This window comes from Protopterus annectens, chromosome 1.part1 (assembly GCF_019279795.1).
Source record: "Protopterus annectens isolate FY-2018-M chromosome 1.part1, PAN1.0, whole genome shotgun sequence".
In the NCBI taxonomy this organism is placed as follows: domain Eukaryota; kingdom Metazoa; phylum Chordata; order Ceratodontiformes; family Protopteridae; genus Protopterus; species Protopterus annectens.
In genome coordinates, this window is record NC_056726.1 from 776,299,843 (window position 1) to 776,371,931 (window position 72,089).

Sequence of the window (72,089 nt, forward strand, 5' to 3'; positions counted from 1 at the left end):
TTCTTCCATACACATAAGGCTGAAGTTTCTGCAGTACCTGCACTATGGCTAGACATTACTTTTCTACAACTGCATAGCAATTCTCCATGGGCTGGAGTCTATGACTGAGATAAACCACTGGGTGCTCTTCTCCCTCTGAAGAAATCTGGCTAAGTACAGCCCTCACCCCATGGTTTGAAGCATCCACATGCACAACAAATTTGTTGCTGTAATCTGGACTGGCTAATACAGGGGGTCCTCCCAAAGCTTCTTTAAGCTTCTGGAATGCCTGCGCACATGCTTTGGTGCACACTAACTTATCTGGCCTGTTCTTCCTTGTAAGGTCTGTGAGGGGAGCAGCTGTGGTACTATAACTGGGATGAACTTTCTGTAGTACCCTGCTGCCCCTAAGAATGCCCTCACCTGCTTTTTGGTAACAGGTACAGGCCATGCCTGAATGACTTCTACTTTGGCAGGTTCTGGCCTGATCTTATCACTCCCCACTCTATGTCCCAGGTAGGAGACCTCTGCCATACCCACTTGACATTTGCTCAGCTTAATGGTCAACCATGCCCTCTGTAGTCTGCCCAGCACCTCCCTGACATGTTGAAGGTGCTCTTGCCAGGAATGGCTGTAGATGGCAATATCATCTAGGTAAGCAAGGGAAAATCCTCCTGCTCCTGCTAGGATATGATCTAACAGCCTCTGGAAAGCTGCTGGGGCATTTTTCATCCCAAAGGGCATCTTTCTGAACTCATACAAGCCAAAAGGAGTCACAAAGGCTTACCTCTCTCTAGCACTGGGAGTCAAGGGCACATGCCAGTAACCGTTGGTAAGATCAATGGTTGTAAGATACTTAGCCCCACCCAGCTGCTCTAGGACCTCATCTGTCCTAGGCATAGGGTAAGCATCTGACTCTGTGTGACTATTTAATTTCCTGTAGTCCACACAGAACCTGGTGCTGCCATCCTTCTTTGGCACCAGTACCACTGCGGAGGCCCAAGGACTGTTGGACTCCTGAATTATCCCTAGTTCCAATATTTCTTGTATCCCCTCCCTCAGAGTCTGTTTGACTCTGTCAGGCACCCTATAAGGGGCCAGCCTAATAGGCCTTTGTGGTCATGTATCCACCTTGTGCTGCACCAGGTGGGTGCACTCTAGTTTCCCAGGGACTGTAACTGTAATTGCCTTAATATTGCTACAACTCAAGTGCTCTAGGATGCACTGCATCTGAAGTGTTTGTGTGTTTTAGCTGCTTTTCTGTATATACAGACTTCTCTGCTTCTTTAACTAAATAAGCTCTGCAAAGTTGTTTTATTGCATTCCTGCCTGTATTTCTGAGTTTTTTTGCACTTTTAAAGTTTGTTTTTGCTTAGTTTAACTGGTAGGCTACACAGTCAAGTGCGCTAGCCGAATTAAAGCATTTACTGTGTTTCTGTACGTAATTTCTTCTACTTTGTAAAAAAAAAAAAAAAAAAAAAATCCTAGTTTCCCGCCTTTACTGAACTAGAATAGTCCAGTCTTCAGGAATTGCTGATCTCTGGGCTGTGTCATAGTTCCTGTGTTGCCCATGTCCTTATTTGGATAGGAGGAAGCTTCTTTGTTCACCAGTGAGAGTGCGGAGCTCTAAGCTGCCTATCTGTCCCTTGAGGAGTGGTTCCAGCCCAGTGACCTGTAGGTTATTGGTCGTTTTGGGCCATTTCCTATCTCTTTCTAACCCCCTGCTTTAAAGCCAGCTTTAGCGCGCTTTTGTGCTTGTAATTTAAAGTTTGTCCTGTTTGTTGCATTTACCTGTTGAGGCTGCACACTCAAGTGCGCTAGCCTGTGTTACATATTTATTGCATTTTTCTGCTGTTTGTTGCAAAAAAGAAAAAAAAAATATCCTTGTTTCCCATCTTTCCTGACCTAGAGTAGTCCAAATACAGGCTTTGCTGTATTCTGGACTTTTGGAAAGTTTCTGTGTTGCCCATTTCCTTTCTTGGATAAACGGAGGCTTCTTTGTTCACCAGTGGCAGTGGGGAGCTTAGAGCAGCCTATCTATCCCTGGAGGAGTGTTCCCAGCACAAGAATCTGGTAGTCTGTTGGCCGTTTTGGGCCAATTTCTAGCTCTTTCAAGTCCCCCTGTATAAAACCTGCTTTGGCGCGGTTTGTGCACTTGTTACTACTCAGCCAAGCTCCTCGTGGTCCTGCAGAGTGATGCTAGCAGCAGAGAGGCTAAAAGAGCGACTGCTAACCTGATAAAAGTGTTTTTTTCCTGCTACTACCTGGGCGACTGTCCAATCTAGCTAAACTGCAAGTATTTCTGCTTCTTGAACTGTTTTAACCTGTTTAAAGTTGGTTTTGCACCTGCACTTTTAAAGTTTGCCCTGTTTGTTGCATTTACCTGTTGAGGCTACACACTCAAGTGCGCTAGCCTGCGTTACATATTTATTGCACTTTCCTGCTGTTTGTTGCAAAAAAAAAAAAAAAGAAAAAAAAAAATTATCCTTGCTGGACCTTTGGAAAGTTCCTGTGTTGTCCATTTCCTTTCTTGGTTAAAGGGAGGCTTCTTTGTTCACCAGTGGCAGTGGGGAGCTTGGAGCAGCCTATCTATCCCTGGAGGAGTGTTCCCAGCACAAGAATCTGGTAGTCTATTGGCCATTTTGGGCCAATTTCTAGCTCTTTCAAAGTCCCCCTGTATAAAACCCGCTTTAGTGCGGCTTTGCACGATTTTGCGCATAGCGCATCATCAGGCAGTGCCGCTTAATTGGGTTTATACCATTCTCAGCTCCACAAAGTCTGCTATTTACTTTTTCCCTTAGAACTGATCTAGTTCTCATAATAAACACCCTATTCCCACTCTAAGGCCTGGCACTTGCTCACTAAAGCAATTATATAAGTCAGCACTAAAAAATTAAAAGCACTACACCCTCAGAAACTCCCCTTGAGTACTTTGTTCCCCATTGGCACTTTTTTTCAATTATAAAAGAATTTCCAATACTATTCTAGCATGTCCAAAGGTCAGTTGTCAATCTCCTCTCCGGTCCAGCTGGTGAATCTGGGAATCTTGAGGCAATGTTACAACTGCCTCATCTACACAGACAACCCTCTCCTCCTCCCAACAAATTCCAACACATGTAAGAGATGCAACCATATAGCCAAACTGGAGGCTAAGCTCTCTCAACTCAGTACTGGCGCAACCAGTCAGGAGGAGAAGGAAACCACACTCACTACAATTCCACGACAGCAAACCAAACACATAAACACACAAAAACATACTCAGAGGCTCTAAATAAAATTCTGCTTAAGCAGCAGAGATCTCCAAAGCAGACATCCAAGCAACCGCTATCACAAAACAAAACACGTGAAATACATAGCTCACAAAGCCAGTGTGCCGAACAGTCACAGTCCTTAAGGCTAAACAACACACCTGATACACTTGTAATAGGTGACTCTATCGTGAGGCACACTGACGTCCCGCTCACCAGGCTGAACAAGGAGAAGGTCATGGTGAGCTGCCTGTCGGGCGCTAGGATCCGCCACATAACACAAGCACTCGGGTCACTCCAAGGCAAGTACAAATATGACTCAGTCATTGTCCATGCTGGTGTGAATGACCTGAGACGTACCTCCCTGGACTACATGAAAAGAGACATAGAGGAGCTCTCTGAGCATGTAGCCCAGGCCGGTATGACCCTGACCTTGAGTAGCATCTTACCCTCACCAAGAATTATGCCACAATATGAAGACAAGATGATCAATTTCAACAATTGGCTTAAGTATTGGTGTCATTCAAAGGGGATCCAGTGCCTGTCTGCCTGGGCTGACATGTTCGACAAGCCACGATGCTTCGCTAGGGACGGCTTGCACCTGTCACCCCTGGGCTTTTGGATATTGGCAAAGGCTCTTGCCACCCCCATAGTGCCTTTTTTAGGCAAGGCTCAAAAGACAAACCCACCTCCATAGGTATCACACGGGATAAAAAACTAAGAGTAATGCTACTCAACGCCAGAAGTCTAAACCTCAAGATGCACGCACTCGAAACTCTCCTTAGCATGGAGAAGATCGATATCTCTGCAGTAACAGAAACCTGGTTCAAGGCTCCCGAGAGCACCCCAGCACTACCAGATTATACCTCATACCATGTTTTTCGGTCCCAAAACTTGGACCAAACCACAAACAGAGGGGGAGTATCAATATTCATCAAAGATACCCACACCTCCAGGTTGGTGGCACAGCACGAAGCATCAGAGACTATCCATGTGCAACTAACAGTGGGTAAAACTGCCTTCCAGTTAGTAGCCTGCTACAGACCACCCTCCCAAACCCAGGAACCCCACTCGGCCTTCCAGAGAACACTGGAAAATATGAAGGTCTCTCCAAACACCATTATATTGGGCGACTTCAACTACCCTAACATAGACTGGGAGCATTACTCTAGCTCCAACACCCTAGCCCGAAGGTTCCTAGAATTTATAAACTCAGATGCTATGGAACAACTTGTTGCCACTCCCACAAGAGGGGAAAACATACTGGACCTGATCATCACCAACATGGGGACTCTATGCTCCAGACCAGAAGTGTATCCCTCACTGGTAAGATCAGACCATAAACTAATCTCACTAGATATTCACATCCCGACCCCAGCCCCTGCCCAGAAAACCACAGTGAAAAACTTCTCTAAAGCAAATTTCACACTCCTCAAAACCGAGGTGGAATCCTTCAAAGCCCCCGGCCTGTGAAAAATATGGCCCAGACCGCAGAATCCTTTATAAACGCATTCTATGAACACCTTCAGGAATGCATGGATCATGCAATCCCAAATAAAACCAAGACCCAATCCTCCAAAGTTAGGCGTCCTGTCTGGTGGACCCCAGCCATAAACAAACTATACAATAGAAGGAGAAAGCTACTACATGATAGAGCAAAATCCTAAAAAGGGAAGGCATCTCTGATCAGTACTAGCAAAAAACTACGGGCACTCATAAAATCGTCTAAGGCCAGCTTCGAGAGAAAAATTGCACAGGACACTAAGGATAATCACAAGGCTTTCTTTTGTTATGTTAGGAACCTGGGTGGGAATTCCCAGATATGCTCAAAATTAGTCCAAAATGACAAAAAAATATACCGAACCCACAGACATTGCCAGCATCCTAGCTGACAGGTTCAGCGCAAACTTCTCCCCCCCCTCCCCACCAAAAGGGCAAATATCTATCCCAGCAGGGTGCTGCCCCCCTGACATCTCAGATGCTCAGGTAAGCGCCGCCCTCTCCAAAGCAAAAAACACAGCATCAATGGGACCAGACGGTGTCCCAGGCTGCGTCCTACATGAACTCCAAGAAGAACTAAACCCAAACATAAAACTACTGTTCAATCTCAGCCTTACTACTGGATATGTACCCAAAGAGTGGCGTACAGCAACAGTGGTCCCTCTCCACAAAGGTGGTGCCTCAACGGATCCTGGAAACTATCGCCCCATAAGCCTGACTAGCTTGGTCTGCAAAGCTATGGAAAGGATCATCATGGACCTCATAAATAAAGATATTGGGGACCTACAAACACTGGATCCTACCCAGTTCGGCTTTGTTAAGGGCAGATCCTGCCTCTTAAACCTGGTTGATTTCTTTGAAACAGTCACCAAGGCCATTGACGAGGGGAATGTGGTCCACACAGCGTACCTGGACCTTGCAAAAGCCTTTGATACAATACCCCACTTAGGCATTATAGATAAGCTCACCAGCTTAAATATAAACCCGTATGTCGCTAGATGGGTTGCAAACTGGCTCAAGGACAGAACCCACATGGTTAGAATTGCTGGAGCCATGTCAGACTCCAAACCAGTTACAAGTGGAGTCCCACAAGGCTCGGTCCTGGGGCCTCTCTTGTTCGGTATATATTTCTCGGAGGTACAGGCTAACATGGAAGGACTGTGGCTGACCAAGTTCGCAGATGACTGCAAACTGGGCGCCATAATCGACTCTCCAGCCGACACAAGCATCCTACAAAGGGCCTCATAGAAACAGACAACTGGTGCCAGAGCCATGGCCTCAAGCTAAACCCCAAAAAGTGTATAGTTATCCCCTTTGGCAAAAACAAAGCGCCCACAAATTACCACATAGGTGGTAATCCATTAAGTATGGAAGAAGTAATTAGGGACCTGGGGACCCAAGTTGATAGCAATCTCTCATTTGACAACCACGTGGCCAAAGTGGTTAGAAAAACATTTTATATAGCCCACCTAATCATGAAGGGATTCACATCTAGATCAGGGGAGGTCATTGTGCCTCTTTACTCATCCCTCATCAGGCCCATAATTGAGTACAATGCCCCTTTTGGGATGTACCTTACCAGACAACTGCAGCAACTGGAAAGACCCCAAAAGTACCTCACCAAGAGGATCAAAGGGCTCAAACAGATGCCATATGCTGCCCGGTTAAAGAAACTCCAGCTCTACTCAGTGGCATACCGCCTGCTCAGAGGCGATCTGTGCCTGATGTCTAAAGCCATGTCCAACCTGGAATTAATGGACATGCTGCACCTCAGAAAATCCAAATCCCATCGAGCTACGCGCTCGAGAGACTTGAACCTCAGCACTGAAATAAATAGGACATGCTGGAGGGACAGATTCATAACCCAGAGGCTCCCTTCACTCTGGAATAAAATCCCAGTCCAGGTTAGGCAGAGTGCCTCATTGACTCTCTTCAAGAGGAATCCTGATGAGTGGATGGGAGATAGCAGGTTTACTTCTGTGTCACTGTTAGACAGAGGCACAGCATACTAACCTCGAAAAAGGGCACAGCAAAATTCATTTAAAATGGGTGGCGAAAGCCAAACACACTCTGGCTAGGCTTATAAATGCCCTAGGGCTTTGCCTACTTTTTGGCACTGCTCACAGGTCCTGCAGTACCCTGTTACATCTCTGGAAATTCCAGGCCAATAGAAGTTCTGCATAATATGTCTCTTGGTATGTTTTATGCCCATATGACCTGCAAAGGGAATATCATGAGCCATGGCTAGAAGCTCTAGACAGTAGGCTCTAGACACTACCAACTGCTGTACTCTCTCACTTTCTAGCTCTCCCTCAGGGGTCCACCCTCTATACAGTAACCCTTTGTCCCAGTATACAGAATCCCCTTCCCTCGAGAATCAGGTGCCTTACTAGCTACCTGCCTCAGGCCTTGCAGTGTAGGGTCTGAGAGCTGAGCCTGTCTCAACTCTCTCTTTGTAACCCTTCCTAGCTCCCTTTCCACAGGAAGGCTAGCATTTTCTGACACTGGTGCCTCACTGTCAGCCTAGGTACTACTACTCACCCACTCATTTGCAGTCACTCTGTCCAAGGGAATATTAGTACCCACAAGCAGTTGTGGCTCACCTTCAGTCTCACTGCTACAACATAGCTTCCTCCCTGAAGTAACCACCTCACCAGTCCTGGCTGCAAGCACTGATATTATAGTGTGCCTATTTCATCTAAGCAAACTTTTTAATTTCAAAATGCATTTGATCAAACACATATCATTAATTCCAGGAAAATTATAGGCATTAAGATGAATTTGCCAAAAAAGTTCAAGTTCCTCCAGTTTCAATGGGGTAGGACCCCTCTTATATCCTGTGTTACATGGTCTATGATTTTGAACTTGAATTTGTTGTCTGGTGCTATTGAAATATGCTTGGCTAGTGCATTATCCATTTCCCCCTTATTTATTGCGTAGTGATGTTCATAAAGGCATTCACGGAGCCTTCGCTCCATCTTTCCGATGTAAAATACAGGGCAAGACTGGTACTTAGCCAAATAGACCACAAATTTCGATTTCCGGCTGTATCTATTTTTTAATCTATAGGTAAAACCATTGATCTCAAATGTGTTACCCACATCCATAAACCAACAATAGTTACAAGACTCACATTTATACATCCCTAGAAGTTGTGTTGATTTCATCCTTTTAGATTCCAAGAGGTTCTTTATGTTAGATCCTCTCCTATAGATAATTTTTGGGGTTACTGCTTAGTTTATTAAACATGCCTGGGTCACTCCTAAAGCATTCTCAATTCTTACGAATCAAATTCACCAATAAGTCACTGTCTATACTATAAGTAGTGACTAAACTTAAAGTGAAATCAGACTGCATTTAAGACCTTCTTGTTGAATTATGGTCACACATATAACACACGAAGACATATTTAGATCTACAATTGGGTTTAAAATAGGTGTATAGATTCTTAAAGACCTTTTGGCTCTCACTTCAGTGATGAGGGAATCTATTAAATCACTGGGATAAGCTTGAGCAAAAAACATATTCTTCAACAGGGCACATTCTATATCAAAGTCTCCATCAACTAAATAATTCTAGCTGCCCTCACTAACTGGCCTTTAATGACCGATAATTTCTGATGGTGAGGGTGGCAGCTAGAAAAATGGAGAAAAGAATTTGAGTAGGTACTCTTTCTAAAAATTTTAGACAAATAACAATGATTCACCATGTCTTTTCTAAGGTTGATATCGAGATAAGCAATCTCTTCCCTGATGAAGGAGAATGTGAATTTCAAGAAGGTGGTAGTGTGGTTAAAATACTCCACCAACCTATTTGCATCTAACTGATCCCCATTTAGGATGATAAAAATATCATCCAAATATTGGGTATAGAACAATATCAAATTCTTAAATTCATCCTTGTTGAAAATGAACTCTGTTTCCCAAAATGCCATAACCAGATTTGCCAAACTGGCTTCACATGGGGAGCCCAGGGCAACACCTATTTTTTAAATAATATTCTTTATCAAATACAAAATAATTATTTGACAAAATAATGTCCAGTAGCTCTGATACCAATGAAATTTCTGATTTTGATGTCCCTTTCCTTTTCAGCATCTGTTCAATCCATTCAGTACTTTCAAGGTGTGGAACAGATGTGTATACATCTTTTACACCTTATGTAAGGAAATTATGGTCCACATTAAACCTTTGTTCACTAATTTTCTTCAAGAATGACCAGTAATCCTTACACACCTGACTTTCATCTATCAAGTATTTTTTCAATATGGAATCTACAATTTTGCCATGGGGATAGGTGACGGAGTCACGTCCATCCACGAGTGGTCTCATTGGTGGATCAAAAAGATCCTTATGGATCTTGGGGATGCCGAATAGTATTGGAATCTTTGGATATGGCATGGACATATAGTTAAACATATCAACATCTATTCTGGCATTGATAAATAGGTCATTCAAATAAGTTTTAGTACATTGATAAGCCATATTGATCTCACCAAGAGAGGCTATTTGATATGCTTCTCCTGCCAAAATAGCTTTCATACATTTCACATAATCACACTGATCCATAATAGTCAATCCACCTCCTTTGTTAGGCTTAGAGATGCGTACTTTAAGGGATCTTAAAAGGTTGAAATCCTCCCACTCATACTTATCAACATTCCTGCTAATCATATTATTCTTGGAATTCCTAACTGCATGTTGTAAATCTAATTCACAAAGATGTTCAAATGTCTGTAAAATCAGATGCAATGGTGGATTGAAAGTACTAGGGATATGCAAAGGATTAACAGCTTTTAAATCATTGTTGTTAACCCCCAATAATAAATTCAGGTCCAGTCTCCTAGTGAAACTTTTGATGTCCAGGATAGTCTTAGCAACATTAATATGTTGTGAGGGTACAAAGGTGTAACCCTTAGTGAGAAGTTTGACTGTTTCTGGGCTAATGTACACTGTAGAATAATTAGAAATTTGGAAGTCACCTGCTTTATTTTTAATAATAGCCAAGCTATCATTCCAATTAGTGTTGGTTAGTAACGTTTCCATTTGTTGAACTCCCGATTGTTCCTCCTGTTTTGTACGCAATTCGATTGTGTGGGAATTGCTCCAAGTTGGTTGGGGTTCTGAAAATTTATATATTGTGTGGCATTGCCCCCAGTCAATTGTGCCCCCCCCCCAGCATTCAAATTCTGAATCCTTTTGCTTCTCCTCACCGGTGTGGGTTCAATAATGTCTCCCTGACTTTGAATCAGCCCATTCCTTTGGGGGACTACATTAGGATTATGAGCTGTGACACCTTCCTGTAAATGTCCCTGTGCTCTTGGATGATTATTAAGTGCCCAAATCTGTGATTTTGGTGGACAAGGGTAAGCTGAGCCATTATCATAAGCTGTATGGTCCCATTGTAATTTTTTTATTTTAGTAGCTTTAAGTTTTGTTAGGTATTGGTCAATGCTGGTAAAAATTCTAGCATAATCATATTGATATCTATTGAAATCAGTATCCACTTTGATGGCATTATCTAGCTCAGTAACTTACTTTGAAATAGTGTCCACCCATAAACTATAATGTTTAATCATGTGTTCCATCAACTCAAACCCGTTTGTCAAACAATTTTAACAGTTCTGTATGAAAAATGGAATTGTTCTCTAAGCCCGTTGGATATTGATATCTCCTTAGTCCTTTGGGCACCACTCTTTGTTGCAAACACTTTTTAAAGTAAGAAATTTCAAGTTGAAGTTTTTTTTAACTTCACTAATTTACAGTCTAATGATTTGAGCATGTTAACAATATTGTTTTCCAAAAAAGTTTCACTAGGAAATTGAACTTGAATTTATTATTGGGGGTTAACAACAACAACGATTTAGAAGCTGTTAATCTTTTGCGTATTCCTAGTATTTTCAATCCACCATTGCATCCGATTTTACAGACATTTCAGAATTCTTCATGCCCTGTATTCTTTTAGTGAGTACCTCTGTGGGCATTCCAGCTGTTGCATGAGTTTAGTCAGGTACGACAGAGTGGGGTGTTTTCCTTGAAGGGTCTGATGTTGACTGAGTACAGTGGCATGATGGCTTCCCTGGATCTAGATGCCATGCTGTTACTCATAAGCTGAGTGACATAGAATAATTTTCTTACAACCTTTGATACATGGTCAAAAGCCAGGCTAATATCTACTTGAGTCTGCAAAATCCCTGACTACTGTGCCTACTTTTAGGAGTGTTTTTATCACTGAGGTAAACTTCCTGAGTGGCTAACTTCTCAAAAGGTACTATTATCCATTTCTTGGCATTGAGTTTTAAGTGGTGGCTTTGGTACCAGTCATTTGTCTGTGTTAGACCTTCCTGTAAGATGTTAGTATCTTGAGACATTTGCATGATTATACCAAGAATGCAATCATCTGCAAATGTGGTAAGCCAGAGGCCCTTGACATTGTCTTTGACTTCCAGAAAATAGATTTCAAACAAGAGTAGACCAAACACATAGCTCTGGGGGGTTGTGAAGGTGATCTCTCCAAACGTAACTTCCCTGGTCCTGTCTCTGAGCCAGCTGTCTGTCCAGTGAGTTTTTTAGGGGTTTATGCCTAATTGTGTGCTTGTTTATAATACTTAAATGGGATGTTGTATCACATGCCTTAAATAGGTCATGGTAGGCAGTACGCACTGTTTTGCCCTCATTCATTGCCCTAATGACCTTCTCAAAGAAGTTGACCAGATTCAGTAGTTATGATCTGCCTTTCATAAAACCAAAATGGGTCAGTTCTAGTGTCTGAAGATTTCTTATGTCATTGTTAATCATTTCCATGATGACTCTTTTCATGGCTTTGCATCTGAGACTAGTCAGACTAATGGGTTTGTAATTCCTTGGATCTGTTGATGGTTTACTCTTGTGCAGTGGGATAACTACTGCTGTCTTCCATTTGCATGGTATAAAGCCTGTGAAGAGACTATGGCTGAATAGCTACACCTGTGACCCTGATACGTCAAATTTCAAGCTATTTAGGAGGCATCCTGGGATATTATTGGGACCCACTGATGATGGATTCTTTCATTAGAGACTGCATCTAAGACCTGCTCCCTACTGATAGTAGGAGGGATTATGTTGGATGATATTTCCTGGATTGTGGTTGGAGGTGAGAGGGGGGTAAAGCTGGAGCTGAATTTTTCTGCCAGAAAATTTGCTTTATCTCCCAGGTCTGTGAACATGGCTCCATTTACCAACAGTTTGGCACTGTCTGTTGTGTGCTGTCTTTGAGGTTTTGGACATAGCTAAAGAAGGCCTTACGATTGTCCTTAACCTGAAACACTATCTTTACCTGAATATTTGATAATTAATCCTCTTAGTTGTCTATTCAGTTTGATGAGAGAGTTTTTATCTTTATTTGTATTACACTTCCTAATTTTAGCTATGACTTTTTTTCTTTTGTTGTGCAACCTGGTAATTTTGGATTCCATCATAGTGGTTTGTTTTTTTTTTGGCGTTTGTTTTGGGTTTCCTTCTGGTAGACACAGCAGTCTCAGTGCAGTCATTGACATCATTGTACAGAGCTTCTGTAAATAATTCTACACATCATGGATGTTATCTGGTTGTGGAGGGGCATGAAATGTTGACAGGTTGTCACTTAATAGAAGGTAGTTTGCCTTGGAGTAGTTTCATACTGTTACAGGGTTTGCTGGGGTTACAGAACTGATTTTTTTTGAAGGAGACTGCTTTGTGGTTTTACTTTATGAGAGAGGATACAACACTGACACTGGGTGCAGCATTCGCTCATATCTATGAGCACCAGGTCCAATATGTTTGAACTTGTAGTAGATGTATGCACTAGCTGGCCTAGGATATTTGTGTTTACAAAGTCTAGGAATCTGCGCCTGCAAATTTGGGGTCATGTGGGACTCCCAGTTTATAGAGGGATAATTAAAGTCCCACATGAGGATATTTTGTTGAATGGTGAGTATCTGTAATAGGTCTAAGTATAAGTTATGGGTTTTATGGGACATAGAGGGTGACCTGCAGCTTGCTAAGATAAGGTATCCAACTTTGTCTGTGGTAATCTGAGCATGGAGGAACTCCAGTGTGTAGTTGTGTTTAATCAACCTAGAAGCATGTTTCCTACTGATATAGACTGAAACACCTCCACCTTTATTCCTGTCTGAGCAGTTGCTGGTCTAAATGTGTGGAAGGCATTGAAGCTTTGCACTGCCAGGGTACTCTCTGCAGCTTTAAAATATTTGTCGGATACTGCACAGATGTCTTCATTCTCCCAGGTGAGGAGACCTTGGAGGGAGGGAGCTTCTTGTTTAGATTCCTGACATTGAGCAGTAACATCTTTAGGTTTTCTGGGGTTGGTTTTGTTATGTTGAAAAATTTGTCAGTTTGACATTGCCTAAAAAAGCATGATGGGGAAGTACAAAGTTTAGCCAATATTTGAAAGCCTAGAGGAGACGGGTGACTCAACTGTGCAGGAATCAGAAGTCACTCCAGTAGCATAGAGGGAAAAACCCCTGACAAAGGTGCAGTCAACCTGGGTTCAATATGCAACTTAGGCAATTGATGGGGTAGAAATGAGGAAAGGGCATGCCCATCCTGTGTGAGGGCGTGTTCATTAATGACACTCCCTCAGGGGAGGTGTGGTTCAAAGAGAGGAGTTGCTCTCAGACATGATCAACAAGTGTGGGAGGTGGGTCAGGGAGTACGTAGAGCATATAATGAAATCCCCAGAACAGAAGTTGAGATGGGCAACCCCCCAGGAAACCCTTAGGTTTCACATCCAGCCCCAGCAATACTGGAATAAGCTCAAGGGGTTAGGAAATGAACTAGAAGACCTGTTGTGGACATCAGGGATTGTGAGTTGGGCTCAGTGTTTAGCCAATATTTGAAAGCCTAGAGAGTGCAGTTGCAGACCATTCCTAGAAAAGCAGTGTGGTCTGTCATCCATATCCTCTTATGTTGACAAACATTGCACCCCCTTGGAATGACAACAAAAACTAAGCCTATTATTAAAGTCAGTCACCTTCTGTTCATAGTGTGGCATCTTCCTTGAAGAAGGTAGGATTCTGCTGACTGCTAGGCTCATACCAGCCTGGGACTCATAATCCAAAATCTCCATCATGTATCTCTTCATATGGTCCAGGGTGGTATGTCTCAGTTTATTTAAACCCACATGAACTATGAACTATGATTGAGTCATACTGGTCCCCTTGATTCATTGACCTGAGTGCATGCATGATCTAGTGGATCCTGGCCCCTGATAGGCAAATAGCCATGACTTCTCCTTATTCAGCCTGGTGAGTGGGACATCTGTATATATATCAATAGACTCTGCCATGACAAAAATATTGGGTAGTGTGTCGCTTGCCTTATGGGCTTAGAAGTTGAGGCTGAGATGTGTATGTTTTGTGGTGAGTGTCATTTTGGTGGAGTGCTTCTGGGGCTGCTGAGGATATCTCTTGTAGATGCAATGTCTGGGAGTTCTTTGGGGTTTAGGAAAATTACATTTAAAGGTTCAGCATATGTGGGTTGATGTGTCTGATCCTTACTGCATGTGGTGGGTGTATTGTGTGCTTTACTGACAACCAGACTGGTATTATGAGTGATTGTATGTGAGAGCTTTGCCTCCAGTGACATTGTGCAATTACATCTCTCATATACCTTATCAGTTTGTTTCAGAATTAATTGGTTGCCAGTAAACATGAGGCAATTGCTATATTGTCTAAGGACTCCCATATCCACCAAGCTGTCTATGAGATAGCAGGAGAGTTCATATCCATGGTTAAAGGGCCTTTGTACTTGATTAGTGGGTTGCTAAAAGAGTATCGAGTAAAAACAGGAGTATCTAATGCAAAATCTGAAGGGCAATGCTTGCCTCTGCAAAAACTAGTTACTCCTTGTGCAGTGAGAAACTGATTGTTTAGAGTGCATTTTTACAGAGACAATGTCCATTCTAGATGCCTGAATCTATACAAGGCACTGTTAAAACCCTCTGCATGATGAGCAGCATTGCACAAACAGGCCAACTTTATACAGGCACAGAAAACTGACTAAGCACACAGAATAGCCTTGTGGCTAATCAGAAGGTCACATTCATTTTTTTTCTCTGTGATTCACAGCTATGAACAGACCAGGCCACCCCCCACTGCTACTAGAATGCAGTTCTGAGGCTCTTTAATGTAAAATCTCAAAGACAAAGGCCAAAGGTAAGAGGACTAAAGCTACAAAGAACTGACTAAACCAAGAAACACTATTAAAAGATGAATTGACATTGAAGAAGGCAGAATCCGCTCCAGAGGCAGAGAGGGATAAAGCCCTGATGATGGCCTAGTCAATCTGGGTATAGTTTGCAGCTTGGGCAATTGAGGAAACAGCAGGGAGGGACGGACACGCCCATCCCATGTCAGGGGATGTTCATCAATGATACTCCCCCAGGAGAGGTGTGGTAAAAACAGGAGAATTTTTTCCTAGACTTTGTAAGAGGAGAGAGTTTATCTCAGACATGATCGAGTGTGAAGAATTGAGTTGGTAGACCTGGCATGGACATTGGGTACTACAGGCAGGACCAACTGGGTGATGTCCCAAGTGGGATAAAAACAAAATTAAAAAAAGTGCAGAAAACAGAAATGAGGTTAACAAAATGATAGGGCACTTAACAATGATAAACTGCAACAAGATATAACAAATAATACAAAAATATAGCAATCGAATAGTCAAAATAAATTATGCAAGTGCAAAAATAAAAAGAAGTACTTAACTTTGTGCTTGGATTTTGCTAGATTCAAGCCATACTCTCTGGAAACAGCAGTGTGGTAACCATGTGTTTATGATCTCTGTGGAAATGAGCCAAGAGCTGCACAAATAAGCACTTTATCATTGTAAACTACTCTTGCATTTCACTGACCTCATTGCTAGCTCCTGCACTATTGCGTATCTAGCTGTACTTCCTCCCCTTCTAACAATATTTTCTGAATGTTGTCTGAATTTCTTTTTGTTTAACTTCTCCAACATTTTCATATATTAGGCTTGCTGTTCCTTTTTTTATGCTGACCCATTTCTGCTATGGTGATACTCTCTTTTGAATAATGTAAGTACTAACTATATGTTTAAGCTGATCAAACACAAACTAGTCCCCTCTGGGCAACATATATCAAATGCCTTTTGCAATTCCCTTTCAAGGGTAACTCCTGCACTATCCCATGCAATATTCCCTCTAGCTCTGATATTGGGACATATTTCTATAGGCCCAAGTCTCCAACATAATCCTCATATTCTTTTAAGACCATACTTCCCGAACAGTAGTGGTTCCTGTTATTATCACTTTCTTTTTCTCTGGGATGTGTTGTGCATACATTATATTTTGGTTTACAGCTGAACTAGTTGGACAAGCTGACATGCTAATGCATATCTATGAATATCTGGAAGCCCCCATACTCCATGCTTTGAGGAAATTGTCCTTGCACAGCAGAGAATCTCCTACCTGTACTTCTAGTACAGCTTCATTTATCAAGGATTGTAACTACCAGTTTCAGATGAAACACAGGAACTGGCAGGTTATACTCTGTAAATAACACATGTGGTAGTACTATCTCCTTAACAGCCTTGAAAACAAATGACTGGGGTCAAAGCCACAGATTAAAACTCAAGACGAAGAAATGCATCATAGCTTCCTTTGGGAAATTGTCGACCTAAGCTAACTACACAATTGATAAAACCCCAATAAGAGTTGACCTGATAGTTAGGGATTTGGGTACATGTGTAGACAGTAGTCTGGCCTTCAATCAACATGTAGGCAGCATAGTAAGAAAATCATTCTATGTCAGCCATCTCATAAGGAAGGATATGACATCCAGGTCCAAGGAAGTTGTAGTATCACTCTACTCAACCCTTATCACACCCATCATTGAGTACAATGCCCCCCTTTTTACATGGGACTATCTGGGCACTTGCAACATTTGGAATACCCTCAAAGTTCCTCACCAGGAAATCCATGGTATGAATACCCTGTCCTACACAGATTGCCTTAAGGCTTTATCTCTGTACTCAGTCTCCTACTGCTTACTGAGAGATGATCTATACCTGGGATATAAGGCATCCTCACATCTGGCTCTGGTGGGTCTCTCGCACAACCACAAAACAAACAGCACCAGAAACACTAGATCCAAGGACCTGAACTAAGCCTGTGACATAAATAGACCATGCTGGAGAGACTGATATGTGTCTCAAAGGATTCCTGCCCTATAGAGTAAGCTTCCCATCTGCATGAAGCAGAATTTATCCCTGACCATATTCAAACAAACCCTTGATTATTGGAATGCAAATTAATCCCCAGCTAACATACTCCCACTCCCCATATAACCCTTAGCTACCTTCTTGCTAACATATTCCACCATATATGCATCCAAGGAACTCAGGGACAAAACTGGGTTAGGCTGCACAGCTAGGCTTGTAAAGAATCTATGTATCTATGAGTCAGAGAAAGCTGTATTATACACCAAACACATGGTGGTTATTGTTAGCCTAATATAACCCTATGAACCTATGAAAGGGTTCTTTGTGATGTGTTGTGTTAGGTTATTTGTCAGTGTCAAGACTGTCACAGCATTGGCTGCTGGTTGGATGTGACTGGATGAGTAAGGAAATTTGTGAATGTTTAGCTTCAATGTTATTGGTTGTTAGCCAGATTTGGTTTTAATTGGAGGTTTGCTGTAGTGGGTGGCATTGGTTGGATATAAATGTGGAGATGCTGGAGTAGATGGGAAGAGTAGGGTTGGGGAACAGAGTAGACTAGTCTCAAAGCAATGTTAGGATTATGGAAGGCACCAAACATCCTCCTTTTACAGCACATTGGTACAGCCTCAAAGACTGAGGCTTTCAACATTACCTATTCAGACACAGTGTATAGTCTCACTTCAAACACAGCCAAATTCTTCCTGGCGGTAGGAAAGGAGCTGCACTTGCACAGATGCATCAACAGGACATTTCCGAGAGATTGCCATTGCATATTTGGATCTCCAATGCCTGCTTACCTGGTGTCCTGTCCAGGGAGTCTAACTTACCCCTACGTAGAAGTGGTTATCCGTGACAGTGTCATGACTTTCTGCAGCTAGTTGCCTAAAACAAGTGGTGATTGGCCTGATAGCATGATCAGAAATCAGTTATCTTCAGCACATGGTGCGCTGGTAGAAATACACTTATGAGATGCCCAGAATTTGAATATTTTATTTGTTTTAGGCTGTCTTTGACAGTTCCTGACATGCACAGAATTCCTGTAACAAGCCATTTCTTGTGTACAGAGCTAGGAGGACATTACGCCTATTACATGCCTCACTATATCCCTGAACATTGGAATTTCACACTAAGATTACAGAGTCTGAAAGGAGCACTTTCTAAAACATTTCAGCAGCTTTCACGAAGAAGGCTGTACTACCTAGCTGTTTGGTGTGAAAATACAAACATCTGTCTCTAACTCATAGATACATTGAAGGAACTCTCGCATCAACTCTCATCACCATCACCATTATGGTCCTCAGTAGGTAATCTGTGAGTATTTCAGACCTATCAAAGACCTCACAAAGAGAACAACTCTACAGTAAGGGACAGAGACTACCTCTAATTGATCTGGTTTTAAAACCCACTAAATATATACAGACAGGTGTGGCTATATGTACTTAGCATTTTCAACCTCTTCCGTCAACTTAAGCGTCTTCCTCACCATTGAGAAGATATTTCAGGTTGATGATTCCAGGATTATGCTGATTACTGGATTTTGGAGCACCTGAATTAACCCTGCTCAGGCCTCTTGTACTGCTTGCTGGCACTACAACAAATCGTCCCCTTTTCACCTTGCAGGTGGTGACCCATGTTATTGTCTGGCCTGAAGCTAGCTGGACTGCAAGGATTTCCTGCTACTAAGCATTTTCTGGAAGACACTAAATCAAAACTTGGTATTTAGATATGAGTTCCAGTTATCCTAGTATGAACAGGGTCTGAAAAGTACAGATGAGTTAGAAGTGTATTTCTTTGGTCCATTCGTTGTCTGGCCATTCATGACAGAACTGTTTATCAAGGGAGACTTTTCAAGGAGCACAGAACTCAGAATCACTGGAGCATATTACTCCCTCCCAATATGAAGGCTACTAATTGAAATGTCAGCACTCACAATTGTGAGTGCCAACATGCAGAAAAAAAAATTGAAAATGCAGGAGAAGAGCAAATCTCAACCAGCGCTTTTCTCTTTTAAAATGCTTTTATTCAGGGGTGCAAGTCCCTTGCACCCCTGATGTGTGGGCAAAGCCCCCCCCCCACCCACACACACACCCAAGCTTGTATATACTAACTCCAAGATCTCCATACTTTGGAGAAAAAGGAATATTTTGAGAAATAGCCATCTCGGACTTAGTATATGTAAATCCATTTTTTCGGACATTTAGTCTCTGTGTTTCTGGACTAGCAAGTCCCAACATTTCAGATAGTTACCAGTGATAAACCATGGAGGCCAGATAAATGGAATAGATATTACTTATGAAAATGTACAGTTAGCCATGACTATGTACCGGGGCTGCTTCTCATTATCCGTCTTTCAATCTAATTCAGATCCCATCTTGTTTCCAAACCCTATACAGGAAAAACTACCAACATCCTAAAAAATGAAACATCAGTCACTTAAAATCTGCACATTAATATAATGATTACTGCAGTTTATTCTACTCATTATTCTGTACATTAGCAATGGCAGCTAAACTGTCTTTTTAATGAAAGAATAGAAAATGTTGACAGGATCTACGAGAAAGCAGCATCATTGATGGGAAAGAGAAGACAGAAACATGCTAGACATGATAGAAACTGGCTATGCATTTGTCAAGAACAATATGCAGAGCATGTTTATAGGTAGTTATTAGACATGCAAATATATGCAGAGCATGTTTATAGGTAGTAATTAGGCATGCAATTCAGATTACCATTGTGGCTCCTAATCAGTTGTAGTCTCTAAACACTTCAAACTGAAAATAAAATAAATTACATTCTTTATAAATTAATGTATTTTGTTCTGTGATCCCTAAAGCAAAAACATACTTTGTTCTGTGATCCCTAAAGCAAAAACATACTGAAGAGTAGCCTAAAAAAACAAAATGCTTAGCTTTCAAATAAAGAAAAAAATCACCACAGCATATCTCCAAAATAGATGTCTGTCTCTCCAAGCATCAATAATTAACCCTCATTATGAATTAAATAAGGTGTGTTAGTTACTATAAATTATTACAGTCTGCTTATTGTGACTTTACTGAATTATTCAGAGTGCAGACAGAAATTTGTGTAAACCTTTAATCTTCCCAGGCTTTCCATCCTTAACCATAATCATAGTTTAGCATTCCATATAATCATCATCATCATCATCACTATTTTGCCTATTTTATACATGGGGTCAGGGTGTTGTGTCAACTGTTGCCATCTCTCTCAATTCATTGCTACTGTCCTACATCATGACTGGCTGTCACAGATATTCTATCACAGAATTCATCCATCTGTTTACTGGATGCCCTCATTTCCTCTTGTTTTTTTTTCCTGTTTGTACCAAATCTTCTTCACCGATTGTTTTCTGCTTTTCTGGACACATGCCCAAACCACCACAATCTGTTCCCTTTGACCTTATTTTGTAATTGGAGCTACTTGGGCTTCTGCTCTGATGTCCTTATTTTTTCTTCTGTCTCATAGTGTGCATCCTATCACCCATCTCGGTCAGTTCATCTCTGTTGCTTTTAGCCTCCTCAGCTGCTCTCCTTTCACTGTGCAGATTTCCACACCATATAGTAGTACTGGTCACACCACTGTTTTGTACTCCTTACTTTCCAACTTCTTTGGCATTCTTCTGTCATAGGTTCATAGATAGGTACTAGGCTATTGGCCCAAGGGCCTAAGTAAGCCTAGCCAACAAGGTTCACTGGCGTATGCCACCTAAGAAAGTTATTTTCCTGTGCCCCTGTTGAGCAGAGCCACAGAAGTGATCCCTGGGGTGTATTTCCTATTTCCCATCCACTCATCAAGATTTTTTTGAAGAGTGCTAGTGAGGAACTTTGCTTGACATAGATGGGTAGCTTGTTCCAGAGTATGGGAAGTCTCTGGGACAGGTATCTATCCCTCCAGCATGCCCTGTTTATTGTGGTGACAAGGTTTAGGTCCCTAGAGCATGTAGCTTGGAGGGATTGGATTTCTTTAGGTGCAGCATGTCATATAAACTACCTGACACTCTGTGCCACGTGGCTGCAGATCCTCAGATTTAGCTTTGACCTCCTCATTCAGACTTTTCTTCTCCTCGATCACCCCTCCGAGGTAGTTGAAGTTATTAGCTTGTTTTCAGTTTCCCCCATTTTCTGCCATTTTTCTGACAGTTCTGCGGCTGTCTTATCTGTACAGTTTCATCCCATGCACCTTCACTTTTACATTCCATTCCTTTTTCCTTTGTTGACGTTCTTGTTCAGAGTATGACTGTAATGCCACATTGAAAACATCAGGTTTGTTGATATGTCTCCTCTGGCTTATTTGGTAATGTAGTCAATCACCAGTATGTACAGCAGTGCACTCAGAGCTGAAACTTGATGCACACCCACTCCCACTGGGAAAACCACTGTGAATCCGAACACTGTTCGTACATGTTATTGAGTCCTTGTACACAGTTTGCACTAATTCTACAAATGTTTTGGGGACTTTGAGCTATTGCAGGATGGTCCAAATCATCTTTCTTGGGACATTGTCATATCCTTTCTCCGAGTCTAGGAATGCCCAGTTGGAATCCTTTTTCATCTCTAGCATCTTCTCAGCTATCTGTCTCATTGCAAATATCAGATTGGTTGTGCTACATCCTGATCTGAATCCAAACTGCTGGTCTCCCATGTTGCTTTCTTCTACTCTGGGTATTCGTTTTTTAGTCACCTTTCCCAGAACTTTCATTCAGCATGACAGGAGTTTGATACCTCTGTTTTGCGACAGTTGTGAAAGTCCCCTTTGTTATTGTATACTCTCACCAGTATGCTTGTTCTCCAGGCATGTGGGATATGCCTTTATTGTCATACTGCTTTGAGTACCCTAAGGGGATATTTCTCTCCTATCTCACTCAACATCTTGAGCGTATCTGCTGTGACTTATCTGAGTCTGCTGCTTTCCCTGACTTCATTTTCCTTAGAGCTGCTCTTACTTCTTCTAAGGTGGGCTCCTCTTCTATCATTGTAGGATGTTTTGGGGCACTGCAGCTTCTGTGGGATTTTCCTCATTCAGAAGTTATTGTAAGTACTCCTTTTATCTACCTTTGACATCCTGTAGACTGGTGAGCAGGTTGTTGCTGGCGTCCCTTATGAATGGTGTATGATGACTGTTCTCTTTATCTTTCTGTCTTTGCCTTGCAACTTGATAAACGAGTTTCTTTGTGCCATCTACTGAGTCCCTTTCCAGGAACTGGCCCGCTGATGCCTTGTTCTTCACTATTGCAACTGCTGTCTTAGCCTCTTTGTTAGCCAATTAGTATTTGTCTTATTCTGGTCTGTCTTTTCTATATTTCAGGATACGAACCAAACTGCAACAAATTATGTCAGGTAACCGAATATTCCAAAAAACACACCAACCAGTAGAAACGTTTAGTTTTTTATTCCAACAAAGCTTTCAGGAAAACTCCCTTCATCAGTAGTCTGTCTTTTCTATCTCCTAGTTTTTCCTGCACTTCTTCTTTCTTTTGATGTCTTCTTGGACTTCTGCAATCCACCACCAACTTTTTTCTGTACCTTACTTCCATACCCAGTTTGTTCTCACATCTGATCTATAGTTCTCTCACATGCTGTGCTGAGGTGCTGCTATTCTTCTTAATCTCTGCTTGTTTCCTCTTCTTTCTAAGGTTCTAGAGCCCTGAGTATTTTCTTGAGCTCTTCAGCTTTCTCACCACTCAGTTTCCATATCTTCTGCCTAGTTTATGTTGACCTTAGAGCCTCTTCTGACTACTGCTTGCAGCTGATGGGGTAAGACACAGTTGACATAATGGTTAAGTTCCTCAACTGCCATGCACGTTTTACAATGTTCGCTACAGTCCTCAGGCCAATGCCAGTAAAGAGGCTGCATGCTCTCCTTGTGTCTCCGTGAGGTTTCTCCCACCTCCCAAAAGCACACTGAACGTTACCATCTTAAACTCAGCCATGAAAAGAGTTGTGGGCAGCAGCACAGGCTCTAAGAAGACTTGCATAGACCCCACCCTTCAAGTGTCAGCTGTGGTGCACAGTATCCTGTAGAGAGGAGAATACAGATCATGGACTGAACTCTGTGTCAGAACTAACTCATCTATGCTGTAAAAATTGAATCTAAGTGATTTGGTTTGATTAGAATTAAATATAAACTGTATAAATCATAATGTTCAAGAACCAGAAAGAATGACTGTGATCACCCTTTTATATGAGCTGCTTGAAGCTTTTTTAATGAAGTAATTAATGAGGCTTTAACAGAGATGCACTCAACTTTTTTTTCTTTCAAAATTAAATAAAGTCATATTCCAAACCATACCATGCAAGTCAAGCTTGGTCCGAAATTGTGTACGTTATTTGGTTTCATTACTGCAAAACTAAAAAAAATAATCTGTTTTCTATTCATTTGTTTTTTAACTAGCAGGCCCACTGGCACATGTCTGTCTTTTTATGGGGGACAGGGCTAGAAGCAGTGTTTGGCTAAGGGGGTCAATGTCACACAGGAGAAAGTCAAATGCAGACCTATAGGGTGAAGCTTTTTAGCAGCTTATAGCATTAATCCTCTACCACACTCTTCTTCTTCTTTCGGCTTTTCCCAGTTAGGGGTCGCCACAGCGGATAACCTTGTCCACTCATGATTGGCAGTGGAGTTTTATGGTGTCAAGTTGCCAGCCCAGCGCCCAACCTTCCACAGAAGGCACACGCACACACTAGGGCCAATTTAGAGTGTCCAATCCATCTGCAGCATGTCTTTGGGATGTGGGAGGAAACCAGAGCACCCGGAGGAAACCTATGCGACCACAGGGAGGACATGCAGACTCCACACAGAAGGCACCCCGGACGAGGATCGAACCAGAGAACCTCTTGCTGTGAGGTGGCAATGCTAACCACTGCACCACCGTGGCACTAACCAAATTTCAGTTATATGTATGGGTTTGACATGGAAATAAAAAGCACAGAAACATATTTAAAAAGTTGTTATTAGCCAAAGATGCCAGGAATTGTGTTCCTTTATTACTTCTTATCTAGATATAGAAAGAAGCTGTAGAAACTGGCATTCTGACTTCCCTACCACAAACTTTAGTTTTAATCTTCCAGCAACATTAATACATTTCATTCTTAATGTCCTTATAAATATCACAGGTAAACTATGAGAACCAATTTACCTGACATGAAGTAAAAGGCAGTACTACCACCTTCCCCATGTTTTACACAGTTTTCATTATGCTTTTTTTTTGTCTTTACTTAGATTAAGTGATGTGATAGATAACTGATGAAAATTGGGACATTTTGGGTTGGGTAGCTCCAGTCCTTCTGCAAAGCATTGTGACAGCAATCGACAGTGTAGCAGCAATATTGGTGAGAACACAAGTGAATTCATTCAGCAGAGGGCACCAGCAGGTATGTTGTCTACACTACCATTAAAAGTGAAATGCATTGAAAACACTAATTGCTGACAACTTCCCCAGTTAAGTCCAGCACAGTGAACATTTTCTGCAGCACTGTTTAGTATGCAATGACTGTAGAGCATCTATTTTGTCATGCAATGGGATCCAAGTATGAGCATATCTATACCCTATTCATAAAACTGCTAGATTCATGTACTACACCTCAGTTAACATCTGTTTTAAAGACAGTGAGCAAAATGATTTTAATAGCCACTCAATGGGGTGAATATTGGTCACTGTTGATGCAACATCCCAATCTCATATGCAAAAATGAGAAAAAGGGGGTGATGGATGGATCGAATGATGGTTGACACAACAAGTAGTTGTCACCTCATAGCAAGAGGTTTCCTGGTTTGATTCCCAGCTGGGGTGCCTTCTGTGTGGAGTCTGTATGTCCTCCCTGTGTTCATATGGGCTTTCTCTGTGTGCTCTGGTTTCCTCTCACATTTCAAAGACATGTAGTTGGTGGATTGGGCACTCTTAATTGGCCGTAGGTGTGAGTGTGTGTGTGTGTGTGTGTGTGTGTGTGTGTGTGTGTGTGTGTGTGTGTGTGTGTGTGTGTGTATGTAAGTGTGATGTGGGAGAACAACTGTGATAGGGCTAGCAACCTGGAGGTATGAACCTTGACTCTAGATGACTGACACTGACCATATGTGCAAAAATGTGAAAAAGGGGTTGTTGGATGGATGGATGGATGGATGGATGGATGGATGGATGGATGGATGGATGGATGGATGGATGTTATGATGTGGAAGCCATTACTAGCATAAACCTAGAGCTCTGCATGCTGTCAGATTCTGTAGAAGTACAAACTGCTGTAGGTGATGTGCACGGATATGTATGTTACACATAGGCTTCAAGTTGTCTGTATTAAAAGTGCCATCGTGGTGCTTCATGCCCATTATTTATTCCTGAGCCATAGTCCCACTAGTTGTTTCCACTAATGACCAGTGCCCTACCGTGTATCCATCGCAGCTAACAGCTTGTATACTTAGTCTGTAACTACATGCATACTGAAGTGTGAAGTAGTGCTTGGCCCAAAATAAGAACACACACTATCCTAGAAATACAAAAGTGGTTCACATTATAAAATCTTACCAAAGTACGCCACTTATATTCCAGAACAACTGGCACAATTGATGCAGCAGAGCAGATAAGGACAGTGCTATGCACATTGTATTACATATGCTAAGTAAAAATGAATAACAAAATAATGACACTGCTAAAGTCCAAGCATCCAGAGCATTTTGTACTTTACACACAAGATGGTGCAGTGGCTTAGCATTTAGCTTTGCCAACTCACAGCAAAAGGTTCTCCATATCGATTGTCAGCTGGGGTTCCCTCTGTGTGGAGTCTGCATGTCCTCCCTGCATTCATGTAGGTTTTCTCCAGGTGCTCTGGTTTCTTCCCACGTTTCAAAGACATGCGTCTGGAGCATTTCTCTCCGGGCCTCTGCTGAAAATTGGCTTGTACCAAGATGGACTTTTCCAGTTAACAAATGTTAAATAAAATAAATAAATAAATTTTGGACACACGGCCATGTATACTCCATCAAGGACTTGAGAGAAAATATGTTTAGTTGTGTCATTGCTTAAACTGTGAGATTTTAATAAAGGTGTTTAAAAAAGCATCATAGCATCTCATTATGGATAGTTTAACAGGATGGGGACTAACACCGAATACACAAATACATTACTAGATAATGCAACCTAGTACTGAGGAAATGTAACTTAATAAACTATAGTTTAAACAAGCAATACCAGCTTGAATTCCGTGTTCATATTTTTAATAAAAGTGCAAACTGATCTTTGACGTAGATTTTACATAAGAAGTTTTGAAAATTGTCTGTTTTAATAACTTGCATGCTGGTATCAAGAGTAATTGTTTTTGCATGACTATTTTCCCTTTTTTGTGCAGATACATTAGTAAACACATCATTAATTAAGGCAGGTCAGGGAAACAAACTGTGACAATGCTGACTTGTATAGCATAAATCTGTTAAGGCATTGCACAAGGAACATAAGAGTTTGGGAAACAAAATGAGATGTGCTATACTGTTAGTGCTTGTCTCCATTATCACAGCAGCTAAACACACTGGACAAGACAAACACAGTGCTGCATATATCACATGCCAACATATATACACTTTGCTAGTGTGCATGGCTAAAGTGGAGGTGGTGGAAAATGCAACCAGGGAAGCATAACTGCTGGTGGGTAGGGCTAAGGAATATCCATTCTGCCTCACCATGACAACTCATCTGTTGGGTTGAGGAGGTGGTATACCTAGCCATGACCTCATGCATGTAAGACACTGCATACAAATACATAAGATAAATTAATACTATCTGTGGTCTGTCAGTGACGGATGAACACAAACATATATTCCCCACTTATGGCATAACAATTCGTATGACTCTTTTACCCTGAAAAATACTACATTATTACTGCTTATTATGGTATAGCAGTGCTTGTGTATATATAATTGGCTACCAGTCTTCAAACTTATCTTGATAATTTAACTAGTTGGGAACAGTTGAAGGGAATGAAATTTAATAATGAAAAATGTACAGTCTTGCAACTTGGGACTAATAACCCTCATTATCATTACATATTAGATAAAACCTAACAGTACCCTCCCTGATCCCCTTCCCCACTTACCTGGTCCACACTTAATTCCTTTTGTCTCCTAGGATGTGAATAGATTTTGTGGCAACTGGATTCCTGAACTCATGTTTGAGATCAACCATGAGCAGTTGGATGGACAGGGTTGCAGCCATTTGAGTCCCTCGCTGCGAGTTACTAGAATTCAAGCAGCTGGGGCTCAAGCGATTATATGAATACCATCCAAAACAAAAATAAATCACATTTTGGCTATGAAGTCTTACAACTCCATTCAATATCCCTAAACATACAACAATCCATAATGTTCCTGTTGTAGAAGGAAGTAATAGTCCACAAAAGCCACAAAAACTGACAGGACAAAAAAGAGCCATAAAAACGATAGAGTGGACTACTGAGGATAAGAAACAAACTATGTATTGTTACTATTATGCAAGAAGCCCAGAATTTCTAGATAAGAAGATATTCAAAAATATTAAGGGAAAACTTACAGGAAAGAAAAATACTTGCACAAGAAAAACTGTCAAAAGCTTCAAATGCAAATCTGCATTCCTTAATAAAACAGATAATTGAAAAACATTATATACACCAATTGGGCCACTTGGAAAAAGAAGCGACTGTGGAAATGCAAAAATATAAAGAACAAAATTAGATTTCTGAAAGATATAAAAAAGAAATATGGACATGGGGAAGAAAAACAGATATGATATAGTGCAATATTTATGCAAAGGAGAAAGACAAACTAATCAAAACAAAAAAAGCAGCTCCAAAGATATTTGAAGAGAATACAGACAAAGGCACCCAGGTATGGAAATTTCACAATACAAAAAAAAATCAAATCACAAAGAGGAACTTAGAACAAAAGATTAGTGAAATAGAAGTTAACAAATAAAAGCTAAAATTATGAAATACCTGTGAAGTGAGGGATTTAATGTAGAAAGTCTAACATAGGTTATTTAACAGCACGATGGAACAATGAGTCCCCACAGTAAGGGAGACATCTGAAGAAGATACACAGACATGGGAAAGAAAAAGAGATTTAATATGGTACGATATTTATGCAAAGGAGAAAGCAAAACTAATCAATACAGAAAAAGCAGCACCAAAGACATTTGAAGAGGAATATAGGTAAAGACATCTGGATATGGAAAATTGCGCAATACAAAAAATAAGACAACAAATGAGGAAGTAGAAGAGAGGATTAATAATGGAGACGATGAAGAGGCTAAAGAAATAGAAACTGAAGTTATGGATTACCTGTGGAGTCAAGGATTTACTGCAGGATTCAGTCAATTCCATGTAGGCTGAGAGCAAAGCCTACATGGAGTTTATGTGTTTGTACTGCAAGCAGCAGCACTAATTATATATTCATGCTGCATACTGCATTTAAATGTAAACACATCCGGTTTCTTGGCCGGCAACATGTAAAGCAACACAGAAGGCAGACATGTCTACCTATGAGCAAACTATAATACACTTATGTATCACATAAATAAAAGTATTGCTTAGATATAACACATAAAAGGTAGTATTTCAATATTACCCACTGGAGAAACAAACACCAGTTAAGATATTCAAACATAAAAAAAGGAATTATCCAGTTGTAACATATTACAATCACAGACAAAGCAAGGTTGGATGCAAAACAAGGAGAGTAACAGTAGCAAATTTTGTTTGTACCAACATAGAAATGGAATTTGCCCCCCCCCCACCTGCAAAGCGACAGGCGAATGACATGTTTTGCTAACAAGCAATCAGTGAACTGCTAAAAGTGCTATCAAATAAATTGTCCCAAAAATGTGTAAACGTTCACCACAGAACATTTAATTTTATGCAATTGCCAATCATGTCTACCTGTGGCCAGCACTACCTAGAGGTGTCTATGTGGCATCCTAGAATGCTAACACCCCTGTGTCATTGACAATATAGGACATTTACATTTACTGAAATAACAACAGAAGAGTATAAAGAGGAAAAGAACTGTAACATTAGCACTCGCGATAACAGTTAATAAGGCTGTGAATCTGAGAAAATGGAATGCCCTGACAAACATGCCAATGCCATACATCTAAGAAGTGCATGCAGGTAAAAGTAGCATATATATGTGTATATATATATATATAGTTATATATATATATATATATATATATATATATATATATATATATATAGATATATATATATATATATATATATATATATATATATATATATATATATATGGGTTCAAGACCATGTAGCCAAAACCCCGGGATACCGAAAGACCAGAAGCACGAAATTCAAAATCCCGATGTTCTGAGATATTGAATTAGCGCTTCTGGTGTTGCGATTCAGGTACGTATGTGTGTGTAAGTGTGTTTGTGAGGGGATTTAGTGTGCGTAAGTGTATGTTGTGACTATGATGTGTGTGTATGTGTGTGTGTGTGAGGGACTGTAACGTGTGGGTGTGAGTTTGCCTTGTGTGTCTGTGCGATCTCGGAGTTAGAATATTTAAGTAGGGGGGTGTGGGGGGGTGCAGCCCCCCACATGGGGGGGTTAGAGGGGCTTGACCCCCTGCTTATCTGTAATGTAGTGTGATATGTTTGTGGGGGGAAGTTGTGTGTATGCGTGTGCTGTATGTGTGTTAGATGTTCGGGATTTTAAATTTTGCGCTTGTGTAGTTTTTGTATTTAGGGGTTTCGGGTTTATAGTCTCGAGCTTTTGAAATTCGGTATTTCAAAAGTTCGGGATTATGTAGTGAACCCATATATATATATATATATATATATATATATATATACATATACATATATATATATATATATATTCATATAAATATATATATATATATATATATATATATATATATATATATATATATATATATATATATGGCAACCCTCCACTGGACCAGTAATCAAGGAGCCTCAATCCTCATCACTGGCAACAATGGGAGAAGTTCACTGAGAGGATGACAGGTACACATGCAGTATTTCCAGATACTGGTTTCTCCCTCTTTCTCCAGATCCCCAATAAGACTCCCCACTGGCACAGCTGTAGAGTTGAGAACTCAGCTGATTGACCAATCCAAGACCTCCAGTGTCTTCTCTGTCCAATCAGTGCTTCATATCCCTGCCCAAGTAGTTGACACACACACACTCTTGGAGGATTTACAGACACACACACACACACACACACACACACACACACACACACACACACACACACACACACACAACCACACACACCTAGGAAAGCCTGGCACAGTTTTCTCAGCTATGCTCCCTTCTGCCAGGACTATAAGTTATCACTGCTACCAGTCATTCCTTATCAGCTACTTTAGAGCCCTTAACAAAGGGTGTCCAATTTTACTGTGTAATATTAATATTAATACAAATGGTAGTTTGACCAAGAACAAAGTTATTAGGAGTGCCCCACACAGTGTCACCAAATAAATATGCAAGTACTCTCAGAACTTAAATATCTCTACACAGATCAGCCACAATGAAAGTTTTAAATATATTTAATAATAATAAATGAAGAAAACAATACTAAAGATATATTCACAGTGACATCAGAGTTCAGAGTCATAGAAAATATTTCAAATATTGCCGTACATGCTAACACAAATAAAGAGAAACATCTAAACTAAAAATCACTATATCTGTATCTAAGAGAATTACACTACTCCCTAGAAACTTACTTCATTAGAGCAAGGCAGATGTGGTGAGTGGATCTTGTTGTTTTCAGGTCCAAGACATAATGCAGAATGCTCTGTCTCATTAAGACACTGCTCAGATTAATATCTAAAATATTACTGCTGGGATAGCTTGCAGAATGACATAATTTCTGGTCATCTATCTTCTAGTTCCCAGGCCAAAACTTCCATTGCTAGAAGCTGGCAGCATTTAGCATCTGCCTGTAAAAATATGCAGACAAGGGCTTTTCCTTGGATTTTTGGCAGATGCTGAAAAGTCATAAAACAATTGCATTCCTTCATGCTTCAAAAGTAGCAATTAGTTCACTCCAAGGACAACACAGAAAGCTTCCTAGTACTGACTCTGTGTCTCTAGCTGCATTAAAAACCTGAAAGATAGCTTCTTTTATTGCATTGTCTATAAAATAATTTAATGTCAGCTATTTTTCTAAAGTTTGCTGAATTGAAGTTAACCCTCCAGTTTCCTCTTTTGACATATACATGTAAATAGTTACAATAGTGCATCTACATTTCGGGTCTCTTCCAGTAGGGCACACTGTGGATACATTTTAAGCACAAGCAATTTACAAAATACCTTTTCAACACAAACATCTGTATAGACCAGTTTGATATACACATGACATACAGTTCTAATACATTTATAACACTAGCATCTTATATAAATCATTTTGATATTCACCAATGACATATAATTATTTACAAAATTCCAGCTAGCTGTTCTGGCAGTATCTCCTTTCATCACACTTCTTCCCCCCTTCAAAAAGTCAAGCTAGTTTTTCAAATGATGATTGAGAAACATTGCTTGAGAGGAATGAGCTGATCTGGGAATACCTTACCCCATTCCCTGTCTTGAGATTCCAGCTGCCTTTACATTGCTGACCCCATTAGAGTGTTGCACTGTCGTATCATGTGTCTGCAACCCTAGGCTCCACCAGAGTAACTTGGGATTTTGCTGGCTGGCTCCCTGTAGTCATAGATGTCCCTCAGACTCCTCCTGCCTTCTACTGAAAATACTTATCACCAGGGCCTCTCTATCATGGTAAGGTTTCATCATGTTAACATGGTACAGTTTGGGCCCCTGCCTCCTGCCTAGCAATTCTACCAGGTAGTTAAAATTGCTGACCTTCCTTACCACTTTGAAGGGTCCTTCCCAGGCTGCCTGCAGCTTGTCATGTCTGACAGGAATGAGGACTATAACCTGCTGGCACACAGCATACTCTCTGGCTTGAGCATTCCTGTCATACCAGACCTTTCTCTGCTGTTGGGCTTCTAACAGGTTCTCCTGGGCCAAGCCCATGAGATCCCTGAGCCTTGTGTTGAGGTTTAGGACATATGCCACAACAGACTCCTTGTGGGATTCACACTCACCCTCCCACTCATGGTGAATCAAATCTAGAGGTCCCCTCACCATATGCCCATACAGCAACTCAACAGGTGAAAAAACTGTGGATTCCTGGGGCACCTCTCTATAAACAAGCAACAGATGGGGCAAATGCCTTTAGCATGGTCTTTAGTGTAGTGTTTAACCTCTCTACAAGACCATTGGTCTGGGGATGGTAGGGAGTGCTATTTAGGTCCTTCACCCCACAGCCCTCCCGCAGACAATCCAGCAGTTCTGACATGAAACTGACACCTCTGTCTGTCAGTATTTCTTTTGGGAAATCTACCCTGCTGAAAATCTCTATCAAAACATTTGCCACCTTTTCTGCCTCAGTGGAGGACAGAGCCACCACCTTATGGTATCTGGTAGCATAATCTACTACCACTAGGATATACTTCTTTCTTGTGGAGCTTGGGTTATTCAGAGGCCCCACAATATCCATAGCTACCCTCTGTAAATGCTCCTCCATCACAGGCAAAGGCACTAAAGGAACTTTGAACTTGTCTCCTGCCTTGCCTACCTTTTGGCACTGCTCACAGGTCTTGCAATACTCTATTACATCCCTAGAAATCCCAGGCCAATAGAAGTTCTGCATAATACATCTTTTCGTATGCTTTATGCCCATATGAACTGCAAAGCATATGTCAAGGGCTATGGCTAGAAGTGGGAGACATTAGGCTATAGGCACTGCCAACTGCTGTATTCTCTCACTTACTAGCCCTCCCTCAGTGGTTCATTCTCTATACAGTAACCCTTTGTCCCAGTGTACAGATTCCCCCTTGCCTTGAGAATCAGGTGCTTCCCCGGTCACCTTCCTCAAGCCTTGTAATGTAGGGTCTGAGAGCTGAGCCTGTCTCAGCTATCTCTTTGTAAACCTTCCCAGCTCCCCTTCCACAGGACGTCTGGTATCCATGGACAGCGGTGCCTCACTGTCAACCTGGGTACTATTACTCACCTTTGCCCTTGCAGTCACTCTGTCCAAGGGAACATCAGTTCCCACCAGCAGTTGTGGCTCACCTTCAGTCTTGCTGCTACAGGGTAGTTCCCTCCCTGATGTAGCCACCTCACTACTCCTGGCTTCAAGTGTGCAGTCTGTCTGAGTCCACCCCCCCTCCCCCCCAGGCTGCCAGACCCACATGCCTGTTTCCAAGCCTGACTACATGTCACTGTATGCACTCAAGGTACTGCATTATCAAAATCATTCCCTATCAGGACATCTACAGGGATATCCTCAAACACACCTACTTGCTTGCTTCCTTTTCCCTCATCCCAGCCAAGGTGCACCCTAGCCAAAGGTATTTGGAATGGTGTCCCTCCTAAAGCTCTGACTGGAGTACAGTGCCCAAGGAAGTAGTGCTGTTCTTTAACCATTGCAGGCTTCACAATGGTTAGGTCAGAGGTTGTGTCTCTTTTAGCAGTGGTCTGTTTCCCATCTACTATTCATTATTATTTATTTTACATTTGTTGACCGGGTTAGTCCGACTGAGCTGAATAGCTCTTTTTCAGCGGAGGCCCGGGGGGGAAAGCTCCACAGAGGATGCATTTTAATTCATGTAAACAATAATTCTATAACATCTCAAACAGTATATACAAATTCTAGGCAAAATAAAGAATAACTCAGAAACATCTCAATTAATATTCACAAATTATACTGCATACAGTAGCAACGAAAACTCATGTGAGTCTAACAATAAAGTAATAATGCAAATTCAATAGCAATAAGAGTAAAGAGGAGTTAGGATACAGAATAGGCAGTGCACAGTTAATGTAAAGGAAGGTATGTCATGGAGGGACAGTACAAGAACAGGTCCAGTGGCTTTTCAAATATTCTTTGGTTGCTGTTTTTAACTGGTTTGGTTGTATACGAGATCTAATTGCAAATGGCAGTTTGTTCCAGGAAATGGCAGGATTGAAACTATATAGGTTGCAGCCAGCTTTTGAATTAGGCTTGTAAATTTGCAGTAGATTCTGGTATGCACTGCGGAGAGGCCTATTAGGAGTGTATTGGGAGATGAAAGAAGATAGATTAGGACAGTAAGATGGCTGATATAAGATGATATGAATAATTTGGAGTTGATTGGAAAGAAGCAGATGAGGGAATTTTAGCCAGTTTAGGTGTTTAAGAGAGAGACAATAATGAGATTTGTATGTTTGATGGGCTGCAAATCTAGCAACCTTGTTATAGGTTGATTCAAGTTTAGAGAGAGAAGAGTTGAGATTGGTTAGAATTTTTGAGGTGTATTAATAGGTTAGGTAGGAGGCAGGCTTGAGGGAGGATTACCTTAGCTTTATTTGTAAGGAACATATTATTCCTGTAGAGGAGGCCTAGATTTTGGTGAGTCTTCCTCATACAGTTATTTATATGCAAGTCAAACTTGAGATGGTCATCAATGATGACACCTAGGAATTTTGTACTAGTTTCAACATCAGTAAGAGTGTTATTTAGAGATAATAAAGAGAAAGTTGTTTTAATGTGGATAACATTTTTGGGAAGAAAAAGTAAAAGCTTAGTTTACTTAGGGTTTAGGATAAACTGGTTGTTAGCGAGCCAGATTTCTACTGAGTTGAAGGAAGTCTGGGTGATGTTGAGGAGGTCAGCGAGAGTATCAGCAGTAGTGATAACTGTAGAGTCATCTGCGTATTGAACAAGGGATGATAGAGGACAGGAAGTATAGAGGTAATTAGTAAAGATATTGAAAAGCAATGGGCCAAGAATGGATCCCTGAGGGACACCCATTTTGACTGGAAGGGGAGAGGGCAGATTGCCATCTCACAGATTGAAGTCAGTCAGAAAGATAGCTAGAAAACCAGGCACAGTAGAGGTAGAGAAGTGGAGGTCAGTTAGCTTATTAAGGAAAAGAGGGTGAGACACAGTGTCAAAAGCTTTTGATTGGTCCAGGAGTAGACAGAAAACAAATTTCTTATTATATCTGGCTGAAGAGATAGTATTAATGAAAGATAAGAGGCAATAGTGGTGTTGTGCTTAGGGCAAAAGCCATGTTGTGTGGGTGTAAGCAGAGTTTCCTGTAGGAGGTGTTTCAGTACTTGGTAATGGATGCATTTTTCAAGCACTTTAGAAACAGGAGAGCATATAGCAATAGGTCTGAAATTAGAGATTTTAGAGGAGTTACCTCCTTTGTGTATAGGCAGAGTGTAAAATTGTTTCCAAATTGAGTGAACCTTGGATTCAGTGATAGAACGGTTAATCAGTATTGATAGGGATAGCAAGAGAGTCAGCTGCAACTTGAAGGAAATAAGGAGGAATATTATCTGTGGAGGTAGAGCATGGTTTTAGTTTAGAGAGTAGAGGCTTGATATAGTTGGTGGAAACAGGATGTAGGGAGAAGATATTGGACGCCTTTGGAGTAGGAGAGATAGCAGAAAACATAGAAGGGCTGGTTGAAGTGAGGATAGAGTTTATCATCTCAGAGATGGATTCAATGAAGTAAAAGTTAAACATGTTGGCTGTTTCTTCTGGAGTCTTAGTAGGTCAAGGGTTGGGTGAAGAGGGGTTTGCAGGGTACATAATTTGATTGATGGATTTCCAGAATTTTTTGGGATTAGGTTTTTGTGCAGATGGGGGGGTTGTAGTAAAAGTGTTTTTTTGTCTTCGTGGATATGCTTTTTTGTTAGATTTCCAAGTTCTTTATATTTTTGCAGGTGGATAGGCTGTTTACTTTTTACCCACAATTTCCACATTTTGTCTCTAGTTTTCATCAGAGAGCGAGTGGCATTAGTTAGCCATGGGGATATGTTAGATTTAACTCGTACAGTGCAAATGGATGCAAGAGAGTTCAGAATGTTTAGGAAGATAATATTAAATGACTGGACAGCATCATCTAGGGGGAGTTGTGTTAGGTGAGACCAGTTTATCCTAGAGAGAAGAGTATTAAATGTGTTAGGGCAAAAGTTAGTTTGTGTCAGGTTATGTATCTATGCTTAGAAAAATGGGGGGAGAATCTAAGGAGTTTAACTGGGGAGTGGTCACTCAGAGAGTCAGGCAGTGTAGCTGGGTTATGATATTTATGGGGTTCTGCAACTAGTATCCAATCAATAAGAGAGCAAGTGTTGTGAGATTTATTGATATGGGTGGGAGTAGAGATAAGTTGTGCAAACCCATGCAAGTTAATATGTTGTTGAGTTTGGTGCCCAGAGAGTTAGCCAATCAATGTTTACATCCCCTAAGAGGATAGTTTCATTACAAAAGTGTTGAGTGAAGTAGGCAGGAATATTTTCCAGGATAGGAATATTATCGCCTGGAGGGATATAGATAGCAGATATGGTAATGTTGGTGAAATTGTTAGGTTTAAAGTTGGCAGTTAGGATTTCAGCTGGTAGGGAGGATGGGAGAGGTTTGTCAGGGCAAGTGAGAGTGAGATGGTTTGAGTAGATCATAGCTACAACATTTGGTGGTCTAGTCGAAGTATGTTGTAGCCTGAGGGGAGAATATCTTTATCAGAGTGTTGCGGTTTCAGCCAAGTTTCAGTGAGAGTGATAATGTCAGGGGAATAGTTGGCCATCCAGGCATGAAATTCCCTGACTTTGTTTATTACACTTCTAGTATTTATAGAGTAAAAGGATATATATATTTTAGAAAGATTATTGGGACCTGAATCAGTAAAGTTTGCAGTATTATCAATGGAGGAATTATTTAGGCCTGGGTTTGGGTGGATGTCACCTGATAGTAGTAGAGGTTTTGGGAAGGGGTAGATATTAAGGCTAGATGGATGATAGAAATAGTACTTTGCATTGTTTTTATTGAGGTTCGTGGGGGAAGGTAAGATTTTAATTTTTGGAAGTTGAGTATTAATAGGAAAGATTGATAAACAAATAGTGAAATATTACAGTGGTTGCGAATAGAGGTTAGTAAGCGTATTTGCAGGTAGAAAATATGGTGAAGTGAGATGAGAATTATAGAAGGTAAGAAATTAAAGTAGAAGTAAGGGTGTGAGGCAGATAAAGGTTTGTGTTATGAAAGCCATGAGGGAAGAACAGAATAGTAAAGCTAATATTGAAAATTTGGTTTAGGGGAAAAGAGAGGGGAGGTAATTGGGAAATAGTCGAATTTAGGGGGTAGTGGTAAGTGTGGGGTGTTAAGTGCACAGATTGAGGAATGCTATTTGTAAGTCTATAGGGCTGGAACAAGTTTGGAGTAGGCTATGGGAGGGGGTTTGGGAACAGGAAGGGGACGGACTGAAAGGTAGGGTGTAATGGGAAGATAATAGAAAGGAAATGAGATGGGGGGTTGGGTGGGAATGGGGTTGGGTATATGAGCAAAGTGAGCCCAAGCATAGCAAGGGTGAATGGAGCAGGGCTAAGCCCAGATCTTAGGGTGTCTCACAAAAAAACTCTTCTGGGTTGCAGGGTATTTCAGTGGAATTCCATTGTTGTGCAGTTTGCAGCAGTTTCACTGAGACTTAGCAGGGTATTTGGGCCACAGGAACAACAGTAAGCACGTAATAAGTCATTAAAAATGTAGTCAATGATGGTTTTAAATCTTCTGGATTGCAGGGTATTTCAGTAGGATTCCATTCTTGTGCAGTTTGCAGCAGTTTCAGTGAGACTTAGCAGTGTATTTGCGCCACAAGCACAAGAGTAAGCATGCAATAGGTCATTAAAAATGTAGTCAATGCTGGTCTTAAATCTTCTGGATTGCAGGGTATTTCAGTAGGATTCCATTCTTGTGCAGTTTGCAGCAGTTTCAGTGAGACTTAACAGTGTATTTGCGCCACAAGCACAAGAGTAAGCATGCAATAGGTCATTAAAAATGTAGTCAATGCTGGTCTTAAATCTTCTGGGTTGCAGGGTATTTCAGTGGGATTCCATTGTTGTGCAGTTAGCAGCATTTTCACAGAGGCTTAACAGGGTATTTGGGCCACAGACACAAGAGTAAGAATGCAATAGGTCATTAAAAATGTAGTCAATGCTGGATATAAATCTTCTGGGTTGCAGGGTATTTCAGTGGGATTTTGTTGTGCACTTTGCAGCAGTTTCACTGAGACTTAGCAGGGTATTTGGGCCACAGATACAAGAGTAAGCATGCAACAGGTCATTAAAAATTTAGTCAATGCTGGCTTTAAATTTTCTGGATTCCAGGGTATTTCAGTGGGATTTTGTTGTTGTGCAGATTGCAGCAGGATATAACCTCTTGTGGTAGTTTGGTACCCTTGTTGTCTGCAGACAACTTACAGCTGGCATTCTGTCATTCCCACTTGCTGGCTCCCCCACCTTTTCTTCCCCACCTTCCCTCCATGGACATCTGTATGCTACATAGCCCCACTGTTTACATACTTGTTACATTTGACGCATTTAACCCTTGATCCTGGCTGTGTACATGAATTAGTGGCTTCCCCTGTTACTGGCAGACTCTGTTGGGGCAGTTTAGGCTGTCCACCATGAGTTTCCTTTGTCCCATGTGCAGCACTGGGTATCCCTTTCCTGTGCAGTGATGCCCTGCTTGCTAGGTATAGGTGTCCCATTTTCCCCATCTCATCTGCAGTGTCACATTCTCTGTCTGCCAACCAGATTCTTATGTTCTCAGGCAAATTTCTAAGGGCTTTTTCCCTCACCAAAAGGTCTGCCAGCCCTTCAAAAGTGGGTGATGTGACACCCACTCACCCACCTATGAAAATAAGTGCTTAACTCAGCAATATATTCACACATGCTTTCATCTGCCTTGCATCTATGCTCACAAATCTTTTTTTCTGTAAACATCAATTAACTTAAAACACTCTAATAAACCATTTTAACTGTATTATAATTTAAGCAATCAGCATCAGACAATTTAGAAACAGAAGTTACAGCTTTACCATGGAGTAAGGGGGACAGAGCACCCAGAGCCCTTGGTCAACATTATACTGTACATACCCTTTCAAATATATGGATAAGACTATCAAAATTATTACCATCTGTGATGAAAGGAGATACTGCCAGCACAATATACACAAGATTTTTCTTAGTGACATTTTAGCATATCCATTATATCACTGAAAAATGCAAGCATACCTTATCAAGATCAGTAGTCTTCATGCAGATAAATCCCAAAGTAATATCTTCTTCTTCTGTTTTATCCACATTAACAAGTCTCCTCACCTTTAAGTTCCTCAGCAGCAGCACAGTTCTTGTTTATAGTGTAGATTCAAGGCTATGAGTAGGGTGACTATGCAAATGACATGTGACCTCATTAGAATTGTTGCATCCCAAATACTTGGCTCCGTGTATCATATGTAAACATAGTACAGGCATTCTCTTGGTGTTTGTTGCTAATGGATTGCAACTGTGAATGATTACTGGTAGGGAGAAGGAAAGCACAACAACAATACAGACTCCCTTACCTCCAGTGGATGTGTTAGCCAGGTTAGACTTACAAAGTAAATAAGTAATTGTATTAAAGTTTTAAATGTAAGTGAGCAGCATACATTTCACAGTTTCTGGTCAGTAGCATCCAACCTCTCCTTCATTTTTTGACAACTGTATATTATTGCCATTTATTATCCTCACATATTTTAAGAAGAATGGTACAGAATTTTTGCAGACTGCATGTCTCAGATTTCTGGTCAGGTAAGACACGAATGAGTGACAAACACAGAGAGATAAGACATAGCTGCATTTATGTAAACAGCCATAACTGGTTGGGTGCTCACTCAGTGCACTACATCTGAAATTAATACATGTGCAAACAACTTGCATATGTTTTCTTAGCATGTGGATGATGTTGCAGTTGATTGTATGCACAATTATTTTCATTCTCTGCTGCAAAGCTGTTTCTGTGGCAAAGAGGGATAAGATACCATTAATTTGTTTTTAAAGTTCATTAGAGTGAGAGTTCAAATTCACACTTGTGTAAAAATATTTCATCTGTACCACCATAAATTTTTGTAATCCTGTTTATGTAATAGATTTATTTCCATCCTTTCTCATAATTTTCTTTTTTTTTCTTTTTTTTTAATGCCAGTGTTTGCATGGTGCATGACAGCGCAAACAGGGGAAATGGAGAAATGCAACAAATGTCATGTTGAGCTTTGTTTATCTCGTTTGTGTGATACTTAGAAGTGCACAAACCTGGACTACTGGCCCACACAGCAAGCAGACAGAACAACTCCAGACAGGGTGTAGACATTCAAAATGTCAAAAATGATATATTGTTGCAGTTTTTGCTTTCCACAGTGCAAATCCGCATGGCGGACAACACATAGAAGTTAATAATTAATATGGAGATATTGAACTCTTATTTAACTATTCCTGTGGCAGCAGTTGTAAGTGTAGAGCTGTAAGGCAGCTGGTCCTGGGTTCTAATACAGGAAGTGCAACATATTTTTACTGTTGTGGCAGCTCCGTTTATAGTAATGAACAGGAAAATATCAACTGTTATTTGAATATTCCTGTGATAACAGGTATAAGTATAGGGTTGCAATACACATGATCCTGCATTCTAATACTGGAAATGCCAGATAGTTTTACTGTTGTTCCAGTTCACATTATATTAAAGATCACTTATAACAATTTACACATAATTATAAAATAGTGGAGCCAATACAAATTATATATCTATGAGAGATAAGACACCATTACTGTGTTTTGAAGATTCAGATGTATGTCTGAGGGTATACTGTCTGCTATGTTTCTGTAAGCACAATTCTACTATCTGGACTTGGATGGCCTTTACACTTAAATATGACACATGCACAAATGAATGTATATACAAGGGCCTTGTCAGGTCACACACATACATGGTTAACACCTCCTTCTATCATCTGTATTTATAAATATTTCATGACTATGTCTGAGTAGCATTTCCTCTGTGGCAAACATGGAAAATCACCACTGTGGAAGAAAATGTTTTGTCCCTTATGCATAGGTTTCAATCCTGCACTGTAAAAATGAATGTTAGCAGTGTATAAAGCCAAACAAACATGTCAGGTCATGAAATGTAAGCCCCCAGTGCATGTCTGCAAAGTTAAATCACCTAACAGTTATAGCAGCAGAGACCCCTCAAACTAATGTCAAGTGTCAATATTAACCTTCCAGTTTCAAAAATTGCTTTCCTGTCTGTTTTGTACTGTTGCACTCAACATAACATTGCACAAACGTATTTGACATTGTTACTCAGGTTTGTGCACTAACAGTAAATGTAATAACAGAAATTGGCGGGAAATCATTATTTGCTATTGCACTACTTTGGGATTAGACATGTTTAGTGTTAGAGAGGAAGGTGTCCAATTTGGGGAGCAGAGTTAGGGTGTTCAGGAGTCCAGAATATTTACTGGACTCCTGGTAAAGCACCACAGCCAAAGGCTTCTGCACGGGGCAATTCTGGCTCCCAGTACAAGTCTGAGGCTAGAATAGTCTGGCCAAGGCTGTATCTGGTGTGATTGGCATCCCACACACTGGAGAACAGTGTAGGCACCACTTCAATGACCTAAAAAGGCACAAGAGAGATACTTTCAACCAGTGGGTGGCTCAGTGGTTCAGTGGTTAACATTGTCACATCACAGCAAGAGGTTCTCCTGTTAGATTCTTGGCTGGAGTGCCTTCTGTGAGGAGTCTGCATGTCCTCCCTGCATTTGTGTGGATTTCCTCCAGGTTTCCTATCACATTTTAAAAACATGCATCTGGACCATTTCTCCCTGGGCCTCCACTGAAAATAGGCTATGTCCTAGTCGGACTTTCCTGGTCAACAAATGTTAAATAAATGAATAAATAAAATAAGTTCTGAACTAGCTACATCCCACAGTTGTGTAAGTATGCTTATAAAGAGAATTTATAATACATAGAAGCTAAATATAGGCAAGACTGGTATGCATAATGCTCTTCTTTTCTTTTCTTTTGTTTTCTTTTCTTTTCACAGCTAATTCTGAAATGGATGTGAATAGGCAGGCCATGCTGAGCGTCTAGAGAGACTGAGGGAAGCAAGTGGTATGTATGCAGCACAAGTGAAGTATTATTGTAGATTTAAAATTTAAAGAAAAATGTTCTTTTATATTCAGTAGTAGCAAAGTAAGCATCATATCCTAACTGTAAAAGCTAGTATGCATGCATTGGACTGTAGCACAAACCAACTGTAGGAGTAAAATGTAAGACAGTCATCAGAGGCTGTGGGTTCAAATACCATAAGTAAAAATGATAAAATACTGCAATTCTTTAATAATACTACAAAAATTAAAATTCTGCACAAGTGGCATAAATACCCTGCTCTTAACTTAAATCTGAATAATTGGACCAAGTGTATGTGCAATATCTGCACATTGCAAGGATTACTTTGAGCAATATGTAATTATAGCCTGTAGTTGTCATAAATGCATTGTATGTCACATATGATGGCACTAATTTATCTCTTTGTTTTCTCGCACTCCAACCCTTATCTATTTTTTTTATTTTCTATTATGTGTCAAAATGTCTCCATGTCATCCATCTGTAATATACCACTAAATGTTTCACAGCACAGGGAGGTAGGCCTTCCCAGGTAGCTCAGCCTGTCACCACTGCACTTGCTAGTAGACTCCTCCTAGACTTTGTAAGAGAGGATAGTTTCTCTCAGACATGATCGACTGCAGGAGGTGAGTCAGAGAGTGAGTAGGACAGGTAATGAACCACGCCAGAACAGAAGCGGAGATGGCCAAGCCCACATGACACCCTCAGGGTCCAACAGCAGTGTGGTCACCATGTGTTTATGATCTCTGTGGAAATGAGCCAAGAACTGCACAAACAAGCACTTTACCATTGTAAACTACCCCTGCATTTCACTGACCTCATTGCTGGCTCCTGCGCTATTGAGTATCTAGCTATACTTCCTCCCCTTCTATTTGTATTTTCTTAATTTTTGTCTAAAATTCCTTTTGTTTAATTTCCCTAACATTTTGATATATTAGGCTTTCCCTTACTTTTTTATGCTGACCCATTTCTGCTATGGTGATACACTCCTTTGAATACTGTAAGTACTACCTATATGTTTAAGCAGATCAAACATAAACCAATCCCCTCTGGGCAACATATGTCAAATGACTTTTACACTTGCCTTTCAGGGGTCTTAAAACTGGATGATTTTGTAACTCCTGCACTATCCCATGCAATTTTTCCTCTAGCTGTGATAGTGTGACATATTTCTATAGGCCCAAGTCCCCAACATAGTCCTCATATTCTTATAAGACCATAATTCTCAAACAGCAGCCATTCTTGTTACTATCACTTTATTTTTCTCCTGGATGTGTTCTGTATATGTTACATTTTGGTTTGGTTTTGTCTACAGCTGAACTAGTTGGACACATTGACATACTAATTCATATCTATGAATATCTGGAAACCCCCGTCCCCCATGCCTTGAGAAAATTGGTCCTTGTACAGCAGCGAATTTCCTACCTGTACTTCTAGTACAGGTTCATTTATCAAGGATTGTAACTCTACCAGTTTCAGATGAAACATGGGAACTGGCAGGTTTCACACTGTAAATAACACATGTGGTAGTACCATTTCCTTAATAGTCTTGAAAACAAATGACTGGGGTCAAAGACACAGATTAAAACTCAAAACAAAGAAATGTGTCATAGCTCCCTTAGGGAAATTGTTCACTTAAGCTAATTAGTCAATTGATAAAACACCGATAAGAGTTGACCTGATAGTTAGGGATTTGGGTACATGTGTAGACAGTAGTCTGGCCTTCAACCAACACATAGGCAGGATAGTTAAAAAATAATTCTATATCACCCATCTCATAAGGAAGGGTATGACATCCAGGTCCAAGGAAGCTATAGTATCACTCTACTCAACCCTTATCACACCCATCATTGAGTACAATGCCTCCCTTTTTACATGGAACTATCTGGGCACTTGCAACATTTGGAATACCCTCAAAGGTTCCTCACCAGGAAATCCATGGTATGAATACCCTGTCCTACACAGATTGCCTTAAGGCTTTATCTCTGTACTCAGTCTCCTACTGCTTACTGAGAGACGATCTATACCTGGGATATAAGGCATCCTCACATCTGGCTCTGGTGGGTCTCTAGCACAACCACAAAACAAACAGCACCAGAAACACTAGATCCAAGGACCTGAACTAAGCCTGTGACATAAATAGACCATGCTGGAGAGACTGATATGTGTCTCAAAGGATTCCTGCACTATAGAATAAGCTTCCCATCTGCATGAAGCAGAATTTATCCCTGACCATATTCAAACAAAGCCTTGATCCTTGGAAAGGAAATCACAAATTCACCCCTGATCTGGACACCATGTCTTTGATTGACAGAGGTTAACAGTAAGCAAATTAATCCCAGCTAACATACTCCCACTCCCCACATAACCACTAGCTACCTTCTTGCTAACATACTCTACCATATATGCATCCAAAGAACTCTGGGACAAAAGTGGGTTAGACTGCAAAGCTAGGCTTGTAAAGTATCTATGTATCTATGAGTCAGAGAAAACTGTTTGTATTTATACACCAAACGGGTCCATATTAGAAGAACAAAGACTCATTCTTTCGAATGCGTTTTGGTCGAACTGAAAAGGCTGAAAAAGCAAAATATCGAAGCGGCAAACTGAAAAGGCTGAAAACACAAAATATTGAAGTGGCTGTTAAGCAGATTCTTTCCCTGGGAAAGAATTTGCTTGGCCGCTTCAGTACTTTGCAGTTTTTGGCACTGTAGTGCGGTGTCGGAGTTGGTATACTTAAGTAGGAGGGGTGGGGGGGCACAGCCCCCCACTTAATGTACTGTTTGAAATTGCTTTTTATTTTATTTTTTTTTTGTTGGAACAGTGATTTTTTTTTCCCTTGGAAAAAAATCACTGTTCTGACCCTTTGATATTGTAAGCTTTCATTTACATAGAGTCAATCAATCACCGTTCACATTTTTAAGCGTTCAGTGATTTAATATAGACCCCACCAAACACATGGTGGTCATTGTTAACCTTATATAACCCTATGGACCTATGAAACGGTTCTTTGGAACTTGTTGTGTCAAGTTATTTGTCAGTGTCAAGACTGTTAGAGCATTGGCTGCTGGTTGGATGTGATTAGATGAGTAAGGAAATTTGTGGATGTTTAGCTTCAATGTTATTGGTTGTTAGGCAAATTTGGTTTTAAGTGGAGGTTTGTTGCAGTGGGTGGTGTTAGTTGGATATAAATGTAGAGATGCTCAGTAGATTGGAAGAGATTGGGCAAGGTTGGGGAACAGAATAGACTAGTCTCAAAGCAATGTTAGGATTACGGTAGGCACCAACCATCCTCCTGCTACAGCACATTAGTACAGCCTCAAAGATTAAGGCTTTCAGCATTGTCTACTCAGACACAGTGTATAGTCTCACTTCAAACATTGCCAAATTCTTCCTGGAGGTAGGAAAGGAACTCAGCTTGCACAGATGCATCAGGAGGACATTCCCAAGAGATTGCCGTTGCATATTTGGATCTCCACTGCCTGCTTAGCCAGTGTCCTGTCCATGGTGTCTAACTTACCACTAAGTAAAAGTGGTTATCCATGACAGTGTCATGACTTTCTGCAGCTCGTTGACTAAAGCAAGTGGTGATTGGCCTGATAGCATGATCAGAAATCAGTTATCTTCAGTACATGGTGCTCTGAGATAAATACACTTATGGGATGACCTGAATTTGATTATTTTATTTGAGTTAGGCTGCCTTTGACAGTTCCTGACATGCACAAAATCCTGTAACAAGCCTTTGCTTGTGTTCAGAACTGGGAGGACATTACACCCATTACATGCCTCAGGATCTTCTTGAACATTGGAATTTCACAGTAAGATTACAGAGTCTGAAAAGAGCACTCTCTAAAACATTTCAGCAACTTTCACCAAGAAGGCTGTACTACGTAGCTGTTTGGTGTGAAAATACAAACAGCTGTCTCTTAACTCATAGATACATTGAGGGAACTCTCTCATCAACTTACTTTCTCATCACCACTATGGCCCTCAGCAGGTAATCTGTGAGTATTTCAAACCTATCAAAGACCTCACAAAGAAAACAACTCTACAGTAAGGGATAGAGACTACCTCTAATTGAGAAGTCTGTTTTTCAAACCCACTGAATATATACAGACTGGTCTGGCTATATGCAGGTACCATTTTCAACCTCTTCCATCAGCTTAAGCTTCTTCCACACCATTACGAAGATATTTCAGGTTGATGATTCCAGGATGATGCTGATTACCAAATTCGAGACCACCTGAATTAACCCTGCTCTGGCCTGTTGTACTGCTGGCACTACAACAAATTTTCCCCCTTTCACCTTGCAGGTGGTGACCCATGTTGCTATCTGGCCTGAAGCTAGCTGGACTGCAGGGATTTCCTGCTACTAAGCATTTTCTAGAAGATACTACATCAAAACTTGGTGTTAGATATGAGTTCCAGTTACCCTTGATGAACAGGGTCTGAAAAGTACAGATGAGTCACAAGGGTCTTTCTTTGCTCCATTCTTTGTCTGGCCACTCATGACAGAACTGTTTATCAAGGAAGACTTTTCAAGGAACACAAAACTGAGATTTACTGAAGCATATAACCCCCATCCCAACATATACAATGAAGGCTACCTATTGAAATGTCAGCACTCAAAATAGTGAGTGCCGACATGCAGAAACAGAAATATTGAAAATGCAGAAGATCAAATCTCAACCATTGCTCTTCTCCTTTAAACATATTTTATTCAGGGAGCAAGCCCCCTGCACCCCTGATGTGTAGGCCAAGCACCCCCCACACACTCCAAGCATTCAGTGATTTAATATAGACCTCACCAAACACATGGTGGTCATTGTTAACCTTATATAACCCTATGAACCTGTGAAACGGTTCTATGGAATTTGTTGTGTTAGGTTATTTGTCAGTGTCAAAAACTGTCAGAGCACTGGCTGCTGGTTGGATGTGATTGGACAAGTAAGGAAATTTGTGGATGTTTAGCTTCAATATTATTGGTTGTTAGGCAAATTTGGTTTTAATTGGAGGATTGTTGCAGTGGGTGGTGTTAGTTGGATATAAATGTAGAGATGCTCAGTAGATTGGAAGAGATTGGGTAGGATTGGGGAACAGAATAGACTAGTCTCAAGGCAATGTTAGGATTATGGTAGGCACCAACCATCCTTCTGCTACAGCACATTGGTACAGCCTCAAAGACTAAGGCTTTCAGCATTGTCTACTCAGACACAGTGTATAGTCTCACTTCAAACACAGCCAAATTTTTCCTGGAGGTAGTAAAGGAACTCAGCTTGCACAGATGCATCAGCAGGACATTCCCAAGTGATTGCCATTGCATATTTAGATCTCCAATGCCTGCTTAGCCTGTGTCCTGTCCATGGAGTCTAACTTACCACTAAGTAGAAGTGGTTATCTGTGTCATGACTTTCTGCAGCTAGTTGCCTAAAACAAGTAGTGATTGGCCTGATAACATGATCAAAAATCAGTTATCTTCAGTACATGGTGCTCTGATAAAAATACTTTTCAAGGAACACAAAACTGAGATTTACTGAAGAATATAAACCCCATCCCAGCATATACAATGAAGGCTACCTATTGAAATGTCAGCACTCAAAATGGTGAGTGCCGACATGCAGAAACAAAAAGACTGAAAATGCAGAAGATCAAATCTCAACCATTGCTCTTCACCTTTAAACCTCTTTTATTCAAGGGGGCAAGCCCCCTGCACCCCTGATATGTGGGCCAAGTACCCACACACACCCCAAGCTTGTATATACTAACACCAAGATCTCCATACTTTGGAGAAAAAGGAATATTTCGAGAAATGGCTATCTTGGTCTTAGTATATGTCAATCCATTTTTTGGACATTTGTCTCTGCATTTCTGGACTCACACTAGCAATTCCCAACATTTCAAATGGTTATCAGTGATGAACCACGGAGGCCAGATGAATGGAACATACATTACTTATGAAAATGTACAGTTAGCCATGACTATGTACCAGGGCTGCTTCTCCTTATCCGTCTTTCAGTCTAATTCACATCCCATGCTGTTTCCAAACTCTATACAGCAAAACCTACCAACATCCTAAAAAATTAAACATCAGTCACTTAAAATCTGCACATTAATATAATGATTACTGCAGTTTATTCTACACATTAATCTGTACATTAGCAATGGCAGCTAAACTGTCTTTTTAATAAAAGAATACAAAATGTTGACAGGATCTTCGAGAAAGCAGCATCATTGATGGGAAAGAGAAGACAGGAACATGCTATACAAGATAGAAACTGGCTATGCATTTGTCAAGAATAATATGCGGAGCATGTTTATAGGTAGTTATTAGACATGCAAAAATATGCAGAGCATGTTTATAGGTAGTAATTAGACATGTAATTCATACTACCATTGTGGCGCCTAGCCCAGTTATAGTCTCTTAACACTTCAAACCAGCAATAAAATAAATTACATTCTTTATAAATTAATATATTTTGTTCTGTGATGCCTAAAGCAAAAATACTTTGAGGATAGCCTAAAAAAACAAAATGATTGGCTTTCAAATAAAGAAGAAATCAGCACAGCCTTTCTCAAGAATAGACGTCTGTCTCTCCAAGCATCAATAATTAACCCTCATGAATTAAATAAGGTGTGTCATTTACTATAAATTATTACAGTCTGCTTATTGTGACTTTACTGAATTATTCAGAGTGCAGACAGAAATTTGTGTAAACCTTTAATCTTCCCAGGCTTTCCATCCTTAATCATAATCATACTTTAGCATTCCATATAATCACCATCATCAACCCCCTTTCTCCTATTTTCTACATGGGGTTGGGATGTTGTGTCAACTGTTGCCATCTCCCTCAGTTCATTGCTACTCTCCTACATTCTTCAACAGTCATTGCTGGCTGTCACAGGACTTCTCTCACAGACTTCATATATCTGTTTACTGGATGCCTTCATTTCCTCTTGCTTTTTTCCTCTTTGTACCAAATCTTCTTCACCAGATTGTCATCTGCTTTCCTGGACATGTGCCCAGACCACCACAGTCTGTTCCCTTTGAACTTCTTTGTCATTAGAGCTACTTGGGCTTCTGCTCTGATGTCCTTATTTTTTCATCTGTCTCACAGTGTGCATCCTATCACCCATCTCTGTCACTTCATCTCCACTGCTTTTAGCCTCCTCACTGCTCTGCTTTCACTGCCCAGGTTTCCACGCCATACAGTAGTACTGGCCACATCACTGTTTTGTACCCCTTACTTTCCTGCTTCTTTGGCATTCTTCTGTCATACACACTACCTGACACTCTGTGCCACATGGCTGCAGATCCAGTCTGATTTAACTTTGACCTCCTCATTCAGACTTTTCTTCTCCTCAATGACCCCTCCCAGGTAGTTGAAGTTATTAACTTGTTTTACTATTTCCCCATTTTCCCCATTTTTTTGACAGTTTTGCAACTGTCTTTTTTGTGCTTAGTTTCATCCCATGCACCTGCACTTTTACTTTCCATTCCCTTTTCCTTTGCTGAAGTTCTTGTTTAGAGTGTGACTGTAATGCAACATTGTCTGAAAACATCAGGTTTGTTGATATGTCCCCTTTGGCTTATTTGATAATGCAGTCAATCACCAGTGTGTACAGCAGTGGGCTCAGAGCTGAACCCTGATGCACACCCACTACCACTGAGAAACTCACTGTGAATCTGAACATTGTTTGTACTTGTTATTAGGTCCTTGTATACAGTTTGCATTAATTCTACAAATGTTTCTGGGATATTTGAACCATTGCAGGATGGACCAAATCATCTTTCTTAGGACATCGTCATATGCTTTCTCCAAGTCTATGAATGCCAGTTGGAATCAATTTCACATCTCTAGCATCTTCTCAGCTATCTGTCTCATTGCAAATATCAGATTGGTTGTGCTACATCCTGATCTGAATCCAAACTGCTGGTCTCCCATGTTGCTTTCTTCTACTTTGGGTATTCGTTTTTTAGTCACCTTTCCCAGAACTTTCATTCAGCATGACAGGAGTTTGATACCTTTATTTTGCCACAGTTGTGTCTGTCCCCTTTGTTCTTGTATACTTTTACTAGTATGCTTGTTCTCCGGTCATGTGGGATATGTCTTTATTGTCATTCTACTTTGAGTACTCTAAGAGGCTATTTCTCTCCTATCTCACTCAACATCTTGATCGTATCTGCTGTGACTTATCTGAGTCTGCTGCTTTCCCTGACTTCATTTTTCTTAGAGCTGCTCTTACTTCTTCTAAGGTGGGCTCCTCTTCTTCTCTCATTGTAGGATGTTTTGGGGCACTACAGCTTCTGTGGGATTTTCCTCATTCAGAAGTTATTCTAAGTACTCCTTTTATCTACCTTTGACATCCTGTAGACTGGTGAGCAGGTTGTTGCTGGCATCCCTTATGAATGGTGTATGATGACTGTTCTCTTTATCTTTCTGTCTTTGCCTTACAACTTGATAAGCGAGTTTCTTTGTGTCATCTACTGAGTCCCTTTCCAGGAACTGGCCCTCTGATGCCTTGTTCTTCACTATTGCAACTGCTGTCTTAGCCTCTTTGTTAGCCAATTAGTATTTGTCTTATTCTGGTCTGTCTTTTCTATCTCCTAGTTTTTCCTGCACTCCTTCTTTTTTTTGATGACTTCTTGGACTTCTGCAATCCATCACCAACTTTTTTCTGTACCTTACTTCCATACCCACTTTATTGGCACATCTGATTTATAGTTCTCACACATGCTGTGCTGAGGTGCTGCTATTCTTCTTAATCTCTGCTTGTTTCCTCTTCTTTCTACGGTTCTAGAGCCCTGTGTATTTTCTTGAGCTCTTCAGCTTTCTCGCCACTCAATTTCCATATCTTCTGCCTAGTCTTTGTTGACCTTAGAGCCTCCTCTGACCACTGCTTGCAGTTGAAGGGGTAAGACACAGTTCGCATAATGAGTAAGTTCCTCACCTGCCATGCACATGGTACAATGTTTGATCCAGTCCTCAGACCGATGCCAGTATAGAGGCTGCATATTCTCCATGTGTCTCTGTGAGGTGTCTCCCATCTCCCAAAAGCACACTGAATGCTTCCATCTTAAACTCACCCCTAAAAATAGTTGTGGGCAGCAGCACAGGCCCTAAGAAGAGTTGCATAGACCCCATGCTAAATGTCAGCTGCTGTGCACAATATCCAAGAGAGGAGAACACAGATCACAGACTGAACACTGTGTCAGAACTAGCCACTATGCGGTGTTAAAATTGTCTCTAAGTGATTTGGTTTGATTAGAATTCCATATAAACTCCATAAGTCATAAAGTTCAAGGACCAGAGAGAATGAATGTGATCCCCCCATTTTTCTGAGCTACTTGAAGCTTCCTTAATGAAGTAATGAATGAGGCATTAACAGGGATGAAGTCTCAACATTTTTTTCTTTCAAAATTAGGTAGTCATATTCCAAACCATACCATTCAGACAAGCTTTGTCCAAAGTTGTGTACACATTTTTTTGGTTTCATTACTGCCAAAAATAATCTGTTTTGTATTTATTTGTTTTTTAACTAGCAGGCCCACTGGCACAATTTTGTATTTTTATGGGTGACAGAGGTAGGAGCAATGTTTCGCTAAGTGGGTCAAAGTCACAGGAGAAAGTCAAATGCAGTCGTATAGGGAGAATCTTTATAGTGGCTTATATCCTTAATCCTCTGCCAAACTGCACTAACCAAATTTCAGTTATATGTATGGGTTTAACACTGGAAATAAAAAGTACAGAAATATTTATTAAAAAGTTGGTATTAGACAAAGACACCAGGAAATGTGTTCCTTTATTGGTTCTTAGTCTAGATACAGAAAAAAGCTGTAGATACTGGCATTCTGACTTCCCTAACACAAACTTTAGTTTTAATCTTACAGAAACATTAATACATTTCTTTCTTAATGTCCCTATAAATGTCACTGGTAAACTATTACCTGACAAGAAGTAAAAGGCAGCACTACTACCTTTCCCATGTTTTCCACAGTTTTCATTATGTTTTTTTCTTTTACTTAAAACTCTTAGGTTAAGTGATGTGACAGACAATTTATGAAAAATTAGGACATTTTGGGTTGGGTAGCTCCAGTCCTTCTGCAAAGCATTGTGACATCAATTGACAGTATAGCAGCAATACTGGTGAGCACACACACGTGAATTCATTCAGCCGAGGGCACCAGCAGCTGTTATGTAGTCTACACTACCATTAAAGGTGAAATGTATTGAAAGATACAGTGCTGACAACTTTCCCAGTTAAGTCCAGCACAGTGAATATTTCTGCAATGACAGTAGAGCATCTATTTTGTCATGCAATGGCATCCAAATCGAGCATATATATACCCTATTCATAAAACTGCTAGATTCATGTACTATACCTCAGTTAACATCTATATTAAAGAGACTAAGCATAAATAATGTTAATAGCTACTCAGTGGTATGGATATTCGTCACTGTTGATGTAAAACCCCAATCCCATATGCAAAAATGAAAAAAAGGGGGTGATGGATGGAAGGAATGATGGGTGACACAGCAAGTAGTGTTGTCACCTCACAGCAAGAGCTTTACTGGTTTGATTCCCAGCTGGGGTGCCTTCTGTGTGGAGTCTGCATGTCCTCCATGTGTTCGTGTGGGTTTTCTGTGTATGTTCCGGTTTCCTCTCACATTCCAAAGACATCTAATAGGAGATTAGGCACTCTAATTTGGCCGTAGGTGTGAGTACATGTGTGTGTGTCTGTGTGTGTTTGTATGTGTAAGTGTGATGTGGGAGAACAACTGTGATAGGGCTAGCAACCTGGAGGTATGAAGTTTGGCTCTAGATGACTGACACTCTGGCCAGATGTGCAAAAATGGGAAAAAAAGGGGTTGTGGATGGATGGATGGATGGATGTATAGATGTGTGGATGGATGGATGTTATGATGTGGAAGCCATTGCTAGCATAAACCTAGAGCTCTGCATGCTGTCAGATTCTGAGTACAAACTGTTGCAGGTGCTGTGCACGGATTAAAAGTGCCATTGTGGTACTTCATGCCCCTTATTATTCCTGAGCTACAGTCCCACTAGTTGTTTACACTAATGGTCAGTACCATACCTTGTATCCATCACAGCTAATAGCTTGTATACTTAGTCTGTAACTACATGCATATTGACACTCTGGCCACATGTACAAAAATGGGAAAAAGGGGTTGTGGATGGATGGATGTTATTATGTAGAGGTCATTGCCAGCATAAACCTAGAGCTTTGCATGCTGTCAGATTCTGTAGGAATGCAAACTGCTGCAGGTGCTGTGTACGGACATGGATGTTACATATAGGCTTCAAGTTGTCTATATTAAAAGTGCCAGCATGGTACTTCATGCCCATAATTATTCCTGAGCCACAGTCCCACTAGTTGTTTCCATTAATGACAGTACCATACCTTGTATCCATCACAGCTAATAGCCTGTATACGTAGTCTGTAACTACATGCATACTGAAGTGTGAAGTATTGCTTGGCCCAAAACAAGAATACACACTGTACTAGAAATGCAGAAGTGTTTCCCATTCTAAAATCTTTCACTTATCTTCCAGAACAACTGGCACAATTGGTGCAGCAGGGCAGGGTAAGGACAGTGCCATGCACATTGTATTACATACTTCAAGTAAAAATGAATAACAAAATAATGACACTGTTAAATCCAAGCATACAGAGCATTGTAGTCACACAACCATGTATATTCCATCAAGGACTTGAGAGTAACTATGAAAAATGTCACAGGCTTTAAACTAACGGTAACCAAAGTAGTGAACATTGTAGGGGTGGGCTGGCATAATGGTTAAGGTGTTTACCCTACAAACACAAGGTGCAGGGTTTGATTCTCACATGGGGTAATTGGCTAGGCTTAAAATGGCCCACAAGGGTAGTAAACCTAGTGTAAATATGTGTCTTTTTCTTAGATAGTGTCTTCATTTTGTTTGTGTTTCCACATGTAGTTTCATGGCATGAACACTAACTGGTCAGTAAACAAAAGAAATACAACCTGTTGTTCACTTTGCATAGTGCACTGCCGTGTAATGGGTTTGCTTGATGGCTGGCAAAGTGATTGCACATGTGAGATACACATTTTTACTGCTTTCCCAGCTTGTGCATAGTTAAGCAATGTGAAAACATGAGTCTAATTGCTAAAATTGTGAGAGTTCTTAGTACTGAGGGTATGAAACACACCTGCTGCTTTGCTGACTCTGTGGCAACAGGTATAAATGCACAAGCTGGGAAAGCAGTAAAAATGTGTATCTCACATGTGCAATCACTTTGCCAGCCATCAAGCAAACCCATTACACGGCAGTGCACTATGATGTAGGGTTTGAATCTACATGTATGCAATACTTTTTAATAAGTAGGGATAGTGCAATGAAATTATTATTTATACTACAGTCACCATGTATTACGGTCTGTTGACATACCACAGCATGTTTTAAACAGCATTGTGTGGAGGTAACCTACCGTAGAAGAGCTGTTGACCATCACTTGATATTGGTGCATGATGCCAAACTCTGCTCAAACACAAACGCTACAAAGTGAAAGGCTGCATTTTTTTTCTTTGGTGCTTATGTGTGTTGTGTGTAATTATATTTTTGACCAGATTATAGGTATTAAAATGGGGTAAATAAGAAAGTGGTAAAATGGGGGTCAAGCAGTGGGAAGAACAATTGGAAACCTATATAGGAATGTGCAGGAGGGAGGGAGGAAAAAACTATAACTATCCATTTCTTCAACTGTGTGGAATGAAAATATATGCAGAATATTAGCTGAATTTGGACTGTCACCTCCACAAAGAGGGGTGACAGTATGCAATCATATTGCATAGCTAATTGGACCAAATCAAGTGTTTCAAGAAGATACATATGTGAAATGGAGAGCTATGTATGGGGCGATGCATTTTTGTAGGACAGGTGCCTTTTTTTACTTCATTAAGAGAAGAATGCTGGGTAAGGGACACTGGTATTTCTGGGTCAGGTAAGTTAGGTAGGTGAGGAAGCAAATGCAAAGAAACTGGACAAAATGACAAGACACAGGCATGGTGAAGGACACAAAATGTTGGGGGACACCATGATTGTTGTGAGAGAGGAAATATGGAAAGCCCATGACCATCAAACATGAGGATAGTGAGAATATAGTCCTCACCAGCAGGGCTGTCAGCATCATCCACTTACTCTGCTGACAGCTGGAGTGCTTGATGTCTCCTCCTCCTATGGACCATAAGGGAGAGCAGCCTCTCCCATAGGTGTGCATCAAGTGGTGTGGTGCATGATCCTGCACACCAACCCTGGCATCTCCTTGTGTGTGATGAAATCCCCATCTCTGCTAGTACTCCTGGAGGGTACCACAGCACCAGCTGCCAGGGTAGTGCTACCTGAGGGCACAGCTAGTGCAGGGGCAGCAGTGCTGGGTGTTGGTGCCACAGCCAGTGGAGAGGTGGCAGGCTGAGACACAGTGGTCAGCCTACTTAGAGATATGTTATAGATGGATGACATGGAGACATTTTGATGACATCTAATAGAAAATATAAAAAAGAGATACAGGTTGGGTGACAGAAAACAAGATAACATTAGTACCATTATATGTGATATACAATGCATTTATGACAATAATACAGCTATTTTATCTGAAGTTTTGCATGTAAGTATACTTCCTAACAACTACCAACCATAATTACAGATTCTCCAAAGTAATCCTTGCAACGTGTAGATATTGCACGATTGGTCCAATTATTCAGATTAAAGTTAACAGCAGGGCATTTATGCAACTTGCTTACAATTGAATTTCTGTAATATTATTAAAGAATTGCAGTATTTTATACCTGTTACCTGTGATATGTGAACTCAAAATCTCTGACTACTGTCTTACATGTGACTCCTACACTTGGTTTGTGCTACAGACTGATGCATGCATACTTGCTTTTACAGTTAGGATGTCCATGCGCACTTTGCTACTGCTGTACTGAAAAGAACATGTTCTTTAAATTTTAAAATCTAAAATAATACTTTTGTCATGCTGCATACATGCCACTTCCTTCTGTCAATCCCTCTAGATGCTCAGCATGGACCTGCCTATTCACATTTATTTCAGAATTAGCTGTGAAAAGAAAAGAAAAGAAGAGTATTATGCATACCAGTCTTGCCTATATTTAGCTTTTGAGGTAGTATACATTTTCTTTATTAGCATACTTACACAACTGTGGGGTGTTGCTAATTTGGAACTCATCCAACCATTACTTGAGTGCGTCCCTCTTGTACCTTTTTAGGTTATTGAAGTGGGCACTGTTCTGCAGTGTGTGGGATGCCAGTCACACTGGATACAGCCTTGGACAGACTATTCCAACCCTCAGAGTTGTATTGGGAGCCAGAATAGTCCCCCTGTAGAAGTCTTTGGCTGTGCCACTTTACCAGGAGTACAGAAAATATTCTGGACTCCTGAACACCCCACCTCTGTGCCCTAAATTGGGCACCTTCCCCTCTAACACCAGACATGTCTAATCCCAAAGAAGTGTAATAGCAAATAATGATTTCCTGCCAATTCTTGTTTTCTCATTAACTGGTAGTGTGCAAACTAGAGCAATGATTCCAACCACCCAACTATAGTTGTCCAATGTTGAGCAGCGAAAACAGTGCCAAACAAAGAGGAATGCAATTTTTGAAACTGAAAGGTTAATCTGACACTTGACATTAGTTTGGGGGGTGTCTGCTGCTGTAACTATTAGGTGACTTAACTTTGCAGGCATGCACTGGGGGGGGGTCATACATTTCATGACCTGACACATGTTTGTTTGGCTTTAGACACTGCTAAAATTGATTTTCACAATGTGGGATTCAAACATATGCATAAGGGACAAAAATTTTGTTCCACAGCAGTGATTTTCCATCTTTGCCACAGAAGAAGTGCTCACAGACACAGTCATGAATCATTTATAAATACAGATGATAGACTGAGGTGTTAACCATGTAAATGTCTGACCTATCAAGATCCTTGTATATACATTAATTTGTGTATGTGTCTTATTTAGGTGTGAAGGCCATCCAATTCCAGATAGCAGAATTGTACTTAGAGAAACATGTAGACAGTATACCCTCAGTCATACTTCTGAATGTGAAATGGAATAAAAGTAAACATGTCTAGAACTTCCGGTATTAGAACCCAGGACTATTGTATTACAGCCCTACACTTACACTTGCTGCCACAGGAATAGTTAAATAACAGCTGGATATTTCCATATTCATTACTAATGTCTGTGTGTTAACCGACGTGCAGGTCCACTTAGCAGAGTTGTGCTGTGGAAAGCAATACTGCAACAATGTATCCTTTTTGACATTTAGACTATCTACACTGTATCTGCAGGTGCTTTGTCTGCTTCTTGTGTGGGCCAATAGTCCAGGTTTGTGCACTGCAAAGCATTGTGCAAATGAGATAAACAAAGCTAAACATGCTATTTATTCTGTTTCTCCATTTCCACTGTTTGAGCTAAGTCTTGCAACGTGCAAACACTGTGATTAATAAAAAGTAAAAATGGAAAATTATGAGAAAAGAAGAAAAGAAATCTATTAAATAAACAATACTACAAAACTTTATGTTAGTAGAGATTAAATATTTTCACACAGGTCTGAATTTAAACTTTGCTCGTTTTCTATTGTTATATAAAATAATTGCACTTTATTCATCTGCTTTTACTGTATTTGTGTTTCTTCCTACTTTATTACTTTATTTTGCTTTTGCTGCTTGTTCTTAAAAGTACTTAATTGCATTTATTCTGCTGCATTTATTACTGCTTGTTAGTAGCCTGATTAAATTGTAACTGTTATTCTAAAACTTTGATGCGTTTAAGGTGGAGGTGGGGTTACATCAGGGATCAGCTCTGAGCCCTTTTTATTTGCAATGGTGATGGACAGGTTGTAAGACGAGATCAGACAGGAGTCCCCATGGACTATGATGTTTGCAGATGACATTGTGATCTGTAGTGAGAGTAGGGAACAGGTGGAGGAGACCCTGGAGAGATGGAGATATGCTCTAGAGAGAAGAGGAATGAAGGTGAGCAGGACTAAGACAGAATATATGCGTGTGAATGAGAGGGAGGATAGAGGAATTGTGAGGATGCAAGGAGTAGAGGTGGTGAAGTTGGATAAGTTGGATGAGTTTAAATACTTGGGATCAATAGTTCAGAGTAACGGCGAGTGTGGAAGAGAGGTGAAGAAGAGAGTACAGGCAGGATGGAGTGGGTGGAGAAGAGTGTCAGGAGTGATTTGTGACAGACGAGTATCAGTAAGAGTGAAAGGGAAGGTCTACAATAGGGTAGTAAGACCAGCTATGTTATATGGGTTGGAGACAGTGGCATTGACAAAAAGGCAGGAGTTTGAGCTGGATGTGGCAGAGTTAAAGATTTGCACTGGGTGTGACGAGGGTGGCCAGGATTAGGAAAAGTATATTAGAGGGTCAGCCCAGGTTGGAAAGTTTGTAGAGAAAGCCAAAGAGGCAAGATTACGTTGGTTTGGACATGTGCTGAAGAGGGATGCTGAGTATATTGGGAAAAGGATATTAAGGATGAAGCTACCAGGTAACAGGAAAAGAGGAAGGCCTATGATAAGCTTTATGGATGTGGTGAGAGAAGACATGCAGGTGGTTGGTGTGACAGAGCAAGATGCAGATGACAGGAAGAAATGGAAAGAGATGATCCACTGTGATGACCCCTAATGGGAACAGCCGAAAGAAGATGATGATGATGATTCTAAAATTTGATTAAAGCACTTGGTCTTCAGACCAGTTGTTTTACATTAAGAAAGTTTGTGGTCTGCACTGTTGTGGCAGGACAGGTAGCTTACACCCTTCTAAGTTGGTAGTTACTGATTGAAGACTTAGTGTCTGTTATTCTAAAAGTGTATTAGTTCTGGTTTAAGCACTTGGGCTTTGGGCCAGTTATTTTGCATTAAGAAGGTGTGGTCTGCCCTTCTGAGCTGGTAGTTTCTGGTTAAAGGCTTATTGTGCTTGCTTATTTGAACTGTTTCTTTTTGAAATTGGTATGCCTTGTTTGCTGTAGCATAGACTAAATTCAGACCTGATGAATCTAGCTTTGTTTGTATAACCTGAGCACTAGTCCAGACCATCTTTTTTTGGAGAAGGTTCCCCTGCACCCTAGTGGCAGGAGTGTGCAGTTAGAACTTGTCTGATCAAAGACTGCTAGAACGGGGCTCAGTTTTTAGCTTTTTATTAGTTAATTGGTTAATTTGTTTAAAATGATTTGCTCATTTGCTACTGTTATATTAAAAAAAATACACTTTATGCATCATTGCTTAGCTAGGGTTAAACTATTCCCGGTGCCATAAAGTCTATTCTTTAAATTTTCCCTTAGAACTAGACAGTTTTTTTAGTTTTAGCACTAAAATCTGTTTCTTTGAGTTCAGCACTTGTTCAGAACTCGTTGTAAGCACTAAATAAGCTACAAATTACGACAGCACTCAACTTTCCTCACTTGTCTAGAGGAAAACAGTTTTTATACTAAATAAATAAGCACCTATCCAGGCATGTCTAAGGCTCAGCTCCCAGTGTTTTCTCCTGTCAACCTGATGAATCTGGGCATCTTGGGGTAATGCAGCAATTACCTCATGTACACAGACAACCCTCTCCTCCTACCACCCAACACTACAACCTGTGAGAGATGCACTTATATAGCCAAACTGGAAGCAAAGCTCTCTTCACCCAAGACTGGACTAGACAGTTAAGAGGAGAAGGTAAACACTTGCACCACACCACACTCATCACATAGTGCCTCAAAATCTACACCACCAAAACACACACACATAGAAACATGAAACACACACCTACATTCACGGAGGCTTTCATTAAAAATCTGCTCAAACAACAGAGACTTCTAAAGCAGAAATGCAAGCAACCTCCACCCCCTAACACAACTCAAATGACACATAGCCCACAAACTCAGTGTGCCACTCAACCACTGCCCATAAGGCTTAACAACTTACCCAACATTCTAGTCATAGGTGACTCTATAGTCAGGCACACTGATGTTCCAGTTACCAGGCTAAACAAGGAGAAAGTTACTGTCAGCTGCCTGTCAGGTGCATGCACTCAGGTCACTCCACAAGTACAAATATGACTCTGACATTGTCCATGTTGGTGTGAATGACCTGAGACATACCTCCGTGGACTACATGAAAAGAGACATGGAGGAGCTCTCCGATCTTGTAGCCCAGGCAGGTATGACCCTAGCTTTGAGTAGCATCTTGCCATCACCCAGAATGATATCACAGTACAAGGACAAATTGATTGACTTCAACAATTGGCTAAGCTTCTGGTGTCATTCTAAGGGGATCCAGTATTTGTCTGCCTGGGATGACATGATCGACAGACCACGATGCTTTGTCAGAGATGGCCTCCACCTGTCACCCTTGGGATTCTGGATACTGGCTAAGGGTCTTGCCACCCCTATAGTGCCTTTTTTAGGCAAGGTTCAAATGACAAATTCACCACCATAACAGGTACAAGCAAGCAAAATCTGAGGGTAATGCTAATCAATGCTAGAAGTGTAAACCTCAAAATGAATTCACTCAAGGCACTCCTTAAAATGGAGAACATTGACATCTGTGCAGTGACAGAGACCTGGTTCAAGGCTCCAGAGGGCACCCCTGCATTTCCAGGCTATAATTCATACCACACATTTTGGCCACCTAACCTCGACCGAAACACTAAAGGTGGAGGCATGTCCATATTCATTAAGGATATCCACACCTACAGGCTAATTTCTCAGCATAATGCATATGAGATTATCCAAGTGCAACTAACTTTGGGCAAGACAATAATCCAAATTGTAACTTGCTACAGATCCCCACCATGCTCCAGGATTCCCACTCCTAATTTCTTGATACACTGGAAAATATTAGGGTACAATTCAACACCCTAATAATGGATGATTTCAACTACCCCACCATTAACTGGGAAAACTACTCATGTACCAACACTTGTGCTCAATGTTTTCTGGAATTCATAAATTCCAATGCCTTGGATCAACTTATTCACACCCCCCACCAGGGGTAGCATTATCCTAGACCTGGTCATTCCCAACATGGACTACCGGTGTTCCACACCAGAGGTCAATTCCTCGTTGGTCAGATCCAACCACAAGTTAATCACCCTAGACATCCACATTCCGCCCCCCACCCCCCATTAGGGAAACCACTGTAAAAAAATTCTCCAAAGCCAACTTCACACTTCTTAAGACAGAAGTGGCAAACCACCACACGCATGCAGATGGGTAATAGAGGTACGACTGCTGAATCCTTCACAAATGCACTTTATAAGCACTTACACGAGTGCATGGATCATGCTATCCCTAACAGAACCAAGATGCTATCCTCTAAAAAAAAGAAGCCAATTTGGTGGTCCCCTGCCATAAACAAACTCTACAACAGAAGAAAGAAACTGTTGCAAAAAAGAGTAAAATCCCATGATTGGAGGAACTCCCTGGTCAGCCTCAATAAGAAGCTGAGATCCCTCATAAAATCCTCCAAAGCTAGTTATGAAAATAAAATCATCACTGATTCTAAAGACAACCACAAAGCATTCTATAGCTATGTCAAGAATCTCATTGGCAACACTCAGATCTGCTCTGAGTTACAGCACAATGGCATTAACTATACAGAACCAACTGATATTGCCAACATCCTGGCAGATAGGTTCAGTGCTAACTTTATCCCCCCTCTCACCCCGTAAAGGGCCCATCTCTATACAGGAAGAATGAAAAGTTCCTGTAATTATGGCTGCACAGGCAAAAACCACACTCTCCAAAGCCAAGAACACAGTATCCATGGGACCTGACAACATCCCAGGCTGTGTTCTACATGAACTGAAGAATGAACTGGCACCCCCATCTAAGCACCATGTTCAATCATGGCCTCACCTCAGGCTTTGTGCCCACTGAATGGTGCACAGCAATGGTTATCCCACTCTACAAAGGGGGAGCCACCACAGATCTGGGAACTACCATCCCATTAGCCTAATGAGCCTGGTCTGCAAGGCCATGGAATATATCATTATGGAACCTATAAACAAAGACATTGGTAATCTCCAAATTCTTGACCCCACCCAGTTCGGGTTTGTAAAAGGCACATCATGTCTCCTAAACCTGATATCTTCCTTTGAAGCAGTCACCAAAGCCGTAGATGAGAACAAGGTGGTTCACACAGCCTAGCTCAATCTCACCAAGGCTTTTGACACCATCCTCCACTCTGGAATTATAGATAAATTCACTAAACTAGGTTTAAATCCCTATGTCACAAGATGGGTTGCCAACTGGCTCACTGCTCTGAAAGTAGCAGACTCAAAATCCGACTTCAGACCACTGACAAGTGGAGTACCACAAGGTTCAGTCTGGGTCACCTCCTGTTTGGTATCTACTTTTCTGAAGTACAGGCTAACACAGAAGCTCTTTGGCTAATGAAGTTCGCAGATGACTGAAAACTAGAAGCCATAATCAAAACTCCTAACAATGTGGACATCCTTCAAAAGGGCCTCACAGAGACAGATGCCTAGTGTCAAAGCCATGGCCTCAAGTTCAATGCCAAAAAGTGCATTGTCATCCCCTTTGGTAAAAACTCTGTACCCATGAGCTACCACATAGGTGGTAGTCTACTTAACACCGAAATTGTGATAAGAGACCGTGGGACACAGGTGGACAGTAGTCAGGAAATCCTTCTACGTGGCACACCTCATCACAAAAGGTTTCTCATCCAGGAAAAAAGAGGTCATTGTTCCCCTCTACTCGTCAATCCTTAGACCCATTATAGAGTACAATGCCCCTTTTGGTATGTACCTCACAAGACATGTACAACAACTGGAAAGGCCACAGAAATACCTCACAAAGAGGATTACTAGCCTCAAACCAATGCCCCATGCAGACCGTCTCAAAAAACTTCAGCTTTACTGCGTCACATATCGCCTACTCAGAGGTGATCTCTACCTAACATACAAAGCTATGTAAAACCCAGAGCTGATGGACATGCTTCACTTAAAGAAATCCCAATCCCTCTGAGCTAGCATGCTCTAGGGACCTAAACCTTGTCACCACAATAAACAGAACATGCTGGAGGGATATATTCCTGTCCCAGGCACTTCCCATACTCTGGAACAAACTATCTATCTATATCAAGCAAAACTCCTCAGTAGCACTCTTCAAGAAAAATCTTGATGATTGGATGGGAAATAGGAAATTCACCCTGGGGATCATCTATGTGGCTCTGCTCAACAGGGGCACATGAAAATAATTTTCTTGGGTAGTGAAAGCCAGGGTACCTTTTTGGCTAGGCTCATATAGGCCCTAGGGCCAATAGCCTAGTACCTACCTATGAACCTATGAACCTTCAAAACACAGTAAGGATGTTTTATCCCTCTTTGCCATGGAAACAGATTTGCAGCAGGGAATGAAAATTATTGTGCATATAAGCAACTGCGACATCATCTGCAGTATTAATAAAACATATGACAGTTGTTTGTACATGTATTAATTTCAGATGTAGTGCACTGAGTGATCACACAACCATTTATGACTATTGCTTGGATGTTACTGAACAGAAACTGTGAAATGTGTGCTGCTTATTTCCATTTAAAACCTCAGTACAATTACTTCTACACTTTGTAATTCTAACTTGGCTGACACATCCATCGGAGGTAAGGGAGTCTGAATTGTTGTTGTGTTTTCCATCTCCCTGTCAGTAATCATTCACAGCTGCAATCCATTAACAACAAACACTGAGGGAGTGCCTGCACTATGTTTACATCTACAACATGGAGCCAAGTATTTGGGATTTAGAAATGCACCGAGCTCACAGCCCTGAATCTACACTATAGAAAGGGGTTGTGTAGCTAGGGAACCTGAAGGTGAGGAGAGTTCTTTGTGTGAATAACACAGAAGAAGATATTACTTTGGAAGTTATCTGCACAGAAGACTACTGATCTTGATAAGGTATGCTTGTAATTTTTCTATACTGGATATGTTCAAATTTCACCACGAAAAATGTTTTAGATATATATATATATATATATATATATATATATATATATATTTATATACACACACACACACACACACACACACACACACACACACATACACACACACACACACACACACAAACACACACACACATTAGGAAATGCTACTATTATCTGTATGCACTTCTTAGACGTTTACTGATGGCAAAAGCATGTGTATCAGGGTATTTCACTTTCTCGGATGCACAGCCTTATTAACTGTCATCACAAGTGCTAATGCTACAACGATTTTTCTCCTTACACCCTTCTATTGTTATTTAAGTGAAATGTAAATGTCCTATATTCTCAATGACACAGGGGTGTTAGCCTTCTTGGATGGCCTAAAGACATCTCTAGGAGAGTACTGGCCACAGGTAGACATGACTGGCAATTGCATAAAATTGAGTGTTCTGTGGTAAATGTGTGTGCATGTTTTTGGGGCAGTTTATTTGATAGCACTTTTAGCAGTTCACTGGTGGTTTGGTAGCAAAATGTGTAATTTGCCTATTGTTTTGGCAGTAGGGGAGGCAAGTTCCATTTCTGTGTTGCCACAAAAAAAAAATTGCTATTGTTTCATTCCTTGTTTTGGATCCAACCTTGCTCTGTGTGTGATTGTAGTTTGTTACAACCACATCATTCCTTTTTTATATTTGAATATGTTGACTGTTTTATATTTCTCCAGTGTGTAATATTGAAATACTACCTTTTATGTGTTATATATAATCAGGACTTTTATTTATGTGATTATTACAGTATGTGTATGATCCTTCTTTTGTGTTTCATATCATCTAGGAATATGGCACCCAGGTATCTCAATCCCCACAAACCCTGCTTCAGTGACCCTGAGAATGAAGTCATTGTGGAAGCATTTAGGTGACATGGTGCCTTTCTGCTTGAGAGTTGACATGGGGATATGTCTGGCAGAATGCAAATTTGGCAGCAGATAGTGGCTGATATAAAAGCAGTAGGTAGCCAGAGCAGGACATATGATCAGGTGTGCAATAGGGCCACTAACATGATTTCATCGGTCTGGTGGAGAACAGCGGCAATGGCCCATTAATGGATGGCTACTGGTGGAGCCTTCTACAGAGACACCACTGACACTAAATGAAGTGTTCACGTTCACTATCAGGGATCCAGATGGCTCACTGGAAAGTGCAATGCAGCATGTCATTGATGTTGGACTGCTGTTTCAGGGAGGGCAAATATGTCCCAGGAGGAGCTTCCAGGTAGGCTTACCTGTTTCAATTGTTAATTACTTCTTGTATAGTAAAATATTTTTTTTTCACTAAATATTTTTTTTATTATTTCAAGTAAGATGTCTTAAGAAACATTACATGAAATATATATACATAACATATTTACAATTCTAAAACATTACTAACTTCAAACCATTATATAACTATTGACATTGGTGTCTATGCAAATAACATTGAAATTCTATATTATATAAAGTTAGAAACATAAGATGATATTTCTTCGTCGATCTTTTGTAGTATTTCCAGTACTTTCATCCAAGAGTAATAGTATGAAGTAAATCTTTTAGTTCTGTTCTTCTGTTAATATGTGAGCAACTGTTGAAGTTAAATTCTTAAATTCCTTGAATGTAGGAGAAGCCTCATTTTTCCAGTGTATAGTTATGATTTTACGTGAAATTGCCAGTAGTGACCATAGGATTTTAGTGTCTTTTTTTGGTACACAGTTTGGAATAGGATAATTGAATAAAATTATAGACTTTGTTAATTGAAAATTATCATTATAAACAGTCTGAAAAAATAGTTAATAGACTTCCAGTACATATTGAGACATATACATTCATAAAAAACATGCTACCAATCTGCTTTTATCTTGATTTGGCATCTCCAACATTGATCTTCACTAGAAAATATTTTGGCTAGCCTATGTGGTGTATAGAAACTTCTGTGTAGATATCTCCAAGTGAATAATTGCCAGTATTTTGATAATGTAGAAAATTTGGAAGATTTTAGAATGTTACTTTTTTCTTCTTCAATTGGAGGATGGTTGTTTATTAAAGTATAATAATCCCAGTATGATTTTTTCATGATAATTTTTTGTTTTTTTAACTATTTTATAGATATTGTGTAGTAAAATATTGACAGCAGTACTTAAGTTCTGTTTAGCATACAGTTTTTTGGAGGGTGGGGTAGTTGCAGATTGATACACAGTCAGCAACATATTTTGGTTGATTACACATGGGCTTGGGGTTGTCAGTCATGTTCAGGTAGCAGCAGTGCATCTGACTGTGGGCAAAGACATGGCAGTGCAACTCCTGACAGAGCCAGTTCTCATGGTCGGGTACAACAAAGATGAACTGCCGCCCCTACCATGCATGGCTCACACCTGTCCGACATATCAAAACATAGCGCTATTACAGAGCTTGACTGTATTCTTACCGACATACACACACTGATTTCACCTGGAGGGCTCATAGAGACACACACACACATGGTTCAGCCATGATGCTTAAAGCTCATTCTGTCTCTGTGGCCATTTGTTACTTTATCTAAAATGTCTACCTGTTACTCTTTCTTACTGACACACAATCACTTACCTTTTGTGTCACCATAGCCCCCCTCACACACACACAACACCCTTTGCAAGTGAGGATAACTGTGCCATATCCTTGTTTTCTATCTTTTGGATTCAGGGATAAAAAAGCTTTGTGTCAGATGCTCAGGGTGACAGCTGACTTAATGCTTAGTATATCTGTGTTTGTGATGCTGTTTTGCTAATTGTACTTTTTACATATTTTTGTCTTACAAAGTTAGACAGTTGATAGGATCAAAACAGTTTTTACATGATTTTTTTAACTCAATCACTCCAATGTTTGCACTGTAACTTCCAATGGGTGGAGCCTAAGCCTTTTGACAGAATCAAATAATGTCCTCACATTTCAAACAAATATTCATATCTCTGGAATCACAGGGATTATGAAAAAAGTATAAATGACCAACACTTCAGCGCACTCTATTTTTATAGGGGTAATATTCTTTAGGATCTAGATCTTAAACTGAATTTTTATAAGTCATGGTAAACACAGTAACTGTTACATTTGTAATATTTTGTAAGCAACTTACAATATCTCAGCAAACACTCAAGTTACATACATACATAATGTCAGCAGCATTTTATTCATCGAGCTGAGAGCTTTCATATGAGGCTAAGGAGTTCTGTCTGTGTTACTTGGTTGTTAAAACATTTAAAAATGTGAAAATGATATCTATATAAATTAGTATAATAAAAAACAGCAGTTATTATCTATTTACCTATCCTAGACAGAGGTCAAATATTAATGCAGTTGAGTTTGGTAAGCTTTAACATGAAATCTTAAACCTTGTACATAGCATGGTTTTGGAATTATTGATGTAAATATGATTAAGAAATAATTGACGCTTAGAGGCATCAGTAGGAGTTAACTGCAGATGCACTGGGAGGTGTCACTTGGGTGTAATGAGTTAAGAATCTTCTGATGGTTATAAAGTCTGAAACTGAAATGTGTCTCATTACTTTCTAACTTCTGTCGTTCATGATTTTCCAGCACAAAAGTATGAGGCCAAACTAAAGATATTTGGTGACTATCAGTATTTTCGAGAGGTATGACTATGAATCTTTGATGCCTGAGGCCTATTTCTTGATAGAGGACACATGTATTCACATAAATCTCTGCTGTCACATGTTAAAGTCATTGCTGTACAAATCACCAACCCTTTACTTACTTACATTACCAAGTAACAACATGCAAGGATATGTCATTCATTTGTATTATTACACAATTCTATTTTAACACTCCAGGTTCCACACTTACCTTGTAAATCCAGCTGTTGCTACAGTTTTATTTCAGGGCTGAGTCTGTCTGAGGCTAGGAATACACAGGCATTACATGGCTAGGTAAAGGGTGTGAACATTGCCTGGCATCAGTTTTACTATATGTATGTGCATAAGATGAAGGTTTTTACTCCCTTAGGGTGTAAGTGAGTCTGCTATGCATTGCCTCTTAGTCAGTGCAAAGGCATATTGAGCATGCCTGCATCTGCCTACACCCACAGCAGCTGCTGGTTCCCCTTCTGACTCCTCACCTGCGTGTGGCTGCGATGACTTTGGTATTGGTAGTGGGATGTGCACCCCTCCCCCTTGTTGATTCTGCTGAAGCTGTTTTCTCAGAATGATGATGTAAAGCATGGCACAGATGGTGAAGATTTCAGTTCATGTACATGGATTGTACTTTAGGGCTCCCCCAGTTGTATCTAGGCAGTGGAACTGTGACTTCAGCAGCCCAAACACACACTCTATGATATTTCTGGTTTGAGCATTTGCCTTCTTAAAGTGTTCTTCAGCAGGTGTGTGTGCTTTTCTGATGGGCGTCATCAGCCACAGTTTCACTACATTACCTGCATCCCCCAGTAAATGACCCTGTAGGAGATCACCCCTAGTGAACATCTGATACAGTTGAGAGGTATGCCAGATATGTGAGTCATGGTAGCTGCGTGGGTTGCCAGCACACGCATTCAAGATGATTCCCTTAGCATTACATTTGACCTGGCAGTTAATGGAGTGGAAGCCCTTTCTATTTATGTAGACCCTTCCCTGTTCCCCAAGTGCTGCCTTGATTTCTATATGTGTACAATCTATGGCACCCAGTACTTCAGAGTAGTGTGCTACAGGGTAAAACACCTGTATATTTGTGGTCCTGTCCTCAGGAGTACAGGAAAAATATTTGTGGACACTGGCATGTTGGAGCATAGCATTCATAAATTGATAGAGGATCCTGGATGCTGATGCCTGTGACACCCCAATCATGTTCCCTGTTGGTCTGTGAAAGGTTCCCTCTGTTTGCCCTAGGTCTAAGTTGAGGGCAACAAAATTTACAGAGTTCCTGTACTGTGTCTGTATCCACCCTGTAGCACTCTATAATTTCCACCTCGTGCAGATTGTGATAAGTTAACTGGGGTCTGGAAACTGTTCTCCATTTTAGCCATGGTCTATTAGTAGCAGCAGCATAGACTTCAGCTTGTTGCACATACACATGAGTTAAAGCAACAGCAGTCCATAACATTCTTTCTGTGTAGACTCCTTTCCATGGCTGTATTTCAATAGAATTTGGAATTCACACAGAAAAACAGCACTGAGTCTACATGGTTGCTTTATAGCTTATTGAATAGCTCCAACATCTTGGATTGGTTGATTAGCATACAGTTCAGATGCTTATGCTGCAATTGGCACACCGTTTAGAGCGCTTACTGAATACAAAACAGTGAGTTACCTTGTGAGCGTCATGCAACGACATGCACACGGTCTTAGCAGACTGCATAGGGTTTATTGAATGTGCCCATTTGAGTGGAAAAGTGCTGCTTCAGTGCACTGGTCAAAAGCCTAGTTACTTCCCTAGAGCAAAGAGGAGTAGAATTGTGTAAAAAAAAATTAATTAAAATTGGAAACATACTTCAAAATAGTTTCAAAGGGTAGGAAGAAAGATGTTTCACGTTTTCAGGTTAGGAAGTTATACGTTCCAAAAAGCTGTACATGCTTTGGTGAATTCTTTAAGTCAGGTTGCATCTTATAAAAAAGGGCTTTCAGGAATTTGTGACTGCTTATTTGTAATGCTCATTTGGGATTAAGCATTTGTTAGACTGGTATTTTTGGGCTATCAAGCAGCTAACAGGATCAGGCTGGCCACACTGATCCACCCATTTAGTTGGATGAACTTAGGTTTGTTTTAAGAAATGATAATGTTAATAGAACTACTGAAGAATGTGGGATTTCTTATTTATTTTACAGCTGTTTCTCAGATGACTAATTATCCTTTTTTGTTCATGTACTGAATTAATTGATTTTATCAGATAGTTTGGATAGGCAATTAAGCGTTCTTGATGGTAGAAGAGCTGTGATAAGAATGATCTTTGTAATTAAGGTTGCAAATCCTTGTTAAACAAATTACAAAGTTTTAATGAAAGCTTTACAATGACAGTTATGTATGGCACTGCCTCTTGTTCGGGGGTCACACACACAAATTGTTGCTCCTATTACGATATAATTGTGATAGTAGTGCACATAATAAGGCACATTGTAAATTGATGAGCTGTGATATCATTAAGGCTTATGGTAATTACATTATACATCCATCAGAGACATTTTAAAAGAGTATTGTTTTGGTGATACATTTTGCTTCTTTCTCTCCTACCAGTATGATTTTGTTTCTTTGATCTGTGGATAGAAGGGATGTTCTTCGTGTTTCACTGTTGCAGTCATAACTGTAGGGTACTCCTGTCAGCAGGCAGCCCGAGGTCGGCCAGAATATCAAAGTCTGGGTCCGGCGTCGGCTGCTTCAGCTAGAACCCTGACGTCAGAGCGTATGGGTATAAAACTGACAGCCGATGCCATCTTCTCCAGTCTTTCTTGCCGTGCAGTGCAAAGCAGTTCGCTAGTTGTTGGTTGGCGTTTTCAAGACAACGTGGTGTGATTGTCGTCGGTTCGAAGTTTTCTACTTCTCTTCTCAAAGCTTAGTACCCCATTGGGGAAACTTTTTTCTTGCTCCTCCGATGTCAGAAAAAGTTAATAATTGTGTATCGTGTGGAAAACAAATACCTCATAAAAATTTCCACTCTTACTGTCTATCTTGCTTAGGCCCTGACCACGACGTTTCTTGTTGTCGGTTCTGTGCCAGGTTTAATTCTCGCACTATCAAGCGTAGGTACGATTGGGCCTTGAATTACTTCGGTAGACGATTTAATTATAGAATGTCTTCGGATACTTTACCGACTACCGGATTACAGAAGAAGCGCAAAGACAAGGACAGGCCTCCGAGGTCCAAACAGGATACTTTGCAGCCGGAGCCAGCTTTGAGTTCGGCGGTCATCAGTGAGGTGCTTTTGCAGCCCCTGTCGTCCGCCACTTCAGAACCGATGGCCGACACGGACTCACATGGTGAGCCAACTAGGCCTAGTAATTTGCCTGCCGCAGGACCTTCGGACGTCGCTCCTTCAGATGGGTCCGGAACCGCTGTGCAGGTACCGGCTTCTGAGGGGGTCTTCAGGCCTTCACACATTACTATTTCCTCAAAGACAAAAGCTAAGTCAAAGACTCCTGTTAAACCCAGACTTTCTGCTCAAGCTTCTTCGGATTCAGCTCCTAAGACTCAGAAGCAATTACTTCGGATGGCTGAGGATTTATTAACTATGATTAGGGGCTCTCACCCTCCTCCTGAGAAAAGGCCTAGACAGGATATCCCTTATGATTCTTCTGATCAGGCTTCTGTATCTTCTGTTTCTTCCTCTGATCAGGATTACTCTTTTCCTCCATATGAGGATTCGGATGCAGAGGATTCTGTTCCCTCTGCCTCTCCCCCTGAAGATTTCTCTTTTGGGGAAACCTTGCATGAGATGAGGGAGCATTTTCATTGGGAAGGTCAGGATTATTCTGCTTCCAAAAAGAGACTCAGGGAATTTCTTCTTCTCCCTCAGCACAGGCCATTAGCTATTCCTCCTGTACTTGACATTGTGGATGATGCCTTCTCTGAAGCTAACTTGAATCCTGATTCCATGCCGCCTGCTCCTTCTAAGCCTGATAGATTTTACAGGGTCCCTGATTCCCATCAATTCTTATTCAAGAACCCTTCTGCTGATCCTGAAACCATTTTGCAGGGTTCCAAGGCTGCTAAGGCCGCCTCCTCTAAGAATCCTATCCCCTCTGAAAAGGATTCTCGTGCCTTGGACAGGTGGGGCAAAAAGGTTTATACTTCAGCTACCCTTTCTATTAGAGCTTTAAATTGTCAATTTCACATGTTCAAGTATCAACAGTTTCTTTTATCTGTTTTAAAACAAAGGATTTCTACCTTTCCTGCATGTGCTGAAGACAAGGAATTACAGGATGTGTTGCATGCTACTGAACAAGTTAGCAAACATAGTTTACATTGTGGTTTTGATGCCTTAGAGGCTTCTTGCAGGGCGGCTGCATCTGGTACTGTTATTAGGAGACATGCTTGGCTTCGTGAG